General features: G+C 38.5%; 1 protein-coding gene and 2 long non-coding RNA genes across 3 annotated transcripts; 2 read left to right on the top strand and 1 right to left on the bottom strand.

Annotated features, from left to right (window-relative positions):
• Positions 1-2,182: 2,182 nt before the first annotated feature.
• Positions 2,183-35,049, bottom strand: mov10b.2 (Mov10 RNA helicase b, tandem duplicate 2). The gene is made up of 23 exons (XM_083555331.1): positions 34,976-35,049; positions 34,377-34,558; positions 31,232-31,334; positions 28,155-28,351; positions 27,309-27,547; positions 26,966-27,215; positions 26,675-26,797; positions 25,584-25,746; positions 22,838-22,992; positions 20,173-20,346; positions 19,213-19,360; positions 18,688-18,849; positions 14,770-14,867; positions 14,553-14,650; positions 14,359-14,457; positions 14,133-14,235; positions 13,925-14,042; positions 7,882-8,073; positions 7,499-7,573; positions 7,265-7,390; positions 7,095-7,183; positions 4,817-4,935; positions 2,183-3,566 (listed from the first exon to the last, which is right to left on the bottom strand). The coding sequence occupies exons 2-23, from the start codon at positions 34,505-34,507 to the stop codon at positions 3,505-3,507; spliced, it is 3,024 nt and encodes a 1,007-aa protein (XP_083411457.1). The 5' UTR covers positions 34,508-34,558; positions 34,976-35,049; the 3' UTR covers positions 2,183-3,504.
• LOC310733974 lies at positions 4,200-9,079 on the top strand. Its single transcript, XR_014535947.1, has 2 exons — positions 4,200-4,239; positions 8,684-9,079. It is a non-coding gene; the product is annotated as an uncharacterized lncRNA (long non-coding RNA).
• Positions 31,290-33,000, top strand: LOC310733970. Its single transcript, XR_014535943.1, has 2 exons — positions 31,290-31,347; positions 32,495-33,000. It is a non-coding gene; the product is annotated as an uncharacterized lncRNA (long non-coding RNA).
• Positions 35,050-60,948: the final 25,899 nt, after the last annotated feature.

The raw sequence follows: 60,948 nt of genomic DNA, 5'->3' as shown, positions 1-60,948 counted from the left end.
CCGAGAGAGGAGTTGTGGTATTGTATGAGGAAGTCAGGTGTGTCAGAGAAGTATGTGAGGGTGGTGCAGGACATGTATGAGGACAGTGTGACGGCAGTAAAGTGTGCAGTAGGTACGACAGACTGGTTCAGGGTGAAGGTTGGACTGCATCAAGGATCGGCCCTGAGCCCTTTCCTGTTTGCAGTGGTGATGGACAGGTTGACGAACGAGGTCAGACAGGAGTCTCCCTGGACTATGATGTTTGCAGATGATATTGTGATTTGTGGTGAGAGTAGAGAGCAGGTTGAGAAGAGCCTGGAGAGGTGGAGATATGCGCTGGAGAGAAGGGGAATGAAAGTCAGTAGGAGTAAGACAGAGTACATGTGTGTGAATGAGAGGGAGGGCAGTGGAGTGATGCGGTTGCAGGGAGAAGAGGTGGAGAAGGTGGAGGAGTTCAGGTACCTGGGGTCAACAGTGCAAAGTAATGGAGAGTGTGTTAGGGAAGTAAAGAAAAGAGTGCAGGCAGGGTGGAGTGGGTGGAGAAGAGTGACAGGAGTGATTTGTGATAGAAAAGTATCTGCAAGAATGAAAGGGAAAGTTTATAGGACTGTGGTGAGACCTGCGATGTTGTATGGATTAGAGACAGTGGCATTGAGTAAATGACAGGAGGTGGAGCTGGAGGTAGCAGAGCTGAAGATGTTGAGGTTTTCGTTGGGAGTGACGAGGATGGACAAGATTAGAAATGAGTTTATTAGAGGGACAGCACATGTAGGATGTTTTGGTGACAAGGTGAGGGAGGCGAGATTGAGATGGTTTGGACATGTGCAGAGAAGGGACATGAATTATATTGGTGGAAAAATGCTGAAGATGGAGCCACCAGGTAGGAGGAAAAGAGGAAGGCCAAGGAGGAGGTTCATGGATGTGGTGAGGGAAGACATGCAGGTAGTTGGTGTAAAAGAGGCAGATATAGAGGACAGGGTGGTATGGAGACGGATGATCCGCTGTGGCGACCCCTAATGGGAGCAGCCGAAAGAAGAAGAAGAAGTTGGTTCAAAATGCTATTTGTCCTCTGACAAATACACATTAGTAAGAACATATAACTACTGCTTTGCCATGGCTGCACATGACTTCCAGTTCATTTTACGGTTGAGTTTAATGTTCTTATGTTTGTCGATAAAGCTTTAAAGAATTCAGCTCCCAAATACCTCGTGGACTTACTACAGTTTAATTCCTTCATCAAGCTCACTTAGACGTTCCGATCAGCATTTTTGAAATTTACCAGGGACTAAGTGCAAGAACTGAGGTGATCGAGTTTTTATTCATTTAAATTTGGAATATAAGGTCAGCGTTAAATCTGGCTACATTTAAATCTTTGTTAAAAACATACTTATGTTACTTTTGCTTTTAATTTTCAAAGGATAGTTTTCACTTCACTTCAGTTCATTACTTCACTTTCTTTACTCATAATTAGAAAATGCTCTTTTGTTTCAATCAGTACTTTTTATTGTAAAGCACTTTGTTAACGTCTCGTTATTAAAAGGTGCTCTATATATAAACTCTTGATTTGATCATGATGTAAACTAGCAAATGTTTAAGATTAATTAATTAATTAATTTTTTTAATGATTTCAACCAGTTGATTGATATTTAGGCTTTTTTGGAAACCATTGTGTTAATATGTGAGGGAGAATAAAGAGCAGATGAGAGTTGGAAATGAGGAGAAAAGACATTTTCAGACTAATGAAAACTAAGACCTGGGTATGAACCGTTTTTTTTTTTTTTTTTTTTTTTTTTTTTTTTTTTTTTACAAAATAGCATGGCTTAATCTGTGGAAGATTGTGTCTAGTCCTTAAAATCAACCTTAAAATCTTTCGAAATACAAAACTTAGTTAAAGCAAATGCAAACAACTGATAAACAATTTTATAATCGTTTATTACTGCAATACAAATCCAGCTATAATCTTTTGGACAAAATGAAAAAAAAAAAAAAAAAAAAGAAAGAAATTACAAATTAATTTCAGATACATTTATAAAAAAATATACTCTTAGGAAAGCCCCCTTGAAATTGGCATTTGTCTTTCATTCTTCTGCTACCTTTAGTTTCAAATTTGAATTCTGAAGGCACTGATGGCAAATGTCAGTGCTCTTAATGGCATTTTAACAAATTTTAATGATCTTTATTTACTGTCAAGATTTCTGAGGCATTTCTATAATTTTAAATTGTTTATGTGGAAAAAAAAAAATCATAAATCATAATCATTTATAAATGACACTAGAATGCAGGATTACACATTTATTGCAATGGTTTTAGCAAAAAAAATAAAGAAAGAATGAAAAAAGCTCAGAATAAATATCTGCACATTTAAAAAATCTGTGGAGGAGTTGCTAGCAGGTCAAAAATGTTTTTGGAAAAATGTCTATAAATATGATATTGTATTATTTTTGCCCTTTAATCCAAATGTACATGTGGCATGGGTGCAACAGGTAACATTTGTAAAAGAATTGTTTTAATTTACTGTATATAGTTGCTATGGAGACATCATTTGCCGGTTACATGTAAATTAAATGTTAAATAAGTAAATTAATGATAATTCTGATTTGATATAAACAGCCCCCAACACACACACACACACACACACACACACAGCTGGTCTCAAACAATTTTTTAGAAAAGAAATTAGTCTGTGGTATATAAGAGGTTAGAGACTCCTGATCTAGAGCATTTAAAGGATATATAAGAAAATATGTTAATTCTGGTTAAAATATTAAGCTTGAAACTTAAATTTAAATATAATAAACAATGCAAATTGATGCTTCCAAAAGGCAGTTATTAAAATTGTGAAAAAAAAGCTTTTATAAAGTTTTCCAAATATTATATTCCAGTATCACAACATATTAAGAAAGCTGATGTTAAATATTTGTGTTATGTTTGTAGCCTGTAAAGAATTTCTTTAATTTCTTAAATTTTTCTGTTACTGCTTTGCATTTGACATTATCAGTTCTTTATAGTAAATCACTATGCTCAACATGCTCCTTAACCACACACACAGTTTATCTGATTGCACATGCAAATTACACACACATTATTTGGGACATCAGTATATAAAACAAAATCCACTTTGTTTATTTACATAGATTTGGTAGATCATTTTAGAATCTGCCACTGATTAGGTGGAGGCTGGAATGAGTAGATGATTGATATTAATGATTAGTTAATGATAGTAAGTATTCCTTCAGTATAGCCATGCAAGAGCAATGCCAAAAACATGCCCGGGAATGTTCATTGCTTTATGCTTTAGATTTTCCGTAATGCTACTTTTTGAAAATCTCAATTTAAGTGCTATATAAATTAAAGGGTTTGAAATAAACAGTTTGCCTTCACATCTGTCAATTCTGACATATTTAGAATGAACTGAAAGTAATGTTCAGGTTCATTTTGGAAATTTGAAATCCAAAGAACACGTTAGGGAAAAAAATAACAACTTAGTGGTAGGAGGGAGAGAGAGGAAGAGAGAGATTTTCTGGATTACTGCTCATTCCTCCATTCAGGGTTCACATACTGCTGAATGGCACTTTCTTCAGTTTCCACTAGAGGGGTATAAGAAACAGATAAAAATAAAGATTGAACAATTATTTTAATTTTTTTCTGCATCTCAAAAACAGAATATGGTGTGTGTATATATATATATATATATATATATATATATATACACAGTGGAACCCACTTATCTCGACCTCGGTTACCTCGACAACCCTATTAAGTCGACGTTTTTGAAGTGGAACCGCCAAATTCTCGCTTTGTCTAAGCATGTTTTTATCGGTTATAAACCTAATATCTCGAGCACAAGGGGGGAAAAATTTGCCATTTAACTTCGGTTATCTCGGTGCAGCCACAGAAGAACTCGCGAAAGTGGCGGAAAAATCAAACCTTACAGCTGCTACAGGTGTTGTATTGTATACTGCTGAATCTCTGCTGTTAGTTAGTGCACATATGCCTTTTGTTGTTAAATGTTATGCGATGAACGGGAGGCAAAATCCGCGCTTGGTAGGAGCGCAGCATGGAACGTGGGATGAGCAGCAAAAGCATAGAATGAACACCGGCAGGATCGGGGGGGGGGGATCCGCGGTGCGCTTTGGGAAGAAAAGAGCAGCCGGTGAGAGAGTGCCGGTGGGAAGACACGTACCGGGATACACATGAGCAATAACAACCACCGCCGTGAACCAACATATACCAACAATAACGGACAGTGAGAGTGTGGAAGTTTAAATAGGAGCTGGTGATGATGCTAAACGAGCACCAGATGTGCGCGATTGAAGCCGGGAGCTTCAGAGAAAGCGGCCGAAAAAGCACCCGGAAATCTGGATTCCTGACAGTGAACAAACACTGTATGTATTTTTATAGCATGCCTTCATCAAACAAATCGCAGCAACGCTGTTGTGTAAAAAAACCTTCAAAAACACGTGCATGCACATTCTCATTTATTAACGCACATCATGTACATAAAGAAATTTCAAGCACGTTAATATACTGCCGCCATTTTGATTTTCGTTTATCTCGATCATCGGTTACCTCAACGCTTTTTGCCGACCCCCTAGGACATCGACATAACCGGGTTCCACTGTATATATATATATATATATATATATATATATATATATATATATATATATATATATATATATATATATATATACACACACACACACACTTAACTATTAATTTAAGTAACAGGAATTTATTAAAAAAATTAAGTTAATTCAATATTCTAAGCGATTGACTGCCACAATATATATATATATATATCCAGAAGGTTTCCCATCAACAGTCCAGTACTGACCTTGAGCCTCTGTATTGATTTGGAGGGCCATGAGCCGAGCCACCACCTCCTCTGTGCCCTCTACGGAGGTGCGCTTGAACCCAGTGCATCCTCCCTCTTCAGTGCAGTAATCGATAAATCTTTACATATACACAAACACATACATACACACAAACAGTATGTGCATTAGCACGGACCTTTCTGGATCTTTAAGATGTATTTTTTAGATTTGATTGATTGATTGGTTATCTGAGCATTCGTGAATTTACATTCAAAAAATATAAATCATGAGTTGCCTTATTTATGTAATGTAGGTATTTTTGCTAAATTTTGTTTTAAGCTATAATAAAGACAACAAATATAACTATAAAACATTGTGATTTAGTTATAGGAATGTCAAACCGAGATATACAGCGAAACAGAGCCTCATGCTTCAAGCCACACTTTCTCCAAATCTCTGTAATCGGAATCATTTAAAATTTTATACTGGATTAGAAGTATTTCTTGCCAAATAGTTAATTTATATTAGTGTAACACTGAGTATAATCAAAACATTAATTTGAATGCAAAAAAAAAAAAAAACATCAATGTAGCTTTACAGTGAGGAAAATAAGTATTTGAACACTCTGCTATTTTGCAAGTTCTCCCACTTAGAAATCATGGAGGGGTCTGAAATTGTCATCGTAGGTGCATGTCCACTGTGAGAGACATAATCTAAAAAAAAAAATCCAGAAATCACAATATATGATTTTTAAACTATTTATTTGTATGATACAGCTGCAAATAAGTATTTGAACACCTGTCTATCAGCTAGAATTCTGACCCTCAAAGACCTGTTAGTCTGCCTTTAAAATGTCCACCTCCACTACATTTATTATCCTAAATTAGATGCACCTGTTTGAGGTCGTTAGCTGCATAAAGACACCTGTCCACCCCATACAATCAGTAAGAATCCAACTACTAACATGGCCAAGACCAAAGAGCTGTCCAAAGACACTAGAGACAAAATTGTACACCTCCACAAGGCTGGAAAGGGCTACGGGGAAATTGCCAAGCAGCTTGGTGAAAAAAGGTCCACTGTTGGAGCAATCATTAGAAAATAGAAGAAGCTAAACATGACTGTCAATCTCCCTCGGACTGGGGCTCCATGCAAGATCTCACCTCGTGGGGTCTCAATGATCCTAAGAAAGGTGAGAAATCAGCCCAGAACTACACGGGAGGAGCTGGTCAATGACCTGAAAAGAGCTGGGACCACCGTTTCCAAGGTTACTGTTGGTAATACACTAAGACGTCATGGTTTGAAATCATGCATGGCACGGAAGGTTCCCCTGCTTAAACCAGCACATGTCCAGGCACGTCTTAAGTTTGCCAATGACCATTTGGATGATCCAGAGGAGTCATGGGAGAAAGTCATGTGGTCAGATGAGACCAAAATAAAACTTTTGGATCATAATTCCATGACAATGACCTGAAGCACACAGCCAGGATAACCAAGGAGTGGCTCTGTAAGAAGCATATCAAGGTTCTGGCGTGGCCTAGCCAGTCTCCAGACCTAAACCCAATAGAGAATCTTTGGAGGGAGCTCAAACTCCGTGTTTCTCAGCGACAGGCCAGAAACCTGACTGATCTAGAGAAGATCTGTGTGGAGAAGTGGGCCAAAATCCCTCCTGCAGTGTGTGCAAACCTGGTGAAAAACTACAGGAAACGTTTGACCTCTGTAATTGCAAACAAAGGCTACTGTACCAAATATTAATATTGACTTTCTCAGGTGTTCAAATACTTATTTGCAGCTGTATCAGACAAATAAATAGTTAAAAAAATCATACATTGTGATTTCTGGATTTTTTTTTTTAGATTATGTCTCTCACAGTGGACATGCACCTACGATGACAATTTCAGACCCCTCCATGTTTTTTAAGTGGGAGAACTTGCGAAATAGCAGAGTGTTCAAATACTTATTTTCCTCACTGTATATATATGTATGCTGAGATCAGGTTTAATACTTTTACCACAAATTTACAGTTGACACTTGGCTTTTTATAGTTTACTCTGTGTATATATATATATATATATATATATATATATATATATATATATATATATATATATATATATATATATATATATACATACATATATATATACACACACACACCACTCTTGGGCCCTAGAGCAAGGCCCCTAACCCTGTATCATGTCTGACACTAGCTTCTGAGAAAGCTGGGATATGCAATGAAAGAATTTTACTGTGCTGTAATGTATATATGACAAATAAAGGCTATTCTATGTTTGTGCGTACTTGCACCAGGTTGCATCTGTGCTGAGAATGACAGGATTTCCCACAACGATAAGCAGGGACTTGGCTCGTGTCACTGCAACATTGAACCTCTATGTATAAGATAAAGAGAGAAAGTGTTACAAGTTTCAGTTTGCGATTGTATTGTGTATCTATATTTGTGTGTGAGGTACCTTTTCATTTTTAAGGAAACCAATGTTGAAAAAGAAATCTGATTCAAGGTATTCGCCGCTGCTGCGGACAGTCGACACAATGATCACCCTCCTCTCCTGACCTTGAAACTCCTCCACTGAGCCCACCTACAGCACACACATGCACTCTTTAGAAGTGTTATAAAAGAGAAGTGATAATTGGGTTCTAAAGACTGGACCAAAGCCACAACAAGCTAAAATGAAATACTCTGTCACCTTCAGGAGGTTAATGTCCCTGCAGTCTTTCAGCTCTTTATCACATTTCAAGATGGCCTTTCGCAGCTTCTCCACCTTTAACCCAACACATAAAGACACAAATACACACAGGGAAAGATACACACAATGAGAGGAGTGAGCAGTCTGTATCTGGCTCAGTGATGTAGTTGAATCCTACATTTTAATTAACCTTATTAAAAAAATATATATTTGAGTATTTTTTTAAAAGGATTTTTATGTATTATTCATACTATAATAAAAACATATCTCAAGAGATTTTTGACAACTTACTACTCACATTTATTCATCATAATATTCTTTCTGTGCACTTAAATTTTTTATCTTTATCACAGCAGTCTTGGCGGGCGAGTGGTTGGTCCTACCTGCTTCCTGTACGGAGTGATGATGCCAATGTCTTTCGGTGAGATCTTGGCAATGTTTTTCTTGGCTTGTGTCAGCAACAGTTTCTTAAGGTAGTCAACTACGACGGTGATCTCACTGGTGTTGAAGAAAGATGGACTGTTTGACTCACGTTCATCCTTCCCTGGCACACCATGAAAAATCAGAGGGAAATCCTGACAAGCACAGAAAGCAAATGACATTGAGAAAACACTGACAAATAAATATACAGTGGAACCCGGTTATCTCGCCCTCGGTTACCTCGACAACCCTATTAAGTCGACGTTTTTGAGGTGGAACCGCCAAATTCTCGCTTTTTCTAAGCATTTTTTTATCGGTTATGTCGACTTTTTTTATGTCGCCGAACCCTGATATCTCGAGCACAAGGGGGGGAAAATTTGCCATTTAACGTCGGTTATCTCGGTGCAGCCGCAGAAGAACTCGCGTAAGTGGCGGAAAAATCAAACCTTACAGCTGCTACAGGTGTTGTGTTGTATACTGCTGAATCTCTGCTGTTAGTTAGTGCACATATGCCTTTTGTTGTTAAATGTTATGCGATGAACGTGGGATGAGCAAAAGCATAGAATGAACACCGGCAGGATCGGGGGGGGGGGGGGGGGGGGAGGAGGAGATCCGCGGTGCGCTTTGGGAAGAAAAGAGCAGCCGGTGAGAGAGTGCCGGTGGGAAGACACGTACCGGGATACACATGAGCGATAACAACGACCGCCGTGAACCAACATATACCAACAATAACGGACAGTGAGAGTGTGGAAGTTTAAATAGGAGCTGGTGATGATGCTAAACGAGCACCAGATGTGCGCGATTGAAGCCGGGAGCTTCAGAGAAAGCGGCCGAGAAAACACCTGACACGCTGAAGGGGGCTGAAGGGGGCGTGGCAGGTGGATTCCTGACAGATAAACATGTACTGTATGTATTTTTATAGCATGCCTTCATCAAACAAATCGCAGCAACGCTGTTGTGTAAAAAAAACCTTCAAAAACACGTGCATGCACATTCTCATTTATTAACGCACATCATGTACATAAAGAAATTTCAAGCACGTTAATATACTGCCGCCATTTTGATTTTCGTTTATCTCGATCATCGGTTACCTCAACGCTTTTTGGCGACCCCCTAGGACATCGACATAACCGGGTTCCACTGTATATAAAAAGCACATACTGTATAGGGTTTACACTGATGTTACTTGGTGTAAGTGTAAGACAGAATGTCCACTTGTTATGGAAAGCAGGCAGAAAGAATGACACAAGCATGTTTAAATTGCATGCAAAGCAATTGGTGAGCAATAAGGACTATGGATTCTCATTTTCCCCAGTGCTGTTGTCAGAACTCAGAACCTCTCTCTGAGCGGGGAGACATCACGGCTGGACTCTTTGTTGTAGTTAATTCCCCGTGTAACACAATTAATAATAATAGAATAGAACAGAGCTCAAAACCAATGAAGGATCTTCAGCCTTGGTTGAGGAAAAGCAAACTTCTTTATTGCCTTCACATACCAATGAACTCATAGAAGGTGGTCACTCAATCTCGAGTAAGATGATCAAGCGCCCAGAATCTCCCCGTGTTCTCACCTATATAGTCTGATGCCACATAGCATCTCTATTGTGTTCTTTGTGTTATCAATTCTTATCTTTATTTTGTATTTTTTTTTTTGAGGGGGATTTCCTCTCCTCGACAACGTAGGCTTATTTCTTATTTATTTTCACAGGATCTCTCTCCACCTACATTTTTCATTTCCCATTATCTTCTGTCACCTGGTCCCGCTCCCCTTCCTAAAATTCCACATTTGGGCTTTCCCAGTCCCCTCAATTACACTTATTTTCAGCCTAGTTCTGTTAAAAAAACAAAAAAAAAACTGCATTCATAGTGAATTGCTACCCCTTTTTTTCTTTCCTGCATCTGCAATGTGTAAGCTTTTTTTTTTCTCATTTTTATTGCTGTTTGCATTCTACTATTATTGAGTTAAGCTAATATCTTCCTACATATATTATATGTTCATATATGTTTGACTATTGTTCTACTTATTCATATTAGTATTTATGTTACAAATGCCTTAGAGCTGACTCAATTACATTGCTTGCTATCTTGTCTCTTCTCTGGTCCTACCACCTGCACACAATAGTCTTATGTCTTGTTTTGGATTGTTGACCTTCATTAACTTCTCTTTATCTGTTTTTCATTAAGCTTCTTATCACAAACATTCCACAGCATTCTTGAAAGACAGTATCTGCAATTTTACTTCTCTACTCCCTAGCAGCCGAGGTTGCACAATTCATTGAGCACCTGTCTACCCCAAATGTTCCAGATAACCATTTACTGCCTCCTCGCATTGTGCAACGCACCTTCACACATGAGATGAGCACACAGACCTCTCTAGTCCTCCCTGTTGTTTTCGACCAGGAGACACAAATTGATAATAAAGTTTCTGATGGTCTTCGCACACCTGCATCAACTCCTCCTTCTCTCTCTCTCTACCTTTCATATCTTCTCCCTATCCTTCCTACTGGTCTCCCACTGACCATTTTCCAACTTCCCCCCATTCTATCTCCCACTGCTGATTATTTTTATGAGTCTCTCCTCCCTGCTTATTCTTCCTCCTCCTGTGTCTGTCCTCGATTACTCTCCAATGCCTTCTTCAGTCCCCAATAAACTTACTTAGTGTGCCTCATACGTGGTAGTTAACTTTCATCGACACATTCACGGCATCAGTGAAGCCCTATTCTACTTCATATGTTAGTTTACTTTCTACTTGGAGTAAATAGATTGAATAAGTTCAATTAAAATATAGGCTAAATAGGTTTGATTAATCTATTTATGCTAAACTCATTGTATTTAATAAGTTCTATCTAGTATAAGATAAATATGTTGGATTAAACACGCTAAATAAATTGGATTAAAATACAAGCTACATTAATTGGATTATAATATTTTTCTCGACACTGACAGTCTGTATTTCAGTCTTCTCAAAAAGAAATAGAAGAAATATATTAATAAGCCTGTAACCAAAGCCACATGAAGTTCAAATAAAAGAACAAAAGAAATATGGGTTTTTTTTTTCACTGTTTATATTTAGATATACAATGACAACAACAGCAGGGAGAAAAACTGACTGCGTGTCCTCTCACAGCTCTACTTCCATTGGCAAATTTGCTGACAGCACAGTGGTTCTAGACCTCATCTCCAGCAATGATGAGACCAAGTACTTGATGGATCGGCCAAACTAGCATTATTTTAACAGGATAACTGCCTCTGCCTTCAGGACTTCAGGAAAGTGTAAAAAAGAACTACTCTCCACTCATGATCAGTGGGATACCTGTGGAGAGGTTTTTGAGAACCTGACATGCTCTGCTCACACACAATCTCAGGTAAAGAAAACCAGACAAAAACTGTACGATCTTCAGCAGCTGAGGAAATTCTGAAAACCTTCTACACTGGGGCTATGAAAACCATTCTGACTCAGTGCATCTCAGTTTGGTATGGCAATTGCTTCAAAAAGGACTGTAAAGCCCTTCAGAGGGTAGTGTGCTTAGCAGAGCACATCTCAGGGACTGCTCTACCCTCTCTGCAGGACATATACAACAGTTGAATCAGAAACAAGTTTGTTAAAATCATCAAGGACCCTAATCACTCCAGTAACTGTCTCTTCAGTCTGCTGCCATCAGGCAAGAGCTTCCACTGTCTGATGGCCAAATCTGTGGGGCTTAGGAGGCTCTTCTTCCCACAAGCCATCAGACTTCTCAATGCCCAAATAAACTCTCCCATAATTCTTCATTCTTCAACTGCACACTACACCTCACATGTTTTTCAAACACCCATCATAGCGTTATATAATATATTTTTCTCATATTTTTTATTACCTATCGTAATATAATAAATTTTCCTATATCTTCTCATACTTCTTTTTTTTCATATATTCTCTTATATTTTATACTTATAGACCTTTTACTTGATTGGGTTTTTATTTCACTGCAAGTTGTATTATTCATATAACTATGTTTAACTAAGAAATTCTTTCTTTGCATCGCCCAGCAATGTTAGGAAGCTGGGTGTCAGAGTGCAGGTCAGCCATGATGCAGCACCCCTGAAGCACAGAAGGTCAAGGTCCTTGCTCAAAGGCCCCAGAGTGGCAGCCTAGTGATACTGGTGCTTTAACCCCTGACTTTCTGATCAGTAACCCAAAGCTTTAACCACTGAGCTACCACTTCCCTCCATAATATCTTAACTAATAGGACAGCAAGGGTGCTTTCATAATGTGCATTTCCTCCTCTGATGCATTTTCAAGACCATGAAGAACATAATTTAGACCAAAGTGACTGAACCAGAAAAACAAGTTTGAGCATGTCTGAGAAAGGTAGTCTACTTACAACGGCATTTTCATAGGTGTAACCTAAGAAACACACTGCACTGAGTAATCTGTATGATTTCATTGTAACACACCTGCTTTTAACACTGTTTATGTGCAGTATGAAAACAAACCTCACATTAAACAGATTTAATAGTACCAAAAGACAATAGTAAAAAGACTTAGCAGGTAATAAAAAAAAAAAAAACTACGTCCAAACGCGCTATACAAGACAGGAATCACACAAGGTAAAAAAAAAACCCCAAAAAACGTTGGTGTGAGTTGGCACACATTACGTGCGATAGGTTCAACTTTGCAGGCAATTATCTCTGCATCATTACAGTGTAGTGTCTATAATAGGGGTGAATATGCAGTGACGTTGCTGAACCATCTAGAGACGTACCAGTGCCAATTGGATCCCACTACATGTGTGGAGTTTTGACATTGGACCTCCTGAAATGTTTAAAGGCTCTGGCATGAAGAAGCTGTTGCTGGATCTGTGATGATCACAAATGTTGAGCTCAGTAGCTCCTACTTTTATACCAAAGACTGTAGAAAGAACATTTACTTATAATCTTATACTCCAGTGCTCATGTTAGTTCTCACTCTCCAGTGTTCTGTATTGTTGAAAGATTTATGATCACAGTCTTGATGTTACCCAAATGAGGATGGGTTCCCCTTTTGAGTCTGGTTCCTCTCAAGGTTTCTTCCTCATAATCTAATGGAGTTTTTTCTTGCCACAGTCGCCATGGCTGCTCATCAGGGATAAATGCACACCATTCACCTTGACTGTTGATTTCTGTAAAGCTGCTTTGAGACAATATCTGTTGTGAAAAGCGCTATAGAAATAAACTTGACTTGACATTAGTTGTGTCTGTATGCGCTCTAAATATTTAGAGCTGTATTTAAACTGGATATGGCCTACTTCCAAATGTTCTAATAGTTGCCTAACCTTGCCTAACTCAGGATCATAATTAATCTCAACTATAGACACTGCTGTTTTATTTATCCATCTCGGCGGTAAATATATTTTTTTAACTGTCAATCCCCAAAATCTAAACAAACTAGTAGCAAAATTTAAGCCACTTCAGACCTGAGCAGGTATGTAATGAGTTCAAAAGGCTTAAGATTCATCATTCTGTGTTGCACATTCATTTTCATGTTGCACATAGTCTATCTTTGTATTAGCATAGTCTTTCTTTGAATTTACACAGTCTCTCTTTGAATTAACATAGTCTCTCTTTGAAAGAAAACAAAAAAAATTTCTGTCATGTCCTATGGGAGAGCCCAAAAATGGGAAAAAAGAAATGCTGGTCTCCGAGTTATGATGGCTTGACTTTTTTTTTGACTTGACAATTTTTTTATCTTACGATCGCAGCAGGCGAACATACCAATGTATGCTCCGCCCTCCACTCATTGGCGCTCATCCATGCACCCATCGCCACATACACATATAAACAGTATGGTACTGTAAATTGCTCTGTTTTGCTAAATTATATACTGTAATTTGTTACATTATAAACAAATTGCAGTATACTACCGAATTCTGATCATTTCTTAAGATTCCTGGGTAGGCGTGGCCATGTCTCCAGGCATCGTGAGAGGGTCATCGGAATTGTATAGTACGTTTCTGCATTTTGCAGTAATGCACGTCAGTTTCTCACCGGTTTGGGAAGGTGTTCCCAGTTGCAGTAGAAGTTGATACTATATTCATCTGCACATGGCTGCAGCTCTCCATCATAGAACATCTCGTTAGGAGTTTTCAGGATTGCCCTGTGAGACCTGCATGTAATTAGAGGAGAACACACCTTTGTAAAAAAAAAATGATGCAGTTTCTGTTCGAAAGAGATATATAGACAAGCTGGATGTAACCTATAGTTGCGCAGAAGCTTGGTGACATAGTTACTGTTGAATCCAGTGTCTGTTCTCATATAGAGCGGATTTTTAGTCATCAGCCTCTGCAGAAGTGACAGACCTTCAGATAAGAAAGACAGCTTAGAGTGAGACTGGGTAGACAGAGAGACAGGTAAATACTGCAGTGATCAATATGCGAAAAAGAAATTAATATATTGAGTAAAGCTCTAAGTGTAAACCCCACCCAGGCCATATTTGATTGCATATGGGGACCTCAGAATCGGTCCAAGCTGTCTTGGATCTCCGGCCAGCACCACCTGCCCTCCCTCTGCATTCAAAAGACCTGCACAAACACACAATTCAAACCATATACACCCAGAATCCAAGCACAGTACCATAGCATTTACATTCAAGTTTATCAGGCAGTATGTTTCTTACCAGCTATAGCAATAATGGTCTCGCTCTCCACTGCATGGCCAGCTTCATCCACAAAGATATGAGTAAAATGACCAGCAGGCAATCCACCAGTGACCAGCCTGCATACATACGAAACGTTTGTGAAGCATTTAAGAAAACTTTTTAACACGTAGCAGTGCACCACATTTGTGTATATTAATCAAGGACCACAATGATGATCATTGTAAGGAGCGTTTACCTTCCAGCTGTAACCACAGTCGTGACAACAATCTTATAGGTCATCAAATCTTCTTTACATGGGAACTCGAACAGATCGCCTTTTAAATTACAAGCATCCTAAGAAAACGGAAGACATAACTGATCATGACCAGTGTTGTTACTATTGCACTATTCAGAAAGAAATGAGCAATAAAAACTGAAAAGCAGCCAAGGAAAACAATTTACACATTTTGCCATGTCCTAATATACAAAGTGTTATTTTATTGTAATAACACATATGTTTTATTTATATTTTACTTATTCTCTTCTGGACTATATCAACCAGAGATTCTAGAGTTTTAAAGTCTGGTTATCTACAAAAGTCAAATCAGAGAAGATCCCACTTAGACAGTGATTTAATTTGCTATTCAATAACTATTTTCCATGTATTAAATACAAAATATAAATAATAAAAAAGACTTTGTTATAGTTAAAATTTCCACAACAATAAAGCTGGGTTGTTCACAATTCCAAAGCTGCTTAAATTAATCTTTGTAGGATAATAAAACTCCAAAATATCATGAATAAGAAAAAATAAAACATAGAGTTTACCACTGTTACTTTACTCCATTATCAACCCAAGAGCATACTAATGACATGTCAGATATGGTAGTATTTATGCATAATGTGCCTCCACCTTTAACACTCAATTACCATTAACTTTGGAACGTTCCTGAAATGTGAGCTTTCCCGGTAACCATTAGGTTTGGAATGTCCCACAAACTTTATCTTCGACATTCTTTCTTTTGTGCATCATCTAAGGGTTGTACACTAATTTTGATTCTATTTAGCTTCAGCCTGTTTAGGGTTTGGCTAAAAATAAAACCCTGCAAAAACTAAGAATAGTTTTTTTCCTAACCCTTTCATATTATGTATCATTTCTGCTTTTGCAGAAACAAAGTTCCTCCAGAACTCTGATGCTACATACAACAACAATCACAGAAAACAGAAACACAGGGCTAAGGACTAGTAAGTGTCCTCGCCACATAAAGTGCATGTGTGCAACCTGGTGCAAACAGTGCAAAGACAAAACAAGACAGTGCAAGACAAATACACAAAACACAAAATACAAAATAGCTTCGCCAGTAAACCTGTTGTAAAGAGACATAAAGTTAACAGTAGCAAAAATTTAAACAAAATGTTGTGCAAAAGAGCACATTTCAGCAATCCAGAAAAGATGTGCAAATACGGCTGTGGCAGCGTGGGCGTGGGCGAGCGCGGTTTGTAAATAGAGGGCGAGGCCGGGAGCAGGTAGACACAGGAATGCCTTACCTGAAGCAAATAATGTCTAATAAGTGTTCTCTCTCTTTCAGTGATCGCAGGTGGCATTTAAGGAGGAGCGCGAGGATGTGTGTGGGTGTGTGTGCCAGAGACGCGTGGCTGAGGCACTGAGCACCAGAGATAAAAAAACTATCAATAAAAGTGGCTTTATTGCCTTAAACCCTGTCCTGTAGTGGTGTTCCTTTTTTTCCGAGTTCATAAGCTCTCTCACAACGGCATGTAAACAACGGATGTAGTGTGTGGTGTAAATGTCCATGATAGAGAAGAGAGAGAATCCAATGATCTTTCTCATCTGTCCTCACTATCCTCTGTAGGGTCTTGTGTTCCGAGACAGTGCAGTTCCAAAACCAGGCAGTGATGCAGCTGCTCAAGATGCTCTCAATGGTCCCTCTGTAGAACCTGGTCAGGATGGGGGAGGGAGATGGGCTTTCCTCAGCCTACTCAGAGATGCTGCTGGGCTTTCTTGGTGATGGAGCTGGTGTTGAGTGACCAGGTGAGGTAATCTAGGGTTAGGGTTAGGATTAGGGTTAGGCAGGAGGCAGTAGACTTCTTCGGCACAGGAACGATGGCCGTCGTCTTGAGGCAAGTAGAAACAATGGCGCTGCTCAGGGAGATGTTGAAGATGTCGGTGAAGACATCCACTAGCTGTTGTGCACATTCCCTGAGCACTCTGCCAGGAATGTTGTCTGGTCCAGCAGACCTCCGTGGGTTAACTCTGCATAGAGTTTTCCTCACTTCAGCTGTGGTTAGTCAGCGCACCTGGTCACTGGGAGGAGGGGTGGTCTTCCTCCCCACCATGTTGTTCTGCACCTCGAACCGGGCATAGAAGTTGTGCAGCGCATCTGGGAGGGAGGTGTCATGGTCACAGGCAGGTGATGTCGTCTTGTAGTTCGTGATCGCCTGGATGCCCTGCCACATGCTCCAGGTGTCTCCGCTGTCCTGGAAGTGAAGGTTAAGGCCGTCTTGTCCCCTGCTCTGAAGGCCAAGTCTCTTGTTTTTAGCAGCGCACGCACCTTGGCGGTCATACAGGGCTTCTGGTTGGAGCAAGTAGTGATGGTTTTGGAGATGGTCACTAAATAGGTGACCATCTTGTGATCTCAGTCTGCCAACAGCTCATGCACATTCCTCTTAATCTTTCAAATATAAGTTAATTTGCAGACTGACTGATAATAAAAGCTAATACATACATACATGCATACATACACCCCCCACCCAATGGCCTCACGCTGTCATACCTTTTTACCAAACTCCATCACACTAAGCCATACCTATTTAGTAAACTCCCCAACGCTAAGCCATACATATTTACCAAACTCCCTCACGCTAAGCAACACCTATTTACCCAACCCCCCCACGCAAAGCCATACCTATTTAGTAATCTCCCTCATGCTAAGTCATGCCCATTTAGTTAACTCCTCAATGCTCAGCCATAACTATTTAACAAACTCCCTCACGCTAAGCCATATCTATTTACCAAACTCCCCCATGAATCCTCTAGCCTACATTCCTACTACTAAGGGTAGATATATATTTTAAAAAAGCACAATGCACTGTACCACCACAGAGGGTTTTTTAATAGAGCATAACCTTAACCAAGCCTGCACTTGGTGACATAAAAATAGGAAAAAAAGATTAACCGATTTGCCCTAGAATGCACAGAAGACAGGAATACTAGAATATGACAAGAGCACATGAAGATGGAATGAGGAACACATTTAGGGAGAAAAAGAGCTGCACCAGGATAAATGTAATGGGGTGTACTAGGTGCAAAATAGATTTCAGTGGCTCAGAAATTGACTGCTATTAAGTTACATACCAAAAGTTTGGACACACCTTCTCATTCAAAGAGTTTTCTTTATTTTCATGACTATGAAAATTGTAGAGTCACACTGAAGGCATCAAGGGCTATTTGACCAAGAAGGAGAGTGATGGGGTGCTGCGCCAGATGACCTGGCCTCCACAGTCACCGGACCTGAACCCAATCGAGATGGTTTAGGGGTGAGCTGGACCGCAGAGTGAAGGCAAAAGGGCCAACAAGTGCCAAGCATCTCTCGGGGAACTCCTTCAAGACTGTTGGAAGACCATTTCAGGTGACTACCTCTTGAAGCTCATCAAGAGAACGCCAAGAGTGTGCAAAGCAGTAATCAAAGCAAAAGGTGGCTACTTTGAAGGACCTAGAATATGACATTTTTCAGTTGTTTCACACTTTTTTGTTATGTATATAATTCCATATATAATTCCACATGTGTTCATTCATATTTTTGATGCCTTCAGTGTGAATCTACAATTTTCACAGTCATGAAAATAAAGAAAACTCTTTGAATAAGAAGGTGTGTCCAAACGTTTGGTCTGTACTGTATATGTATTCTTATAACGAAAGTATAAAGAAAATGCGTGATTATGCATTGCACCTGGACAAGAACTAATGCTGCTTAACCATCTGGTACAAAATAATCAGGACACAAACCAACGAATTACATCCCTTGGTCTTTGAGTCTTTGTTTTTTGACATTATATATAAAATAAATAACTTGCAATGGCAATATAAATTAATTATATAATTTACCTGGACATAATAACCCCTGCTGCTGCTTTAGAAAAAAACTAACACACTAACCTGCAGACTTGGGGGCACTTGTTCGGGGTTGCGGCTGCTTGCGTACATTCGGTACACTTTGTGAGTGTCAACATGCAGCAGCAATTTTTCGCACAACTGATCTGCTGCGCTGTTAGAAGGAGCACATGCTAGGATATGCACATCAGGCAAACACTTCTCCACCTGGATGAAACAGAAAATATAATAACGTTTTTAGGACAATTTAATCTTATAGATAATAATGTCATATTATCATGATTATTGCGGCCAAAAAACGAGTCATATAACAATTGCAATTATGAAATGCCGAATGTCTGGGTGAAGGCCCACACCTGAAACTGATATTTAGATTAGGATGTGGTCTGTACTTACAAAATACCGTGAGTTAGCATTTGCTAGAGGATGTGTTGTGGTTATTCACTTTGCATCCAAATGACTGCCTGTGTTCTGTGTTCGAGTGTATATATGACAGCACAAGTGCATCCTCCTCATGGAGTTTGTGTGTACAAAGCATTTTGTGTGAGCAGATGCTAAAAACTGTCCCACCTGTTTAATGGCTTCTACCACAGTAACTGTTTTTCCTGTGCCAGGAGGTCCAAACACGAGGTATGGCGCCGGCTTAGATACACCAGCTACAATGTTGTACACTGCAGTGTATTGCTCAAGGTTCGCTTCCAACTTACTGTCAAACAGCCTAATTGCAAACACACACTTTCAGTATTTTTTTTTTTGTTGTTTTTTTTTTTTCAAAATTAAAAGGGTATTAAAATAACTTTTATAGCAGCAATATAGTCAACATTCACACATGATGAATCAATATGGCCCATTCTCTGTAAGAAATATAATGTTGTCATTTTAATGCGGGCAATTAAAGTTAAATGCGTAATAATTAAAGGAGCAAGCAGACAAATGTAAATTGTAAAATTCTGACTTATGAAAAGGACAGGTCACCAACAAACAACACAGACAATATGATTCAAAAATATAGATGAGAATTTATGAAAATTAAAAAGATGACCAACTGGGATGATATACAAAAAAGGAACAAACGGCTCAGCACGGTCTTTGCACTAAACAAAGGTCGTATGTAGTGTAAATACACAAACTAATCAAATAGCAAAGCAGGTGCAGGCAATAAGCACATATAAATGAAAAAAAAAACATCATGGGGGCAGGACATAAAAACAAAACAGAAAAAAAACACAAGTGGCAAAGTAAACTCAACATGATGAAACAGAAGAACGTAATTGCACAGCAATTTCCTGGTAATTCTATATAGAAAAAACATATATATATAAAAAAAAAACCCGGTGACCTGCTTTTTGTTGTTTATTTAATTATTATTTTTTTATTAAAAGGGTATTAAAAGAACTTTTATAGCAGCAATATAGTTTAATCTTACATAACAAAAAACCTATGCCAGAATACATATATAGAGTACATCTAGTGTAAATGCATTTTTAACCAAATTCCAGCAGTAAAATATTATAACAATTTAACTCTGACCTCAGTGAATGTGGTGAACTCGGAGTTGACACATTTGATTCTGTAGGGAACAGCACCTCTTTGAGCTTGTGCCGAACAACCAGCTCAACGGCACGATGCTGGAGTCTTAGAGTTAGCCGGTTAACGGTGAACTCCACCTGAAACTTCATGTTGTCTATGAACCTGTCCAATAACCTACAAAATCATACACACTTGACATAAATATGTACAGTATATGATATGATATGAAAATGACATATATGATGATATGTTCTGTCAATAAACTGTAAGGGCTACGGATAGGCGATATGTTGGTGGCATGTTTTGTGTCTTTTTCTTCTTCTTCTTTTGGCTTCTTCCACTAGGGGTCGCCACAGCGGATCATCCGTCTCCACACCTCTCTGTCCTCTACATCTGCCTCTTTCAACCCAACTACCTGCAGGTCTTTCTTCACCACATCCATAAACCGCTTCTGGTCTTCCTCTTTTGCTCCTTCCTATACCCCATATACCCCATGTCCCTTTTCTGAACATGTCCAAACCTTCTCAATCTTGCCTCCCTCACCTTGTCTCCAAAATGTCCTACATGCGCTATCCCTCTAATAAACTCTTTTCTAATCCTGTCTATCCTCGTCACTCCCAACAAAAACCTCAACATCTTCAACTCTGCTACCTCCAGCTCCACCTCCTGTCTTTTACTCAATGCCACTGTCTCTAAACCATACAACATCTCAGGTCTCACCACAGTCCTATGAACTTACCCTTTCACTCTCGCAGATACCCTTCTATCACAAATCACTCCTGCCACTCTTCTCCACCCACTCCACCCTGCCTGCACTCTTTTCTTCACTTCTCTAACACACTCTCCATTACTTTGCACTGTTGACCCCAGGTACTTCTCCACGTTCTCCACCTCGTCTGCCTGCAACCGCACCACTCCACTGCCCATCCTTTCATTCACACACATGTACTTTGTCTTACTCCTACTGACTTTCATTCCTCTTCTCTCCAGCGCATACATCCACCTCTCTAGGATCTTCTCAACCTGCTCCCTACTCTCACCACAAATAACAATATCACGATCAGAGTCCACGGAGACTCCTGTCTGACCTCATCTGTCAACCTGTCCATCACCACTGCAAACAGGAAAGGGCTCAGAGCTGATCCTTGATGCAGTCCAACCTCCACCTTAAACCAGTCTATCGTTTCTACTGCACACTTCACTGCCGTCACACTGTCCTCATACAAGGGTCCTGCACCACCCTTACATACTTCTCTGACACACCTGACTTCCTCATATAATACCACAACTCCTCTCTTGGCACTCTGTCGTACGCTTTCTCTAAATCCACAAACACACAATGCAACTCCTTCTGACCTTCTCTATACTTCTCCATCAACATTCTCAAAGCAAATAAGGCATCTGTGGTGCTCTTCCTCAGCATAAAACCATACTGTTGCTCAAAGATGGTCACCTCTTCTCTCAGCCTGGTTTCCACTACTCTTTCCCATAACTTCATGATCAACTTTATTCCCCTGTAGTTACCACAGGTCTGCCCATCTCCCTTGTTCTTAAAGATCTGTACTATACATCCGTCCTATACATGTGCCTGGTTACTTATGAAGGACATCAATGTACATGAGTACAAAAATCAGTGTGTCTTCCTTTTTCCTTCTGTAAATCTGATGCATTTCTTTTGTTTTAATTTACAAGCATTTAGACAGCAACATTCACACATGATGAATCAATATGGCCCATTCTCTGTAAGAAATATAATGTTGTCATTTTAATGCGGGCAATTGAAGGTAAATGAGTAATAATTGAAGGTGCAAGCAGACAAATGTAAATTGTAAAAATTCAACACATGAATTTGAAACGGGAAAAGGACAGGTCACCAACAAACAGCACAGACAATATGATTCAAAAATATAGATGAAAATTTATGAAAATTAAAAAGATGACCAACTGGGATGATATACAAAAAAGGAACAAACGGCTCAGCAAGGTCAGGTGGCGAAACGCGGAACATTACTTTGCACTAAACAAAGGTCGTATGTAGTGTAAATACACAAACTAATGAAATAGCAAAGCAGGTGCAGGTAATAAGCACATATAAATGAAAAAAAAACATCCTGGGGGCAGGACATAAAAACAAAACAGAAAAAAAAACACAAGTGGCAAAGTAAACTCAACATGATGAAACAGAATAATGTAATTGCACAGCAATTTCCTGGTAATTCTATATATTAAAAACATATAAAAAAAAAAAAACCCTGTGACCTGCTTAAAAAAAATTCACTCGATTAACAACAAAAAAAAAATATTCCCTGTCACACACAGGACATGACGTGCTAGATGACGTATGGAATAACACTTGGTTACGAGGCAGGATACGTCACTATGTTGATACAATTTGCATGTGGGTGAGGTGCCAATGAGATGTAATAATAACCTAAAATTAACTTGAACTCCTGCTTTGTTGAACATTTCATGTTGGTAATCCAGAATTATGTATTAAAAGGCTCAGGTATTAATCAAAATACAGGAAATACAAGGCTCGCATGTAAAGCCTAAAATACACAATAAGACTTTGCAAAGAGATTTGGCACTGAGAGCTAACACCATGGAAACTACTATGGAAACCACAAGTTGCAGAACAGAGCAACAGAGAACGGAGCCGCCTGACCTCTGTGAGAAACCCAGTTTGAGTCGATCGAGCTCCACACGATGCACATAGCCTTTGTATTTGGTGATCTTCTGTGAATTCAGGTCAGCAGCCTTAGTAACCAGCAAATGATCTCCTCTTAACACAGATGGGCGGTTTTCAGAAACACCTGGAACCTGCAAACAGGATGGTACATATGTGGAGAATTTACACATGCTTGTCCTCACACTCTAAAATAAGTAAGAGAAAATATATTGGATATATAGTGCACATTTCAACTTGGCATTTCACAATTATAATTAAAGTCTAGGATTTCTTAAAAAGTTTCTAAGGTTTAATAGGTTCCATCTTGTTCTCCTTGAATACATGTGAATCTAAATAACAATAAATTAACAATTTCCACAATCTTGCCCAAAATATAATCGTTTCTGTTACTGGCTGCCATTGCCATTTTGCCACACTGCTGACACTTGATAGTGACAACAGTGATAAACTATATTGCCAAAAGTATTGGGTCACCTGACCTTCCCTGCTATATGTGGTTCTTTTCCAAACTGTTACCACAAAGCTGGAGGCACTCAAATGTATAGGACGTCTTTAGTATATGCACTATAATAAAATTTAGCATTCACTTGAATTTGGAAACCCAAACCTGTTCCAGCATGGCAATGCCCCGGTGAACAAAGTGAGCTCCTTGGTTTAAATGCTTTGGAAAGGAAGATCTTAAGTGTCTGCTATAGAGCTCTGATCTCATCTCTACTGAACACCTTTGGGATGAATTAGAATGCTGACTGCACCCCAGGCCTCCTCACCTACATCAGTACCTGCCTTTCATAATACCCTTGTGGCTGATGAACGCAAATATACAGTGAGGAAAATAAGTATTTGAACACTCTGCTATTTTGCAAGTTCTCCCACTTAGAAATCATGGAGGGGTCTGAAATTGTCATCGTAGGTGCATGTCCACTGTGAGAGACATAATCTAAAAAAAAAATCCAGAAATCACAATGTATGATTTTTAAACTATTTATTTGTATGATACAGCTGCAAATAAGTATTTGAACACCTGTCTATCAGCTAGAATTCTGACCCTCAAAGACCTGTTAGTCTGCCTTTAAAATGTCCACCTCCACTACATTTATTATCCTAAATTAGATGCACCTGTTTGAGGTCGTTAGCTGCATAAAGACACCTGTCCACCCCATACAATCAGTAAGAATCCAACTACTAACATGGCCAAGACCAAAGAGCTGTCCAAAGACACTAGAGACAAAATTGTACACCTCCACAAGGCTGGAAAGGGCTACGGGGAAATTGCCAAGCAGCTTGGTGAAAAAAGGGCCACTGTTGGAGCAATCATTAGAAAATGGAAGAAGCTAAACATGACTGTCAATCTCCCTCAGACTGGGGCTCCATGCAAGATCTCACCTCGTGGGGTCTCAATGATCCTAAGAAAGGTGAGAAATCAGCCCAGAACTACACGGGAGGAGCTGGTCAATGACCTGAAAAGAGCTGGGACCACCGTTTCCAAGGTTACTGTTGGTAATACACTAAGACGTCATGGTTTGAAATCATGCATGGCACGGAAGGTTCCCCTGCTTAAACCAGCACATGTCCAGGCACGTCTTAAGTTTGCCAATGACCATTTGGATGGTCCAGAGGAGTCATGGGAGAAAGTCATGTGGTCAGATAAGCATAATTCCACTAAACGTGTTTGGAGGAAGAAGAATGATGAGTACCATCCCAAGAACACCATCCCTACTGTGAAGCATGGGGGTGGTAGCATCATGCTTTGGGGGTGTTTTTCTGCAATGGGACAGGGCGACTGCACTGTATTAAGGAGAGGATGACCGGGGCCATGTATTGCGAGATTTTGGGGAACAACCTCCTTCCCTCAGTTAGAGCATTGAAGATGGGTCATGGCTGGGTCTTCCAACATGACAATGACCAGAAGCACACAGCCAGGATAACCAAGGAGTGGCTCTGTAAGAAGCATATCAAGGTTCTGGCTTGGCCTAGCCAGTCTCCAGACCTAAACCCAATAGAGAATCTTTGGAGAAAGCTCAAACTCCGTGTTTCTCAGCGACAGGCCAGAAACCTGACTGATCTAGAGAAGATCTGTGTGGAGAAGTGGGCCAAAATCCCTCCTGCAGTGTGTGCAAACCTGGTGAAAAACTACAGGAAACGTTTGACCTCTGTAATTGCAAACAAAGGCTACTGTACCAAATATTAATATTGACTTTCTCAGGTGTTCAAATACTTATTTGCAGCTGTATCATACAAATAAATAGTAAAAAAATCAAATATTGTGATTTCTGGATTTTTTTTTTTAGATTATGTCTCTCACAGTGGACATGCACCTACGATGACAATTTCAGACCCCTCCATGATTTCTAAGTGGGAGAACTTGCAAAATAGCAGGGTGTTTAAATACTTATTTTCCTCACTGTATATAAGCACACTCCAAAATTCAGTGGAACATCTTTCCAGAAGAGTGGAGGGAATTATAAGAGCAAATTGGGACTAAATGTGGAATGCAATGCTCAAAAATCACATACCATATTTATGACCAGGTGAACCAATACCTTTGGCAATATTGTCTATATGCGCACACATTAGGGGGAAGAAACATGGATTCTGGTCGGACTGATTTTGTTCATGTTGCATTGCCACAGATGAGATATGTATCTGGTCTAGAATTACATACTACAGAAATCAGCTCATTAGCAGTTAGAATAATGAAGCTAGAACACTGCTATCCACTTACCTCAAGCACCAACAGTTTCTTGTTAATGCTGTCCTTCTTCATAGTGACATTTTGCTGTTCATATCTCTTTATGTCCACATCCATTTGACGTTCCTCCAGGTACAGTAACACCTGGAAGCGCTCTGTGTAGTTATTAAAATCCAGAGGAGACTCTAGTAGTGACCTAATCACCATTCACACACACACACACACACACACACACACACACACACACACACACACACACACACACACACACACACACACACACAATTACACAGGAACATCCTATAACCTCTAAAACGTCATGCAATACCAGCTAAGAGTAATTTTGTTGAGAAAGGAACTGCAACAAGTGCTTAGAGAAAGACCCACTGGGGCAAGAGCTTTGCTGCCCGATGCTTTGGGATTGAGATGCCGACAGGACAGTAAAGACAGCATTGTCAAATTGAGCTGATTAAAATAATGCTCTACAGCCACCAAGTGTTTTATTTGATAATAAATAGAACCAATTTTTGCCGACATAGATGAAATGCAAATGCAGATGGTGTATGACGTACAAAACAACTTATCTTTTATGGCAAAGACTGGGAGAAAAGAGAAAAACTACATTTAAATTTAATTCACTATTATACCTTGTAGCATAAGCAATGACAAGGCTCTCAAATTATTATTATTATTTTTTTTAAGCTGTATAGTTGTTTCTGCTTTCCTACTCCACCCAAACATATGGTCACAAACTACTTCTGCATATTTTATCAATAAAAGAATCCATTACAATTGGACAGTAGCTAGAATTATAGTAGATATACACAGTCCTTCACATGCTGTTTGCAGTTTCTCATACTACAAAGGAATGACGTTATCTGTCCTGAAGTCTTTCCCAAGGGAAGAACACTTACTAACATAAATGTTAAATAAATCCAAAATATATATCTATGAATGGGGGTTACTTCAGAAATAATAATTTATTAGAACATCCACATTATTACAAACCTATAAGTTGCCTAACAAATGAACTATCAGCAATTTAATAGTGGTGTAGTGTAATGATGAATTATTAATAGGTAATATTTAGTGTACGTTCTCAAAGAATAGTATACCCTACTTACTTTTTTTGCAACAGATTGTTGTGGGAACGTGGAGCTTTTAGAAAGTCAATCAGGTCATTGATATAGTCTGGGCATTTATACTGCAACAATAAGACTTCAGTTTGAAGATGCTGTATGGCCAGACTACCAAAGACAACAAAGAGACAGAGACAGTGAGATTTTTTCTTGAATACAATGTCAATACAAGACAACTGAAAACAGTCTATGAATGTTGGCGTCTTAAATCCAGAAAACATTTTTTTATTATTTAAATCAATCGTATCTATCGTAATAGTACTGTATGATCCATACTTGTCAGGACGCTCTCCTTCATCTACATCAAAATTATCAGATTGGTTTCTGCTTAGTCTGAAGGGTGTGAAGGGCACGGTGGGTGCCAGCTCTTTAGCTAGCTGTGTGCTAAACTCAGCTTCAATATAGCGCACAATGTGGAACGGCCTGGAGTTTGACTCCATGCTCAACTTGAACTCGAAGGCCACCGTAACCTGGTATATACCCACATAATTTGAGTGGAACTTTATCATGACCTCATACAATTCACCTGGGGGACACAACAAGTACTGTCAAACACCTGCAGGTAGCACATTAATCTAGAATTATATTTTGTCCAGCAAAAAAAAGGGTTGATTCTCACCAGGATGAAGGGTCAGTGGATTGGTGCGTGTAACTTTCCTGGAGTCCTCAAACACGAAGCAGTTTATCCAGTGCAGTGGTGAGTAGTAGTTGAAATCCACAACATACTGGCCAGTGTTTTCAATAAACAGCTTGCACTCATAAACCTCTGCATTGTCCACACTAAAGCATATCTTCCCATCCTTCATCTCTATCTCAGAACTGACCCGGATTCCATTTTTATCAGACACAAACTCTGATCTGAAAAAAAATAAATAAATAATAATAACTTATAAATAAATAAAAATAAATAAATAATAATAATAATAAAAATAAATAAATAATAATAATAATAAAAAAAATTATATATATATATATATATATATATATATATATATATATATATATATATATATATATATATATATATATATATATATATAAAAAAATAAAAATATTGATAGATCGATAGACTTGGCAGTTCGGTGACATAAGGTCTGAAATATGTATATTAAAAATGATTCTTTTGCTGGTTTATGGCCCAGGGGTTGTGTACCACTGTTTTATACTGTACTGTACACAGTACACAGATTACATACTGTAAAGTCCTATTCTATACTAAAATGTATATACCATGATGGCATTAATATTAATACTAATATTGATAATTTCTTGCACTGTTAGTCACATGTTGTTGTAAACTCGCATCACAAAATGAAAGTAAACCTCCTGCTACTGTAGGTTAAATGTTCTGAACCTAAAATTTACCCCCTGGTTAGTGTGTGTGTGTGTGTGTGTGTGTGTGTGTGTGTGTGTGTGTGTGTGTGTGTGTGTGTGTGTGTGTGTGTGTGGGTAGGTGTGTGTTTACCTCTCATTAGAAATCTTCTTGATAATCTCATGAGCCAGTTTCCTTCTTGCTCTAACACCACCCTCAGGTCCAGGAGGTGGAGAGGATGCTTGCAAAGCATCATGAGATGGTGGAGATCTTGAGACTTTAGGAATAGCAGCACTAGCATTTGGCTGCCTGTCTCTAGGTCTCCACCACTGGTCCTTTAACACTCGTACCTGTGGGAGCAATGGCACAAATTACATTTAAGGTACATGCTGTCTTTTATTTTTTATTTATGTATTTATTGTTAAGCCAAAGCATGTGGTAACACCAGTTTTCAAAACCATATTATGCATCAAACAAATGTATTGTATTATGTGACACTTTATACAACATTAAGACATTTCTAGGACTCCGATATCAGTACCAGTACATGTGTACCGTATAAGCTTGACAAACAATGTGTGTTTTAGAACTTTGGCCTTTTGCCAATAAATGTCACTATAGGTTAAGTGATAAGGTTATATGCTGTTATCTCTCAAATGATTATTTTCTTCATCTTACATTTGCCCAATGCACACAGAGTCTATTACACAGACACAGACAGATTTCAACATGCCATTAAACTCCTAGTTGATTACTAGATTAATAGCCATTACTGGGTGTGCTTTATATAACCTCTGGACTTCCAGCACATACTGTATACACTTTAAATTAGCCTTTTACATGGTTACACTGCTAGGTATATATTGGGCTATTTTGGACAACCAAAAGTCTGAAAATGACTTTATGCTGAGTTACAGTTTACTGTAATATAACAATTTCAGCGGCTATGCATGATATGTACATGAGGGCTTGAGAGATGCACATTCAGTTTATGCAGCTTAACATTATACACCAAGCAAACATTTAACATTAAGCAAAACACAAGCACTGGGTCACACTATAAATAGAAAGAGACAAAAACAGGAACTGGATTAGCAAACACAGCGTTATTACTTTATTATCAACAGAGGCAACTGAGATCAGTATACTTTGCAATGTCTAACAGTTCTTTATATGGCTCATGCATGAGAAACAGCAATAATAAAGCACCTGAGACCCGTGAAGTGTGTGTGAGGTGAGAAATATGTAGTCCAAAGCGGCCATGTTTGTAAGCCACAATAACTGTGTGACCTGACAGGTCATTGCTTAAATTTGCTACCCAAAAATGCACCTAAACTAATAAAATGTAATTAATTAGTTGTAAGAATCATGTGACTATTGAATAATTATGAGACTTTTCTTAAAAACAATGTATTTGTAATTTAAATCAAATAATAATAGTGTAAACTAAACCACATATGACAACATGTGATTTTCTCACCTCGCAGTGATTGTAGCCCATAAATTAATAAGTAGAACAATTTACTTTTTCCTAATCTATTTTCAATCTTAATTACATAGTTACCAGGAAAATGTCCCAATTTTTTCTTCATTGCTTTTTTAAATAATAGCAAGTTTAGTGTTAATTTACAAGGTGATAGAAGGGTAAGTAATTAACTAAAAGTGTGCATATGGGAGTATTCACAGAGCTTCACCTTTTCCAAATTTCGCTATGTTACAACCTCATGTCAGAGAACCACCAGCCACGCCTTCCTCCTACTAATCACCCACACCTGTTTCCAATCTACATGGACAGGTATGGTCTTAAGGAGAGGAATGTGGAAGGGCAGATGGTGGTATATTTTGCTAAAAGGATGGAAATAGCAGTGGAGAATACGTATTTTAAGAAGAAGGAGGATCATAGGGTGACTTATAAGAGTGGAGGAAGGTGCACACAGGTGGACTATGTTCTATGTAGGAGATGCAACCTGAAGGAGATTGAAGACTGTAAGGTGTTTCCAGGGGACATTGTAGCTAGACAGCATCGGATGGTGGTCTGTAGGATGGTTTTGGAGGTAAAGAATAAGAGGGGAGAGTGAGGACTGAAAGAAGAATAAGATAGTGGAAACTAAAGGAGGAAGACTGTAGTGAAAGATTCAGGGAAGAGGTCAGACAGGGGCTCGGTGGTGGTGAAGAGGTACTAGATGATTGGGCAACTACTGCAGAAGTGATAAGGGAGACAGCTAGAAAATGAGGAAGTGCAGGAAAGCATAAAGAGAAAGAAGTTGGCAAAACAGAATTGGGATCGACAGAGTGATAAGAAAAGTAGACAGGAGTACAAGGAGATGCGGCAGCAGGTAAAAAGGGATGTGGCGAAAGCAAAGGAAAAGGCATATGAGGAGCTGTATAAGAGGTTGGACACTAAGGAAGGAGAAAAGGATTTATACCGATTGGCCAGGCAGAGGGACCGAGCTGGGAAGGATGTGCTGCAAAGTTAGAGCAATAAAGGATGGAGATGGAAATGTGTTGACTAGTGAGGAGTGTGTGTTGAGAAAATGGAGGGAATATTTTAAGCAGCTGATGAACGAGGAAAATGACAGAGAAAGAAGGTTGGATGGTGTGGAGTTGGTGAAGCAGGAAGTGGATAGGATTAGTAAGGAGGAAGTGAGAGCAGCAATTAAGAGGATTGGACCAGATGACATACTGGTAGAAGCATGGAGATGTTTAGGTGAGATGGCAGTGGAGTTTTAAACAAGATTGTTTAACAGTGTTAAATGTTGATGAAGAAGTATAGAGAAGGTCAGAAGGAGTATGAGGATACAATACCACAACTCCTCTCTTGGCACCCTGTCGTACGCGTTCTCTAAATCCACAAACGCACAATGCAACTCCTTCTGACCTTCTCTATACTTCATTGTCCACAAATTGTGTGTCCACAAACACACAATGCAACTCCTTCTGACCTAGTTACAGATTACTGTAATATGACAATTTCAGCGGCTATGCATGATATGTACATGAGTGCTTGAGCGATGCAGATTCAGTTTATGCCGCTTAACATTATAGTCAGGTGTGTCAGAGAAGTATGTGAGGGTAATGCAGGACATGTATGAGGACAGTGTGACAGCAGTGAAGTGTGTAGTAGGAATGACAGACTGGTGACAAAAGATATGAAACACATTGCACTGGATGGAATTTATAAATGAAGAAAGTGATGAATTATTAAATGTAGTCTAGAGTGTCAGTCTTACGTTAGCATTAAAGTACACGTGACGGCTCCGGGTGACACGAACTCTGTTGTTCTTCCTCAGGACAAAAAGCAATGAGGAGAAGTTCGGATATCTGCCACCGCTCCTGTGGGCAAGAGGTACAATTTCATATTAAAACTTTGCAATTGGGTCTGATACAGCATACATAATAGCCACCCATCTGCATTTTACAAATAAATCATGGTGCAAAAAATACGATTTGTATTTTTACGATAAATACAATAAATGTGATTTGTATGTCAATTACCACAGAAGCCTGAAGAGTTTTCTATGAACTGTTTTTTATGAAGATAGTGTCGGAACTCAAAACCTCTCTCTGAGTGAACACATCATGGGCGGATTCTCAGTTGTAGTTAATTCCCTGTGTAACACACTTAATACTAATAGGATAAAATAGAATAGACCTTAAAAACCAATGAAGGATCTTCAGCCTTGGATGAGGAAAAGCAAACTTCTTTATCAGTCACATTCCAATGAACTCATAGAAGGTGGTCACTCAATCACAAGCAAAATGATCAAGAGTGTAGAATCTCTCTGCGTTCTCATATTTATATTTATCTTAGCATTTCTTTGTTGTGTCCACATTTTTTCTTTGCATTTCCCTTCCTTGCCAAATTCCTCTTATTTCTTAGATCATCTCTCCCCTCCTACATTTTTCATTTCCAGTTATATTCTGACACCTGGTCCTCTCCTTCTTATGATTCCTGTTTCCCTAAGTTACCCCTATGTTCGGCCTAGTCCTGTTAGAAATAATAAAAAAAAATAACGTGTATAAAACCCTCAATTTCTTAGATTTTCCTTCATTTTATTCCTTATCCTCCGTGCATGAACCATCGTTTTGCGGCCTTTATCCCCCTTCTACATCTGTACCTCCTACAATGTGTAGGTTTCTGCTTTTATTCTCCTTTTTATTGCTCTATCTATTCTACTACTATTAAGGTAAGCTAATATCCTCCTACATAGATTATATGTTCATATATGTTTAAATATCTGTCTACGTATTCATGTTAGTATTTTAGGTTAAATATGCCTAAGAGCTGAATGTGTCATATGGGCCTTGAGTGCAGGATATGTTGCTTAGAGAGATAATATTCACAGGCTTGCTAGCTTGTTTCTTCTCTGGTTCTGCCACCTGCAAACATTAATCTTATGTCTAGTTCTTGTGACGTTGTCCTTTACATCGTATGCCTGGTTATTGCGATGTTGACCTTTACTAACTTCTCTTCATTGGATTTTTTTATTCAGCTTCCTTCCGTAGACATTCCTGATCAGATCTTAGGGGCATTCTTCGAAAACATTATCGCCAGTTTCAACTCCTCTCCCTGGCATCTGAGGTTGCACAATTCATTGAGCACCTATCTACCCCATCTGTTCCAGATAACCCCAACCTGCATCCTCGCATCATGCAGCTTACTTCTACACATGATATGGGCACACAGAGCTCGCCAGACCTCCCTGATATTTCTATCAGGAGACGCAGACTGATACTGAAGATCCTGATGACCTTCGAGCACCTGCATCAGCTCTTCCTTCTCTCTCCACATTCCACATCTTCTCCCTATCCTGCCTAGTGGTATTTTACTGAATATTCTCTAATTTCCCCCATTCTACGTCCCACTGTTGTTTATCCTCCTGTGTAGTATCCTTCTATACCTTCTCCCAAGTCTGACCTTGATTGTTCTCCCACGTGTTCTCCACTCTCTAAGGCCACCAAATTCCTTTTCCCTTAATAAACTTGTTTAATCTGCCTCTTACGTGGTTGTTTTATTTTACCTTCACACTCACTGTGTCAGTCAAACCCTAGTCTACTATATGTTAGTATCAGACAGTTTATATAACAGTTTATTTTCTTCTTAGAGTAAATAGGTTAAATAAGTTCTATTAAATATAGGCTAAAAAGGTTTAATAAAACTATTTATGTTAGATGTATGGTGTCTAATAAGTTTTATGCTAATTATAAGATAACATGTTGGATTAGAATATTTTTCTCGACGATAGATAGAAGTTTAGAAGTTTAACAAGATATAGCTTAACAGCTGCTCATTTATTCAGCATAGAAAGCAAACTGTGTTCATGAAGCAAAGATATGAAGTGAAAACACTGGTTTGGTGAAAATGTGTGTGTGTGTGTGTGTGTGTGTGTGTGTGTGTGTGTGTGTGTGTGTGTGTGTGTGTGTGTGTGTGTGTGTGTGTGTGTATTGTCTTATCTAGTGTGGGAATGGCAGACAATAAATCAAGGTGGACACATTTATTTTTGCATCGTCTGTTTCGATTCCTAAAAAAACCCATCTTATCTATTTACTATCTTATATTATTCTCCATTTGTTCTTGTTTTAATTTGAACAAAAACAACAGTTTTAAGTTCAATTTACCAGGTTTTACTTTTTGTCATTTACTGGTACTTCCTCTACATAAAGCAATCCACAGTGCACTCATAAAGCAGTAAGAGAAAAAAAATATCCATTTTTTTTTTTTCAAAGATTTTCACAGGTAGATTTTATTGTCCTTCGGCTGACCTCCACCACCACCATTCAGGTATCAGTAAAAATTTGAAAGCAAAGTTTCCTTTCAAATGTAACATTGTTGTTGCTGTTTTATCTCATATTAGCAAGTAAACATTAGATTATACAGTATTTTGTACATGATATATTGTGTAAATTATATATTTTAATCATAGGGTTAGGGTTGGATTGCTGACATATCTGATTCTGGATCTTATATATATATATATATATATATATATATATATATATATATATATATATATATATATATATATATATATGTTTGTTTGTTTTTTTGATACACAAATGATAGAGTTGCTTCAGCTCTCTGTTGCTTCAGTTACTTCAGCTCAACATCCTGTCAGCTAGTTTGCACAGGAACTTATTCAACCTTTATGCAGTAAAAATGAAGAAGTGCAAATAAAAGAACAGAAACAAAAGTAAAATAAGTTTGTAAAAAAAAATATTTAGTAAACACTTTCCCCCCCCCCCTTTTATCATGTGGTTTTTACTTTTTTTTTAGTATCACTTTTTCATGTATGATTAGATAAGTATGTTTCACTTTCCACAGAAACACATACACTGCTGTCCTCACAGTGAATTCAGGCCAACACAAAGTCTCACCTGTTCCTAAACTCGGTGTTGTAGATGTGCTGCAGCTCGTCTCTCTGAGTCACACTGAATTTCTGCGTCTCGTGTAAAAACTCGATGAAGTCCAGTCCGATTGCACGGATCTCAGAGTGAGAAAGACGCATAGTTTATAAGATTGAAAAGAGCTCCAGTAGTACAGTGAAGTCAGTGTGAAACTGCGGATGCAAAGGGGCACAGAGTCAATAACTGATTGGGCTTTGCATCAATCCCGCCTTATTCCTCACAAGCCCCGTCCATACCGGAGAAACGAAACTTACCTACAGCTCCGGCTCATGGCTCCTTATCTCTGCAGAACACATACAGTTTTATTCTCGATTTCCTAACATGTTTAAAAGTAAATTAATTAAAACATTGTGGCTGGGAAAAACATCAAGTTTGATTATTTTAGCATTTCAAGTTTTCCGGGACATTCTGAAACAATAGCAAGGGCGACATCTAGCAGTTAAAACAGGACGCTACAGTTCTCTACTTGTCTAAACACTATCAGAATTACTGGCTTATATTTGGATCTATATTTTCGCCACAGATACATATTGAATTATTTACAATAGTCTATTTTCTTCATTTCCTACCGTTTCTCTCGGTTGCGCTGCTTCCATTAGTGTCAGTTTATGTCAGAGTTTCTATCCAATCATAATTCAGGCATCATGTGTTGCCAGGAGTAATGAAATCTCCATGGATAGCTTTAGAATCAATAATAAGGGTGCCTTTAGCTTTAAATACATAACAATGAAACTGTTGCTAGAACCATTCCGATTTCGAATTGGTGACTCTGGGGCCATCTAGCAGGCGTACAATAATGTTGGCATTTTCACAACCTTTGATTGGATGGTCAGAGAGTGCACAAATCAGAACTTACAAACTTACGGTTGCTGAGAAGTACAAAACACATTAACAAATCAGAAAACAAATGAACAATTTACAATACACAATAACAAATCTGAAAACAAAATAGCAAATCCAAAAACAAATTAACAAATTCAAAATAAAAGAACAAATCTGAAAACAAAATAACAGATGCCAAACAAATGATCAAATCCAAAAACAAATGAACAAATCCGAAAACAATATAACAAAAACAAAATAACAAATACAAAAAATAACAAATACACAAGCACGTTAACAAATACGAAACACATGGACAAGAAACATAGTTATATGATTTCATACTTCCTGTATATTTTGAATGACAGGTGTCTCATTCAATGATCGTGTTCCATTCACAAAACTATACCTACCTTTTCCGGTATGTCTGAATTGTCGTTGTGTTTGCAGTTTAAAAATATTTTTTTGTATTTGTTCATTTGTTCCAGATTTGTTATTTTGTTTTTTGATTTGTTAATCTGCTTTTGCATTTGTTCATTTGTTTTTGCATTTGTTATTTTGTTTTCGGATTTTTTACTATGTTTTCAGATTTGTTAGTGTTTTCTAATTTGTTAATTTGTTTTCTGATTTGTTAATGTGTTTTGCATTTCTCGGCCACCGTACAAACCGCATCTGTAGCAAACTGCACCAGCTCAAAATTATTTGTGTTGTATAAAGTTTTTTTTTTTTTTTTCACCCATTTCATAATGAAAAGAAATTGATTTGGTCACAGATTTGCTTTTTAAGATACTTTTCAAGAAAAGCTGGGCATCATAAGGAAAGGTCAGCTAAAATGATTCTTTTTTAAGAATCATTTATACTTTTGCATTTTCTTTTCTGTAGAATTTGCACAAAAACATACAATGGTTGGATTGAAACACATAGCCCACCACTAACTTTAACCACACAAACCTTTGTGTTCAGACATCTATTATAAACATGACATAATTACCTTACTTAACTAAAATGATTATTTTTGAGTTTTATGTAACATGTTGAATTTGGCAATTGTGATAAATGGGCCAAGACATTATATTATTTTGACGAAATGGAGAAAATAGAAATTAAAGCAACAACCAGTATGAGGAATTAACACCAACACCTTCATTAGCAGAAACACAACATTTAACTTTTAAATTTAACATTTAAATCTCTCTCTCTCTCTCTCTCTCTCTCTCTCTCTCTCTCTCTCTCTCTCTCTCTCTCTCTCTCTCTCTCTCTCTCTCTCTCTCTCTCTCTCTCTCTCTCTCTCTCTCTCTCTGTCTCTCTCAAGATTCAAGGTTTAATATTCAACGGTTTATTAGCATGACAAAAATTCGGTATACACTTGCATTGTTGTATTGCCAAACTGTAAATCAAATAGACAAAGAACAGCAGAAAAAAAGACAAAAAAACAAAACAATACAGAGATTAGATTTAAGCTAGAATACTTAAAATAAACAAAACTGTTTAATATGTGTGTATGTGGGTGTAGGGTTTGTGTGTGTGTGTGTGTGTGTGTGTGTGTGTGTGTGTGTGTGTGTGTGTGTGTGTGTGTGTGTGTGTGCTGCAGAAACTAAATGACGTGGTCACACACTGTCCTTCACCTGGTGACAGGCGCAGATGGGAGTTTTACTTACTCAAATAAGTTCTAAGGGCAGAAAGGAAAATGAAAGAAAATGAACTATTGTACTATTATTAGTGTACAGTATATGTGGTGCTCTCAGAGCAGCAGTACTCAATATGCTCATATTACTGCTTCTATTATAAGTGTATGTGCTGCTTCCAGAGCAGCTGTGCTCAATATGTTCATATTACTGCACTATTATTAGTATATATGTGCTGTTCTCAGAGCAGCAGTACTCTATATGTTCATATTACTGCTTCTATTATTAAGTGTACTGTTCTGCTCCCAGAGCCATACAATGGTTGAATTTGACTGGAAAAGGTGTAAAAACCCTGTCAGTAGTACCCAATATTGTTATTTTTATTGTAATATGCGCATTTACCAGGTCAGCAGTACTCCATAAATTTAAATCTGTTATGTTTTTCAGTTTTTTCTCTTTAAACAAGGAACAACTGATTACAAACAAAATGAATGGTAAGCATATCATATTCTTCCTGTGTTTAACTTTTTTCCTTGGGGCTTCCCCAGAACTGTATATTTTGAATGTTTTTTTTATTCCTTCATTAGGTAAGGTTCCAGGGAAAAATTTAAAACCCTTTGTTTTTAACTATATATAGTTGAAAATATTATGTTTAAATATGCAAATGATACTTTTTGTGCTTTAGTAATACACTTTTTTTCAACTGGCAACTTTATGTATCAATTGCAACTGATATATTACATATAGTCTACCTTTTAAGAGAGGTGAAATACAGTGGGTACGGAAAGTATTCAGACCCCCTTAAATTTTTCACTCTTTGTTATATTGCAGCCATTTGCAAAAATCATTTAAGTTCATTCTTCTTCCTCATGAATGTACACACAGCTCCCCATATTGACAGAAAAACACAGAATTGTTGACATTGTTGCAGATTTATTAAAAAAGAAAAACTGAAATATCACATGGTCCTAAGTATTCAGACCCTTTGCTGTGACACTCAAATATTTAACTCAGGTGCTTTCCATTTCTTCTGATCATCCTTGAGATGGTTCTACACCCTCATTTGAGTCCAGTTGTGTTTTAATTTACTGATTGGACTTGATTAGGAAAGCCACACACCTGTCTATATAAGACCTTCCAGATCACAATGCATGTCAGAGCAAATGAGAATCATGAGGTCAAAGGAACTGCCTGAAGAGCTCAGAGACAGAATTGTGGCAAGGCACAGATCTGGCCAAGGTTACAAAAAGATTTCTGCTGCACTTAAGGTCCCTAAGAGCACAGTGGCCTCCATAATCCTCAAATGGAAGACGTTTGGGACGACCAGAACCCTTCCTAGAGCTGGCCGTCCGGCCAAACTGAGCTATCGGGGGAGAAGAGCCTTGGTGAGAGAGGTAAAGAAGAACCCAAAGATCACTGTGGCTGAGCTCCAGAGATGCAGTCGGGAGATGGGAGAAAGTTGTAGAAAGTCAACCATCACTGCAGCCCTCCACCAGTCTGGGCTTTATGGCAGAGTGGCCCGACGGAAGCCTCTCCTCAGTGTAAGACACATGAAAGCCCGCATGGAGTTTGCTAAAAAACACCTGAAGGACTCCAAGATGGTGAGAAATAAGATTCTCTGGTCTGATGAGACCAAAATAGAACTTTTTGGCCTTAATTCTAAGCGGTATGTGTGGAGAAAACCAGGCACTGCTCATCACCTGTCCAATACAGTCCCAACAGTGAAGCATGGTGGTGGCAGCATCATGCTGTGGGGGTGTTTTTCAGCTGCAGGGACAGGACGACTGGTTGCAATCGAGGGAAAGATGAATGCGGCCAAGTACAGGGATATCCTGGACAAAAACCTTCTCCAGAGTGCTCTGGACCTCAGACTGGGCCGAAGGTTTACCTTCCAACAAGACAATGACCCTAAGCACACAGCTAAAATAACGAAGGAGTGGCTTCACAACAACTCCGTGACTGTTCTTGAATGGCCCAGCCAGAGCCCTGACTTAAACCCAATTGAGCATCTATGGAGAGACCTAAAAATGGCTGTCCACCAACGTTTACCATCCAACCTGACAGAACTGGAGAGGATCTGCAAGAAGGAATGGCAGAGGATCCCCAAATCCAGGTGTGAAAGACTTGTTGCATCTTTCCCAAAAAGACTCCTGGCTGTATTAGATCAAAAGGGGGCTTCTACTAAATACTGAGCAAAGGGTCTGAATACTTAGGACCATGTGATATTTCAGTTTTTCTTTTTTAATAAATCTGCAACAATGTCAACAATTCTGTGTTTTTCTGTCAGTATGGGAACTGTGTGTACATTCATGAGGAAGAAGAATGAACCTAAATGATTTTAGCAAATGGCTGCAATACAACAAAGAGTGAACAATTTAAGGGGGTCTGAATACTTTCCGTACCCACTGTATAATGCTGATGTACCCAATGTCCCTCCTCTACACATGTTTATCACAATCACACCTCCCTCACCTTGTTTCCAAAACGTCCTACATGCCCTATCCCTCCCATAAACTCATTTCTAATCCTGTCCATCGTCGTCACATTTAATGAAAAACTCATCATCTTTAGTTTTGCTACCTCCAGCGCCACCTCCAGTTATTTACTCAATGCCACTGTCTCTAAATCATACAACATAGCAGATCTCACCACAGTATTATGAACTTTCCCTTTCACTCTTGCAGATACCCTTCAATCACAAATCACTCCTGTCACTCTTCTCCACCCACTCCAACCTGCCTGCACTCATTTCTTTACATCTCTAACACAGTCTTCATTACATTGCACTGTTGACCACAGGTACCTAAACTCCTCCACATTCTCCACCTCTTCTCCCTGCAACCGCATCACTCCACTGCCCTCCCTCTCATTCACACACATGTACTCTGTCTTACTCCTACTGACTTTCATTCCCCTTCTCTCCAGCGCATATCTCCACCTCTCCAGGCTCTTCTCAACCTGCTCTCTACTCTCCCCACAAATCAAAATATTATTCACAACCATCATAGTCCACTGAGACTCCTGTCTGACCTCGTCTGTCAACCTGTCATCACCACTGCCAATAGGAAAGGGCTCAGAACCGATCCTTGATGCAGTCCATCCTCTACCTTGAACCAGTCTGTCGTTCCTACTGCACACGTAACTGCTGTCACACTGTCCTCATGTCCTGCACCACCCTCACATTCTTCACTGACACACCTGACTTCCTCATACAATACCACAATTCTTCTCTCAGCACCCTGTTGTATGCTTTCTCTAAATCCACAAACACACAATGCAACTCCTTCTGACCTTCTCTATACTTCTCCATCAACATTCTCAAAGCAAATATTGTGTCTGTACTGCTTTTTCTTGGCATACTGTTGCATCCATACTTTTGCACACAGTTTGTCACCTCTTCTCTCAGCCTGGCTTCCACTACTCTTTTCCATAACTTCATGGTGTAACTGATCGACTTTATCCCCCTGTAGTTACTGCAGGTCTGCACATCTCCCTCTTATTCTTAAAGTTAAACAATTGTTAAACAATCTTGTTAAAAACTCCACTGCCATCTCTCCTAAACATCTTCCTCTTAACTAATAATATCTACTTCCTGGTTCACTACCACCACATCAACCAACCTTCTCTCTATCATTTTCCTCATTCAGCAGCTGCTCAAAATACTCCCTCCACCTTCTCAACACCCTCTCCTCACTAAACACATTTCTATCTCCATCCTTGATTGCTCTAACATGCAGCTCATCCTTCCCAGCTCGGTCCCTCTGCCTGGTCCATCGGTACAAATCCTTTCCTCCTTCATCAGTGTGCAACTTCTAATACAGCTCCTTACATGCCTTTTCCTTTGCTTTAGCCACATCCCTCTTCACCTGCTGTCTAGCTACACTATCCCCTGCCAACATCTTACAGTCTCCAATCTCTTTTGGGTTGCATCTCCTACATAGAATATAGTCCACCTGTGTGCACCTTCCTCCACTCTTATACCCAATGCTTCTCCTTCTTCCTAAAATAAGTGTTCACCACTGCCATTTACATCTTTTTATCAAAATCTACCACTATCTGCCCTTCCACATTCCTCTCCTTGAAGCCATACCTACCAATCACGTCCTCATTACCTCTGTTCCCTTTACCTACATGCCCATTGAAATCTGCCCCAATCACCAATCTTTCATTCCTAGGTACAATCTTCACCACTTCATCTTTTTCCATTTCCTCCATCTAACAAACCACTGATGACATTCATCATCACACCTTCAACTTCCAGCTTCACGTTCACTACACACTTACTGTACTCTCTTCAGGATCAACCCTACACCATTTCTCTTTCCATCCACACTATGAAATAACAGTTTAACCCCCCTCCAATGTTCATGGCCTTACTCCCTTTCCACTTGGTCTCCTGAACACACAACATATCTACCTTTCTCCTCTCCATCATATCTGCTAACTCTCTCCCTTTAACAGTCATAGTACCAACATTTAAAGTACCAACCCTATCCTCCACTCTCCTCCACTTCTCCTTTCCCTGCTGTCTCTGTAGACTTCTTCCTCCTCTCCTTCTCCTCCTATGGCCAACATTAGCCAAATTTCCACCGGGATAACAATACCTGTGGCAGTCTTTGGTAATCCGCATATTTGATTTGGCATATGTTTTATGCTGGATGCCCAACATAACACAACCCTTCCCATTTTATTCGGGCTTGGGACCGGCACTAAGTTCGATGTTTAGCCAATGTAATGTTTTTTCAAAATCAAAGAGTATTGGGGGGGGGGGAATATGTGAGGATAGTGAGGATAATGTCTATGTTGTTAGCCATTTCATCAAGATTGTTAGCATTTAGGAGTTTAATGAGAAATTGAGATTAATCAAGCAGGTTATTTATGAATCTGTCTTTAGTGGTCGGAACAATAGTGGTGAAACACTGCTAATATGCTCTGCTGATAGTGTGAACAATATGAGGAAATTGTCTGTGATGTCATCACTCAGGTAAAAATTCTATATCAATGTTGTCTGCTCTGTAGGATATTATTAATTGTAGTGTGTGATTAAAATGATGAGTTGGTCAAAACTTTGTTTAACCCAAAAAGAGTTTAATAAATCCACAAATTATAGTCCTAGGTCATCATTTGCATCATCTACATGAATATTAAAATCTCCTACAAGCAGTACTTTATCAAAATTGATCAAGAGGTCTGAAAGAAAACGAGCAAACTCTTGAAGAAAATCAACGTAGGGCCCAGGGGTCTGTTTACAGGGATCAGAGCAAGAGATAGTAGGGGTGTTCTATGTATGTCTGAAAGTACAACTTTAAGAACTAGCACTTCAAATGATTTAAACCTAAATTAACATTAAGAAGGGCACTATAAATGGTAGCTACACCACCCCCATGACCTGTCTGATGGGGCTCATGCTTATTAGCATATCCTGATGGTGTAGACTTGTTTAGACCCATATAAACATTTGGTTTAATCCAGGTCTCAGTGAGACAGAGTGCATTGAGATTATTATCTGTGATGATCTCATTTACAATGAGTGCTTTCGGTGCAAGTGATCTTATGTTTAAAAGACCAAACTTTAGAACTTTTTTGGGGTTTGCTTATCTGGCATTTTTCAATTTTAACTGCAATAAGATTATTTCTGGATCTTGTGTATTTATTTCTTGATTTTACTACACAAGGAATAAACACAGTTTCTATCAATTGGGCTATGTGTGCACTTGTAACTATTTGGTTTGTTGTATAAATGTTGTCATAGTTTCAACGCAGTCAAAAGGTTACCACAAGGTTATGGGTTCAAACCCAGGCACAGCTAAGATTAAAAAATTTATTTCTCTTTTGAAATCTAATAGTTTGTCTACTTTGTGACAGTGACCTGTAAATCTATTTGATAATTAAAGAGACCTGTTTAAAAGATTGGTTTATTTCTTTGTCTTTTTTGAAAGACTTGTTTGGCCTTCTTTTAATATGAGTTACATGGTGTTGAAGTATGGCAAAGAAGCTATTTTGGTTCATTAGGCTTATTGACTGCTTGCACAAACGGGAGAAGATCGCATAGTGGTTAAGAAATAAGTTTACTGCTTAACCCGTACTTTCAGGGTTGTCGGTTCAAACCCTGACACAGCCAAGATTGCATTTTAATTTCTCTTTTGAAATCAAATAGTTTGTCTACTTTTTGACATTAAACTGCAAATCTATTTGAAAATTGAGGAGACCTGTTTAAAAGATTGCTTTATTTCTTTGTCTTTTTGGAAAGACTTGTTTGGCGTTCTTTTAATGAGTTACATGGTGTTGAAGTATGGAAAAGAAGCCGTTTTGGTTCCTTAGGCTTATTAACTGGCTGCTCAAATGGCAGAGGATAGCTCAGTAGGTAAGGCATTGGTTTACAGATCTGCACATCCCCACAAGATTGTGGGTTCAATCCCTGGCACAACCAGGATTGCATTTTAATTTCACTTTTGAAATCAAATAGTTTGTCTACTTTGTGACATTAAACTGCAAATCTATTTGATAATTAAAGAGACCTGTATAAAAGATTGCTTTATTTCTTTGTCTTTTTGGAAATACTTGTTTGGCCTTCTTTTAATGAGTTACATAGTGTTGAAGTATGGAAAAGAAGCCATTTTGGTTCCTTAGGCTTATTGACTGGTTGCACACACGGGAGAGGAAAGCTCACTGGGTAAGGCATTGGTTTACCGAAGAGCAGGGCTCCACAAGGTTGTGGGTGCAAACCCTGCAACAGCCAAGGTCACATTTTTATTTCTCTTTTGAAATTTAATAGTTTGTCTACTTTGTGACATTAAACTGCAAATCTATTTGATAATTGAAGAGACCTGTTTAAAAGATTGCTTTATTTCTTTGTCTTTTTTGAAATGCTTGTTTTGCCTTCTTTTAAGATGAGTTACATGGTGTTGAAGTATGGAAAAGAAACCATTTTGGTTCATTAGGCTTATTGACAGCTTGCATAAATAGGAACTGATAGCTCAGTGGGTAAGGCATTGGTTTACAGATCAGCACGTCTCCACAAGGTTGTGGGTTCAAACCCTGGCACAGCCGCTATTGCATTTTCATTTCTCTTTTGAAATCTAATAGTTAGTTTACTTTGTTACATTAAACTGTAAACCTATTTGATAATTAAGTAGCTGTTTAAAAGATTGGTTTATTTCTATGTCTTTTTTGAAAGACTTGTTTGGCCTTCTTTTAATATTAGTTACATGGTGTTGAAGTATGGAGAAGCAGCCATTTTGGTTCCTTAGGCTTATTGACTGGTTGCAAAAATGGCGACTGGTCGCTCAGTAGGTAAGGCATTGGTTTAGCGATCAGCACGTCCCTGCATGGCTGTAAGTTCAAACCCTGGCACAGCCAAGATAATATTTTATTTTCTCTTTTGAAATCTAATAGTTTGTCTACTTTCTAACATTGACCTGGAAATCTATTTGATAATTAAAGAGACCTGTTTAAAAGATTGGTTTATTTCTTTGTCTTTTTTGAAAGATTTGTTTGGCCTTCTTTTAATATGAGTTGCATGGTGTTGAAGTATCTAAAATAAGCCATTTTGGTTCATTATGCTTATTGACTGCTTGCACAAATGGGAGTAGATAGCTGAGTAGGTAAGGCGTTGGTTTACTGATTAACTCATCCTCACAAGGTTGTGGGTTCAAACCCTGGCACAGCCAAGATTGCATTTTAATTTCTCTTTTGAAAATCAAATAGTTTGTCTACTTTTTGTTGAAGTATCTTAAATAAGCCATTTTGGTTCATTAGGCTTAATGACTGCTTGCAGAAACAGAAGAGGATAGCTCAGTGTTTAAGGCATTGGTTTACCAATGAGCAGGTCTCTACTAGGTTTTGGGTTCAAACCCTGCAACAGCCAGGATTACATTTTTATTTCTCTTTTGAAATCTAATAGTTTGTCTACTTTGTGACATTAAACTGTAAATCTATTTGATAATTAAAGAGACCTGTTTAAAAGATTGCTTTATTTCTTTGTATTTTTTTTAAAGACTTGTTTGGCCTTCCTTTAATATGAGTTACATGGTGTTAAAGTATGAAAAAGAAACCATGTTGGTTCATTAGGCTTATTGACAGCTTGATCATCTGGGAACTGATAGCTCAGTGGTTAAGGCGTTGGTTCACCGATCAGCAAGTCCCCACGAGGGTGTGTGTTAAAACCCTGGCACAGCCAAGGTAACATTTTTATTTCTCTTTTGAAATCTAATAGTTTGTTTACTTTGTGACTTTGAACTGTAAATGTATTTGATAATTATGGAGACCGGTTTAAATGATTGCTTTATTTCTTTGTCTTTTTTGAAAGACTTGTTTGGCCTTAGATTAGTATGTGTGTGTATATATATATATATATATATATATATATATATATATATATATATATATATATATATATATATATATATATATATATATATATATACACACACATACTAATCTATCACCATAGCTTGTGCAAAAGTGATTACCATTCCTTGTTTCAACCCCTAGATTTAAAAATTAATACATTGAAAATTGGCAAGAGATATGGTTAGTGTTTATGAACTAAATATATCTATAATACCCAGGGGCGCAATTAACAGTTTTAAGGGGGGGTATGCAAGAAAGAATTTTATATATAATTATACATACATATATTATACATACATATAATGTTATATTATTAATAATAAAGTTAATATAGTTTAATTTTATTTACAGGGAATTTATTTTACCACAGTGTTATTATTTAAAATGTGTGCATGTACGATAAAAAAAAATAAAAAACTATTCGGTAAATGTTTAATTGATGATTGTGGGGCCCCCTAGCATTCTTCTCGGCTCATATGCCTGGCATACTCTGCACCCCCCCAACGGCGCCCCTGATACTGCCCAATTTATGCTAAACCTATTTTAGAAAGTATTTTTTTAGTAGCTCTTGTCATCTTTTACAGAGGCCTTCCTGGTAGAAATCTGGTTTAAGAGTAACTTTTTTGGCCGGTAACTAATGGTGCAACTCCTCAAGTGAAATACTGTCATGCGGAAGAAACGGAGGCAGAAGCCGTAGTCAATGAAACAGGTTTTATTTAGAAAAGGTGAGGATGTAAGGAGTATGCTCCGAAGCGAAACACTGAGGAGGTATCCGTGGTATGCCTAGAAAGAGGCGAGACCCACGATGTCCAAAGCGGAGTCCGGATCAGTAAAGGAATATCCGTGGTGCGCCTGGAAAGAGGCGCGGTCCACAATATCCGGATCGGAATCCGAGGCGCGAAAGTAATATCCAAGGTGCGCCTGGAAAATCGGCGCGGGCCACACGGAGAGACAGCGAGTCTCGCGGGCCACACAGAGAGACAGCGAGTCTCGCGGGCCACACGGAGAGACAGCGAGTCTCGCGGGCCACACGGAAAGACAGCGAGTCTCGCGGGCCACACGGAGAGACAGCGAGTCTCGCGGGCCACACGGAGAGACAGCGAGTCTCGCGGGCCACACGGAGAGACAGCGAGTCTCGCGGGCCACACGGAGAGACAGCGAGTCTCGCATCCCACCCGCATAACGTGCAATAACGGACGGCGAGAGACTCAAGAACAGGAGTTTATGAAGGTGCGTGATTAACGAGTCTCAGGTGTCTTAGATCAAGGCCGGGAGCGGCCGAGATAGCGGCAGCATGACAGCCGCCGAAGGGGGCGTGGCAGGGGAATCCCTGACAAATACAGGGGAGATGCTCCGAAACAGAATGTTACTCCAGCAACACTGTGGTTGTTTAATTGCAAAAAGCGTAGGCACAGAAACAAATCATACAGGAAAAGCTGATTGACATGGATGTACAGCCCTCCAAACGCACCAAACTGACTTCACTGTGCAGTAAACTGTGTGAAGGTAAAATTTTTTTTTTTTTTTTTTAGCTTTTGCTGTTTTTTTTAAGTATATTTTAATATTAGGTCTTATTATTTTACTAATAATTCAATCTGTTTATGTAACTATATTTAAGATGAATGCAGTGAACTGGTCAGTGATGTAATGTTTATGGCAGCTAAGTTTACTCCACAAAAACATTGGCCAAGGACATGTGAAAATGATGAAAATCACAATGCAATTTCCAAAATTGAAGCATGCAGGTAACATACATTTTACATAGATTTTTATGATTATGCAAATTGAAACCAAAAACTTTATGTACTTCAATTGCAGGAAAACATTACAAACACCTCTGACCACTTTAAGGAGCAACATTAAAACACTTCAATTCTTAATGAAAGACGTGAAATAAAGAGTTTTATAGATACAGTACCTTTAATTCATGGGATTTGTTATTGTTTTGTAATTTGTTATTGAACTTGTAATAAGATTTTGTTCTTGAGTACAAGTTATAATTGTATTTAAAAATTGTATTCTAATGTTAGAATGTTGCCTAGAATAGGCAACATTGATTCATTGATTCAATGATTGTTTCTGATTGGCTACACTCTTCAAGATCTATGAGCATGCTTTGCAGTGTAACTTTCTTTTTCTCAATAAACTTTAAGCAGTGTGAATCATCAGATATACTCCCACAAGGTGATGTGTACAGAATGTTGTGAACTAATATACATACACATACCGCTCTATAGCTATTTGCAACACATGCAATTTTGTCCCTTTATGACTTACTATTCCTACACTCCCATCAAAGTGACAGACAGTAAGATTTTCATTATCTGTAAAGTAGGATTCACTGTTGACAATTTTTCTTGCTGTTTCTTTCCTTAGGTTTTGAATTACAAGTCCTTGTTTCTCTGCAATTTTCTGTGAGATAATTAGGTGTTTGACATAGATCCACATTGGAATCTTTTGCATTTTTGCATTTATGCATCACCAAGTCAACTCTGTGAGATTGTGTACTTGTATCGGGTGAAACCAAACATACTCCATTTTTATACACTTCTATTTTTGCATCCAGGCCTTTGCAATCATAGAATGGACGGCATTTGTGGTCCCCTCAGCATTACTCCTTTAATGCATACAGTTTTGGTCAGGTCATCGAGGTAACTAAACAATGAAATGAAGAACAAGAGAGAAAATCATCAACTGATGTAACAAATAAATAATTAAAAGAAAATCAAATACCCTATGATTTTTAATAGATTTCAAGGTAAATAAAATGTACAGTGAAAAACTATACTATATAAAACAAAGAGTGGGAATACTGTGTTTTATGGGATCAACAATGCCCTGTGGGTTGGCAGACCTGTTGGCTAAATGATTTCAAGAGTAATATGTACTGTTTAAGGGAATTAATCTATAAACTATTATATGTACACTGATCAGGCATAACATTGTGACCACTGACTGTTGAAGTTAATAACACTGATTATCTCTTAATCATGGCACCTGTTAGTGGGTGGGATATATTTATTAGGCAGCAAGTAAAATATTTGTTCTCAAAGTTGATGTGTTAGTAGCAAAAAACTTGGCAAGCATAAGGATATGAGCGAGTGTGGAAAGGGCCAAATAGTGACATCTAGATGACTGGGTCAGAGCATCTCCAGAACTGCAGCTCTTGTGGGATGTTTCCGGTCTGCAGTGGTCAGTATCATTTAAAAGTGGTCCAAGAAAGAAACAGTAGTGAACCGGTAACAGGGTCATGGGTGGCTAATGCACATTGGGAGAGAAGGCTGGTACGTGTGGTCTGATCCAACAGATAAGCTCCTGTAACTTAAACTGCTGAAGAAGTTAATGCTGGTTCCTTATAGAAAGGTGTGTGAATACACAGTGCATCACACATTTGTTGCCTATGGAGCTACGTAGCCAGTCAGGTTGCCTGTGCTGACCCCTGTTCACCACCAAAAGCTCCAACAATGTGCACTAGAGCGTCAGAACTGGACCACGGAACAATTAGAGAAGGTGTCAGGTCTGATGAATCATCTTTTCTTTTACATTAAGTGGATGGCCGGGTGTGTGTGCATCGCTTACCTGGGGAACACATGGCATCAGGATGAACTATGGGAAGAAGGCAAGCCGGCAGAGATGTTTTGGGCAATGTTCTACTGGCCCATCCATGTGGATGTTTTTTGACATGTACAGACTACCTAAACATTGTTGCAGACCATTTAAATGAAAGGGTGTACTTTCATTTAAATGGCATTCCCTGATGGCTGTGACCTTTTTCAGCAGTATATTGCACCCTGCCACAAAGCATAAATGGTTCAGGAATTGTTTGAGCACAACAATAGGTATTGAGGTATTGACATGGACTCCAAATTCCCCATGTCTCAATCCAATCGAGCATCTGTGGGATGTATTGGACAAACAAGGTCTGTGACAAGTGAAACAATCCTTAGTCTAAAATAGGGTTTTTTTTAGTACTAAAGATGTAATAATCCTACCTGGAGTACAGGAAACTAGCAAAGAAGGACTTAGGTTGTTGTAAAAACTCTTCTTATAGCACGGGTGAAAGAGGCAGATGTAGACGACAGAGGTGTATGGAGACGGATAATCCGCTGTGGCGACCCCTAATGGGAGAAGCTAAAAGAAGAAGAAGAAGACATCAGTACATTTGCAAACATTGTTGCCAAAAATTGACTGCCCTATACTTTTTTAACTTCTGACCTAGGAAGAAATCCAGGGTTGTGTATTACAAGCTTTTTTTTACTTGCAAAGAGCAAGTATTTCTGCTAATTCCTGACTGACAATAAAATAAGCAATTAAGACTGCTCTCTGAATACTGTTTATCAAAATAATCCTTCATGGATGCTACTTACAAAGCTATGACGTCAAATGGCTACGCATTTTATGTACTTCTTTTGATAAACAGTATTGGGAGAGCAGTCTAATTTGCTTATTTTATACCATAGCATGTGGATGTTCTCTAAGCATATTTTTTTGCCAAGGTGTTTGCAATACAATTAGGTTGATTTTAGCTAAATGGCTGGTAGTAACAAATGTTATTCTGGAGCTCTGATGTGACTAACTTGTCCACACTTACACAATCTTTCACATCAGGAAAACTGAGAGCACTGATTATTATTTCTTGATTATTCATGTATCTTCTGGTGTAACATAATATCAGAGATTGTTGTAAGCCAGCGGCGCGCGCACTTCCGGTTCTTCCACTTCCACAGCTCCCGCTTCCGCTACCGGGGTAGCGCAAACTTGCACCCATTCCAGCCCCCATCTTGCCGTTGCATAAATGGATTCCTTGTGTCCTCTGCCAGATCGTCTCGTCAGCTTCCTGTTCCATTTGAGACTTTCCTGCCCCTCGTTTTGCTTCCCAGATTCTTTGCTTTCAGTTTTGGATCTTTCAGTTTTCTCGGATTTGATCTTTTTATTTTCAAGACACAGACTGGTTCTCCCACTCGGCTTTACCCCCATGCGGCGTGGTGTGGTCTTGGTTTTGTGTCCTTTTGTTCTGCAAGGACATTGTGTTTTGCCTTAAATAATTTTTTGTTAAAAACTTTAAATATATACCTTGCTGGCGTCCTGCATTTGGGTCTGAGGTTCATCTACCGAACCCCTGAGCGATTTGCGGGACAACCGGTGAGTGCAGGCATTCCTGTTGAACTGTGAAATAACTTTTCAGCTCCGGTCATTGTCTTTCCCGGATGAACTCACCAAGGTGGCCTATGTGATTTCCCTACTTTTGGGTAAGGCCAAACAGTGGGCCATGGCATCGTGGGAACGTCTGTGCCTCCTACCATGCATTTTCCGAGGAGCAACGCAAGATCTTCAACTCGGCCACCCCCCGGCAGGGAATACGCCACAGACTTTCACACCGCCACGGCAGAGAGTGGGTGGGATTCCACAGCTCTCTACGATGCCTTCATCCGGGGACTCAACGCTGAGATCAAAAATTAGATGTACCCCCCCTCAGCTGGCCATACCACAATTCTCTCAGTAATAGATCGTTTTTTCAAGATTTTCAAGCCCACTTCATACCTCTTCCCAAATTGCCCTCGGCGAAGGAGACTGCCCAGCTCCTGCTACAGCATGTTTTTTTCCGGCTCCATGGCCTCCCAAGTACTATAGTCTCGGATCGGCGCCCACAGTTAACTGCCAATTTTCGGAAAAAATTCTGCCGCCTCCATCTCAGTCAGCTTATTTTCCGGGTTTCACCCGCAGACCAATGGGCAAGCAGAAAGGCTAAACCAAGACCTGGAGACAGCCCTTTGCATCCTTTTCCCTGATGACAACACCTTGTGGGCTTCACAATTGATATAGGCTGAATATGTCCATAACACTCTGCCGTCCTCAGCCACCGGCCTCTCCCGGCCTTGGTACCATCAGCAGGTGCCTTGGTCAGTCGCTGCCACCGGGCCTGGAATAAGACTCGTGCTGCTCTCCTCAGGCTTTCCACTCCTTTGCCCGCTGAGCCAACCACAGGTGCAGACCAGCACCCGCTTACCTCCCCGGCAGGGGGTCTTGCTCTCTACTAAGGACCTGCCCCTGAAGATCGCATGCAGAAAGCTGGCCCCTCGCATTATTAGACCTTTTCCTATATCCAAGATCCTCAACCTTGTGGCAGTCTGCCTCTGCCTTTCCAGAGTCTTCTGTGTCCACCCCACCTACCATTTTGCCTCAAACTGGTCTAAGCTTGCTCCCTGTTTCTCTCCACTAGACCCCTTCCACCCACCCGGGTCATGGACGGCTTTACAGTGCACTGTCTCTTGCACTCAAGATGCAGAGGAAGAGGCTTACAATACTTTGTGGATTGGGAAGGCTACGGTCCTGAGGAACGCTCATGGGTACCTGCACTTCACATTTTGGATTCATACCTCAATTCTCATTTCCACCAGGAGCCCCAGGACCAACCTGGTGGGCCATCTGGAGCCGCCTGTCTGGAGCACGCGCACTTCCAGTTCTTCCACTTCCGGAGTAGCGCAAACTTGCAATTGTCCTGGCCGCCATCTTACCGCTGCATAAATAGACGCGAATTCCGCTCGTTCTCTGGCAGATTGTCTCGTCGCCTTCTTGTTTGTTTGAGGCTTTCCTGCCCCTCGTTTTGGTTACTGGATCCTTTGGTTTTGGTTTTGGATCTTCAGTTTTTTTCAGATTCGCGCTTGCCACCGGTCACGGTTTGTTTTTGATTTTTTTATATTTTCAAGACACAGACTGTTTCTCTCACTCGGCCTTACCCCCACGTGGCGCGGTGTGGTCATAAGTTTTCAGACGCTTTGTTTTTGTGTTTTTTTCATACGTGGACTATTTCAGCCTGCTGGTTGTAAGTTTTCGGACACTTTGGTTTTGTGCCCTTTTGTTCTGCAAGGACATTGTGTTTAGCCTGAAATCGTTTTTTTTTTTTGTTATTAAAGACTTATAATATATACCTTGCTGGTGTCCTGCATTTGGCACACTGACCGATTGGATTTGTCCAGTACTCTGCCCAGTCCACACATTTTAAAAGTGTTTCAGATATTTACAGTCCTTGATCAAGCCACATTTCAATGAAGCTTAATAATAATTTTTTTTTTTTATGCATACATGATGTCCGCAGTGTTGAAGCATTTTGTGTACCACAGCACCTGTGAAACTACCATCTTTGAGGATTTTAAATGACACATATGCTTTGCAATAATTAGCTCTTGTCTTTGTTGGTTCTCCTTCACTTTTTCCACTTGCTTTGTCTGATCTTTCACATGCAGAGTAAAAATATTCTTATGAGTTGACACAGGGGACCTAAAGATGACTTTTCCAAATTCTTAAGGTAATTCTGCATAAAATCAGTCTTCTCTCCAGAAAACCATATGACCTCGCAAATGACATCCTAACACTCTAACATCCTTTAATTTCTTATATTTTCATTTTATCCCTTCAATTCAAATATTTCCATTGACCTGGAAAAAAGTTTAGGAGCCAAATACAAATTAAACATACAAGCCTATATGTCCTGAATAAATTGTACAGAACGATATCACTTAGAAATATGACCTTATATTGAGTACCCCTGCTCTGAGAGCAGCGTACATACACTAACAATAAAAGCAGTAATATGAGCATATTTAGTACTGCTGCTCTGAGATCAGCCCATATACACTAACAAGAAAAGCAGTAATATGAGCGTATTAAGTACTGCTGCTCTGAGAGCAGCACATATACACTAATAATAGAAGCAGTAATATGAGCGTATTATGTACTGCTGCTCTGAGAGCAGCGCACATACACTAATAATAGTAGCAGCACTAGCGCGGAAGTTTGACCGACGAAATATCACAGAGACCTGAACCAGTTATTGTCGCTCATATAATCTTCATAAACTGTGGACTAACATTGGAAATGTGCATGTTTTATCATTTTCTTTCATTTTCCTTTCTGCCCTCAGAACTTATTTGAGTAAGTAAAACTCCCATCTGTGTGACAGGCGTGTACGTATAGTGCTTCAAGTTCGCAGGTCTCTGGGCTTCCCCAGTAGGTGGCGCATTTTTATCAGCGCTGTAAATAAATTGGATTGTTTCTCATTGTAAAATGTTTCCATTCACTGAAAAGTAATATTTAAATTTTCAAATTATATTTTTCCTGTTTTATTTATAATATAGATAAGAGATTCCTGAACTAGGGCCTGTAGGCCAAATATTGCCCATGTTGAACTTCTCTATGTGCTCCCCCTTTAGGTGGTGACTCAGAAGGCGTTAAATATGGGGGACGATTCGGTTATTTTGGTGAAGAATTCAGTTCGAATGTGGATGTATTTGTGCTTTCATTGGGGAAATGCAGTGTGCACTGCTGGCACAGTCTCCGCTCTTGGGGCAGCCATTTTTGCTTGACTTTACTTGCGCTATTTCTGGGCAAAAATGTTGAAATACAAATAAATCTTACATTAAAATGTTTAATGACATGCATATATTATTATTTTTTTATATAATAGACAACAACTATAGTAATGGCTAAGGAGGAGTTGTGGTTTTGTCAAATAAATGCTAGTTTCAAATCAAGTGTTGTTGTTTTTGGTACAGCTTTAGTAATTATTTTTATGCTTATTCTAGAAATGATTCCAAAACTACTCAATTATAAAGATCTGCTTGAAAAGTTTGTTGAATTATCTCTTTCCTTGTGTAATTAATTTTCCATTATTTCTTAGTATCTTTGCTTGCTGTTAGGTGTTTTTCTCCTTCTCAAGTGAGTTGCATTTGTATTTGCCTTATCTTTTATGTTACCTTAAGCCATTTCTTTCCCCTTTTCCTTAATTAATTATTTCTGTTGATTTCCTTATTTTAGGAGATATTGGCTCTCGTCTATTACCATATTGGATATTATACTTGGATTAACTGTCTGACTTTGTGCATTACTTTTACAGGATTGATTAAATTCTAAATTGTCCCTCACTGTGAATTAATGTGTGCATGGCATCATGTAATGGACTGGCACCTCTTCCAAAGTGAATTCTTTCCATTTTCTATTTTCTTGGTAAGCATTATTACTATGATGCTTTTCAAGATAAAAGGCTTACTAAAGTTAAAAGAATTAATGTGTGCGCCTTTTCTTCTTAACATAAAGTTAGATAAAAGTAAATTAACATGAAAAATTGTAGTCAAGTCAAAACTTATTGACTCAATATTTAAAAATCACAGAACCTTTTGCCTAAATCCACCTTTATACGGTTCCTGAATTCATGTTGGGATATGGTGATGTTAGTGATGACATTTGCAGCAAAATTAATTGCTAATGAACCACACACTGTTACAGGCACAATGTTAAAATATAATTGACAATTATAATTAATTAATTATAATAATGCATCAGAATATAGTGTGACAATATCTGTAGGACTGACAAAAATAACGACATATTTTGAGTAGGTGCCCTCCACCAGTAAGCAAACTCAGCCAATGGATGGCGCTGTATACCTGTTTTTACAAATCAGCAGGGACATGATCTGTGCAGGAACAGTATGACATCTAGAGCATCAAAGTAGCCTCAATATTTGCCATTGTTTCTTATTTTGTATGTCACTCTTGTCAAATGCTATAAATGTAAAAAGTATATATATATATTTTTTTTGTGATTCTAAATATTACAATAATTGTAATCAAATAGCACCTAATGAGGCCGAAAGTATGGTTTAATTTAGGTATATAAAGAAATATATAATTTTCTTATTAATATTATAAAAATAAAAAAAATACAATCTTAAACGAGTCTTTGAGGAGCCCTGTTGAAGGTTTTTAAAAAAATGGGACAAAGATGGTTCAAAGGTAATCAAACATATGTAATGCTTGTGACCGATCTATAATTTATGATCCATATAATTTCTGAGTCATGGTTAAATTCTGGCTCTGTACTAAGAGCCAGGCTGAGCTGGGTTCATCACTATTATTTCTTAGTGATATGTGAGCCATCAGACATTTGCTATCTGTAGTTGGCTCTTGTGCTTTCCCTTTTGAAAACATTTCCTTTTTCCTTATATGCAGCCAATTTGCTTGACTGTTTTCACCAGTTCCAGTTTCATTTTGTGACATTCTTTAGGTATAAAAGCCCCCAAACCTTTAAGCTGATAAATGCTCCAAATGGTAGAAGTTGAAGTCTAATCATTAAAACAAATACATTTAATAAACCATACATTCGAAAATACCATTTTCTGTTTAATATTTTGGTGCCATACACTGTAAAAAAATGCAATAATGTTCATTCTCATAAATAAGCAAACTTTAAGCAAAATACCATGCACATTTGCAAGCTGAAGCCTTTCAACAAAGTCACAAAGTGACTATGATGCAATATTTGAAATTACATCTTCTCACTTTTTATATGCTGAACACATGTACATAATAAAGCTATGGGTTTTATCATTACGATCCTAATCTCATATTATTATTATTATATTATATACTATTATTATATTAGACTCATATTATCTAAACATATATGCAACATATATTTTTCCTACTGTATATATGGCCTTGTTTTCACTCATAATTTCCTCTATGTTTTGCGTTCTTTTTTCCACATCTAACAACCTACAGGTGCAGGTCTGTGAACACATGCCATTACAACACAGTCTCACGGCATTTCGTGATAGAGTCACAAACTTCAATCAATTGATTCGTGCTCATGGACACTTCTTTTTCTGTGTCACTAAGCAGGATGACTGCCTCCGTATGGCTCTGTCTCTATAGCAATGATGAGGATCATGGGTAATGCTTAAAGAAATGCCAAATGTAATATTTTCCCCTATTTTTATCAGAGAATAAAGCAGAAAATATATAGTTAGGCTAAGGGTTAGGGTTATACTGTAATAAATGTGTGTCTCTAATTAACGTGGTCTCCTTAATTAAGTGAAGGAATATATTTACTGTATTTTGCCTGGGAGGAAGCACTGACGATGGTTTATAATAGCGAGTAGTTTACAAGGATAAACTCTTCTGCTTAAATGTTAAGTAATAGTGTTTGAAGAAAAAAAAATAAAAAATGAGAAAAAAACAATACTGCATCTGTGGTATCCAGTGGCAGAAAGAGAACTTTGGCAAAAGCACTAAAAATAATCAGTGACACGAAAAATTTGTGTCTATGAACATGAATCAATAGATTACATTTCGTCACTATATCATGAAATGCTGTGAGACTGGGATGGTTATTACCATGATTAATTGCTCCTTTGCTAATCTGGACTGTGCTAAAATGCATATAAATTGGTTTCCTTCATTATGCTCTTGATCATTTTGTCTATGCTGTCTCTCGGCTTTCTTTTTTATACCCGCTCCACCATGTTGCTCAATAGAGAACCTCTGGATAGCACATCCAGATTATTTAAAGCACTGTTCTAGACCACTGTCACACTGTCACCTGCACTTTTTTTTTCAACAAAACTGAGCCAGAAGTCAGTATCCCTCAGTCACCCCTTTAATTTCCCTCTCAGGGCTCTGTTTCCTTTTTTTTTTATTTATATCCTCCAAGTCTAATGGTCTGTTAATTTAAACTGCGATTTTGTAAGTGTTTCCCCACACTTTAACACACACTACATTATTATGCCACACTATTTAGCCATCTTAAAAAAAATGAACAATAGGTCTATAATTGTTGCATATATGTTTAGAAATTAAAGACACTAATTCAAAACTAGGAGCTCTACTAGCATATTTTTTCTATTCATAAGACTAAACAATGTTTTTTGTCCATTTATGTATGTATGAACCTGGTTCTTTATGTGCTTTTAGCATACAAAACTATGAGGTGTAACTCAGGCTATTTGAGGCTGCTATACATGGACATCCACTTCATTTCAAAGTTCTTTAGCCTTTCTCAAGCACCACAGGTGTTCTTGAGATTACAAGAGGCTGTGCCATGTCTCATGCGCCTCCACCAATGAGCAGGCCATTTGGTAGATGTCTACAGTACCTTCCTCACATAGATTATAGTGCTCGGCTTAAGAGTGAACTCATGAAGAGCTCCCAAGCACCAAAATAGGCCACGTAGTTCTCTAGTGTAAAATATTCCTGGAGAACTTTAGAGGCTCTCAACACCAAACAATTCTACACAACTATATGTGATACTAACTTCTGAGTATAGCACCAGTTCCTTTGGGATGACTGAAACTGAAGTCATTCAGAGCTAATTAGATTCACATTGTACCTGACTACAATTACAATTAACAGCTTGTCACTTGTCTCTCTTTTTTCTTTCTGTTCCTCTAGAGGAAACATGGAATTAGCTCCATCTTTGTTTTGTCTTTTTTTTTCTCTTGCAGAGGTAGTATCAGATTGGGTCTGTCTTTTCTCTAGCTGTCTGTCAGCCATACTCTCTTGCTGTGTGATATAAGTGCTTGACAGTGTCAGAGTGTGTTCATCTGTAGTGAAGAGGTTTCTCCAGTTAGCTGCAGAGGTCTTATCTCCTCCTGTTTAAGGCTCTCAGACCTCTCCAGCTGTCTGTTGTCCCAGAGCGGAGAGCATCACTCGCTCATTACTTTCTTATCTGTCTCCTCTCATTAGGAATGCTCCAGACTCATGCTGCTCCACGTGTGTGTGTGTGTGTGTGTGTGTGTGTGTGTGTGTGTGTGTGTGTGTGGGGGTGTGTGTGTGTGTGGGTGTTTATTCTAGCTCTTTAAAAAGATGACCGACTGGGCTGAAGTGCTCCTCTCTCGCACATGCTTTGATGGCTTCCTACTCTTGGCTCTGCTTGGCCTGATAATGTTCCTTTGCTGTTTATGAGGTCTCTTCATGTTTACGGGTCTGTTTACGAGCTCGTCTTCTTCACAGGGACGGGAAATAAGAGAAGATAGAGAAGAAAGCATGACTTTTCATGGGGAAAACACAAAACAAAAACAAGTTTAGCTGTTGACGGAATAATAATCTTGGAGAATTTATATCACATTAGGACTGCTGTGAGCTCCAGGCCAAGCAAGGTGACCTTTAAGCAAGGTGACCTTCTCTCTGGCTTTTAGGAGATGAAGAAGTAAAGGCACAAAGTTTGTGACATTATGCAGATGGTCACCAATAAAGGCTGCTGGTCACTCAGGCTTAACAGGACCTGCATTTTATAGGCTTGTGTTTTTAATGAAGAGCAACTATCAGAGCCCACTTTCTTTAGTTTTATGACTAACAGTAAGTTTAAGTGCTTAAAGGATGCTGAGTAATCTTTTCCTGTAAGATATGATGAATCTATGAATATAGGAGGTCCATTTCAGTGGCAGTACACACACACACACACACACACACACACACACACACACACACACACACACACACATACATACACACACCCATATAAATATATATAATCCTTTTAACACCTGAGCATAAAGTTTTGAATAAGATTTTTGAAAATCCCAGTCCACATTAAATCACCATTTGGTTTGTGGATATTTGTGCTCAAGTGTGTTAGTAAAGTCAGGTACTATTGTATGATGAGAAGGCCAGGGCTCAGTCAGTGTTCCAATTCACCCTAAAGGTGTTCAACATGGTGAGGTCAGAGTTGTGTAGCAGGCCACTAAAAATCTTCAATGTAAACCATATCTTTATGGAGATTGTTTTGTGCACAGGGCATTTTCATGCTGAAACAGGTTTGCGACGCCTATCTGAATGAAATCTATTCATTTTTGTCATTTTATTTTTAGAATTCTTTACATTTAAAGATCCTGCATTTTATATTTGTACCAAAACTTATGAGGCATTTTAGTTCAAATCCACCAGTGTCATCTAAACACGTGAACAGAAGAGATTATGATTATGCAAAAAGATTATGCCGAAAATCTGTACAAGCAGTTAGCATGGTCAATATAACAAATTTGCTTACATATTTTTACATATATTATCCATACAATTTTTATATAATAGGTTGTCATTCTAACATTGTTGTAAAAGCTTAAATTACTAAAATCCAATCAATTTTACCATGTACTGTATGGTCTGTCAAGCTAAAGGGACACTTTTCCTCCTTGACTAATAATCCCTGAATTAAAATATTGGGGTTTGGTATGTGGTGTGTGATTTCTAAACAACAAAATAAATAAATGCAAAACAGACAAACAAAACCATGGGCTTACAATGTATTTAAATAATTTACAACTATTAAAGTTGTTAATTATTTAGTTGTACTAGTTCACTAGTACTGCAGCCTTCAAGCCTTCAGCCTTAAAACCGACCCTGTCATGTTTAATACATTTCAGATGTCAGACGTAAATTCTTTTTCCTGTGATTAGCAGTTCATTGTGGGGTACTGTCTCTTTGAAAAGTCTAGCAAGTATCAAATAGAGAAGCATCCAGCTGGTACAAATGAAAAGAACAATTTCTAATAAATGTGGATGTTTCATTAATTAATTAATTAATTAATTAATTAATTAATTAATTAATTAATTATTTAATTAATTCTGTGCAAGTACACACTCCATGAACTTTCCGTGAGGTTATGTGTCAAAGCAAAACTTGCAAAAAAAAAGCAAAAAGTAAAAAACTATGTGTTAAAAAAATGTGATCCAACGACTATGAATCTTTCATCTAATTGAAATGCACATGTAGATTAAGTAACTGTAATTGAGACACAGGCTTCCCTCTGTGTGTATTAACTCTATGTTGGGACTTTATTGGGAGACTTTCAGGATTTGGGTTAAAAGGAAGAACAGCATGATACTGCGGTGAGATATCTGGGATAATCTGAGAGATTTTTGGGAAGCCAAACTTCTGTAGTCTACTGTAGTCTTACAGCATAGCCTGTGTTGTACATTGTCTGTATTGTACAGTGGTACACCTAGTCTCTTTTTCAATTAAAATTAATTAGCTTTCTCTTTTTTTCTTCAGCTAAATCAGCACTGGAAATACTCTATTTTGAACTCCTTATGTGGTAACCCATGTACATCCTGTGGTTTTAAAGGGGTTTATTTCAGAGGAATAGACATAAAACATGTTAATGGTGACACCTTCTTCATCTTTGGGAAGATCCTGTCCTGCAATGTTATGGCTTTGACCTGTTTGGATCTAAATAGCATCTGTGTAGCATAAGTATTGTGTATTGACATAATGCATTTCTTCAAAACGGTTCAGCTATTTACATTTACATTTGCAGACGTCCTTGTCCAGAGCGACGTACAAAAGTGCTTTGAGTCTCTAGCAATGAACAAATCTACACTGGTATGCTAGATTACAAATTTAAGATAAATCAGACTACAACTCTTGATTTTTTTTTTTTACAAAGCAAATTTGGAAAGTGCGTATTTAAGGGTTTTAGGAAGGGGAAGGTCTTCAATTGTCACATAAAGATAGCCATGGACTCTGCTGTTTCGGACATCTAGGGAAATTTCATTCCACCACCTCGGTGCCAGAACAGGGAAGAGCCTTGAAGTATACTTACCTCTCATTCTGAGAGAAGGTGGTACCAGTCGAGCAGTGCTGGAGGATCTCAGACAGCGTGATGCAGTGCGAGGTGTGATGTCACCTATGTCACCTTTAAATCTGCAGTAGCAGTGAATAGGGTGATGAAGATTCTCAATTGCACACTACTGAATGGCCACAAACTTTTACCAGCCTGTGTTCAAACATCAGGCTGTGGGCTTAATTAATTCCATTTGATGTTTATTAAACCTTAATAATGTTGATTATGTATGGTCCTGTTTGAACATTATGAGGATATTTCAGCCAACACCAAGATTTATATTTCAGTGGTTTAGCCATAATGACTAACAGCAGTGTTTATAGACTCTAATAGCAGTGTCTCTGTTT

This window comes from Silurus aristotelis, assembly GCF_946808225.1.
Source record: "Silurus aristotelis genome assembly, chromosome: 11".
Taxonomy (NCBI): domain Eukaryota; kingdom Metazoa; phylum Chordata; class Actinopteri; order Siluriformes; family Siluridae; genus Silurus; species Silurus aristotelis.
Note: the sequence above shows the minus strand (reverse complement) of the source record. Positions and strands in the feature narration are given on the sequence as shown.

Coding starts and splice junctions, on each gene's coding strand:
- mov10b.2 (XM_083555331.1), bottom strand. CDS start 34,507: ATGCGTCTTTCTCACTCTGAGATCCGTGCAATCGGACTGGACTTCATC. Junction 26,798..26,965: donor GAAGGAGAGCGTCCTGACAA/GTATGGATCATA, acceptor TGTCTTTGGTAG/TCTGGCCATACAGCATCTTC. Junction 7,391..7,498: donor GGGACATTAACCTCCTGAAG/GTGACAGAGTAT, acceptor TGTGTGCTGTAG/GTGGGCTCAGTGGAGGAGTT.